Source organism: Lathyrus oleraceus, chromosome 6, assembly GCF_024323335.1.
Source record: "Lathyrus oleraceus cultivar Zhongwan6 chromosome 6, CAAS_Psat_ZW6_1.0, whole genome shotgun sequence".
In the NCBI taxonomy this organism is placed as follows: Eukaryota; Viridiplantae; Streptophyta; class Magnoliopsida; order Fabales; family Fabaceae; genus Lathyrus; species Lathyrus oleraceus.
The window spans coordinates 440,673,765-440,745,853 of record NC_066584.1 but is presented as its reverse complement, the minus strand read 5'-3'; the positions used below and the strand labels follow the sequence as shown (position 1 = coordinate 440,745,853).

Sequence of the window (72,089 nt, the reverse complement as noted above, 5' to 3'; positions counted from 1 at the left end):
AGATCGCGATCTTCATCATCCTTCGTAACACAACAAGATAATCGTCCTCCTCGTCGTCGTTCCTAAACACCACGCACGAACGAGGTATGCCTTTCCTTTCTTTTTGTTTTTTTTACAGAGAGGGCGAGTGTCGTTGGTTCGATTATGTAGGACCTTGAATTTGAAACCTCGACGAGCTTCCATGGAGGTTCGAGATTGGAGTTTAATTGCGTTTAGCTCCGGTGAGATTGAAGGTGTAGATTTTCGGTCGTGTGAGCGTGCCAACGACATCGTTTTGCGTTTGGATACAGAAGTGGAATTCGCGTCTTCACCGTTCCACTGGTACAACATTTTGTGGACGATAGAGGATCTTTGGACCAAGGCCTCATCGGGCCCGAGAGCAGGTCTGATCCACAAGTATGGATGAGATAGGTCCATCCTTTCATCTTTTATTTTTATTTTTGTGTGTGGTGTGTTTTAGGAGTTTGGTTCATTATACCCTATCTCTAACATGCATTAACACCAAAATTTATGTTGCCCGGCCTCAGATAGTTGTGACTTCTACATAAGTCCAATTACGATTGCTTAACATAGAGCTAAATTTGACCCTAAAGGCATAGAATTCTAGTAAGTGAGATTGTAAGTTTCCCCTCTTTCATGGTATTGTATGGAAATTTGGCCTTTTTTCCTTCCTTTGGAAGATGTCTTGGTTCAAGGATCCATGCTTGTGAATAGAGGGTTGAGTGCTCTCCAAAGAATGACTTAATCAATTGAAAAGCAAAACATCACTAACCTCTAATCAACTAACATACGACTAACTTGTATTAATTTTGCTTTTATTTTTTAAGTCATTTACTTTATGCAATTTAAATTCAAATCATTTACCATTTCATCTATCATTTACATATCATTTAACTTGTTTACGTTTATGCCATTTTCACTTTGCTCATTTGAGCCATATATTGTGGTTGTATATATTTGTTTGTGTATTTTGTTTGTGTTTGTGGTCTTACGACCTTAAAAATATTTAATAAACAAGAAAAACCCTAAAAAAATGATTGTGTGGACTGTTGGGTTTGACCTGAACTTTTGGACTTAGGATTAGGCAACATTCCATATGCAAAAAGGACTTGGCCAATGCCAACATTTCTGAGACCAGTTTATTGTGATTTGAGCTTTCATCTGATGCAAGTCTTAGGATTCATTTGATTTCATCTGCTACACGGTCTTGATGCAACTGTTACTTTGAACCTATGTCTAATGCCTCATTCTGAGTTAATCAAGGAGTATTTTCCTCTGATACATGAGGAGACAAAGAAGACTATTAGCTGTGAAGTTGCTTGCTTGGATGTGGCAATCTTTATTTGATGTCTTGCTCTTCATGTTGTTATTTGCATGTTGGTTATTGCTTGGTTCAAAGTCCAAAGGGAAAGTGGGTTTTCTGTATGACATTCTTGTCTGTTGGATTGCATCCCATTGGTCAGACCTTTTCAACTTTTAACTTTTAATTTCATTCTTAGAATTAGTCTCTTCATCTTCTCCCACTTCTTAAATTTCAAAATCTCTCCCCCTTTCAAAAACCTTTCTTTGCTTGTGATTTTTAAAACTTAGACTATCTTGCAGATTAGAAACTTTAGCCTTATGCCATTCTATTTTTAAACTCTTTTCTTAATCAAATTTGTAAATGAACTTAACCATATTAACTTAAAATTTCAAAAGAAAAAAAGAACTAACACTCATTCAAACTTTTGGGCCCTTTTGTTCCCCTTTTAAACTTAGATTTTAATTAAAAGCAATCCACTCATTTTAAAATTGATACCACGAACTACGAGGTTTTGATCCCTCATTTTTATGTTGGCACGTAGGCACAAATCTGAAGGTCTTGTCAAACACAAAAATATAATCAATGAATTCTCTTCTCATCCCCACACTCTATTTATTACAAACATCTTTTATACAAAAACACATACACACATAAAAAGGGCTCCCTATGAGTACCTAGGACACTTTGGGTGCTAACACCTTCCCTCTGTATAATCAATCCCCTTACCTGTAATCTCTGACATTTTATTAGTTTTGATTTGAAAACTTCTTATCTTTGGGTTTTGTTCATACTTTTCCCTTTTCCTTTGGAAACAATAAAAGCGCGGTGGCGACTCTAATTTTATTGACGTTAAGTTTATCCATAGCTTAATGGTCATGAATTTACCGCTACAGCAACACTCAGATACTCTGAATGAAGAGTCAGCTGGAAGATTATAAAATATTTGAGAGTAACATTCTTATTCTCTGTTAAAATACTTATGCTATTTGTTTGTCTAAGAATTCCATCTTGCATTCTAGGGCTAAGCATATTAAAATTAAACATTACTTTTTACGTGACTATGTTCAGAAGGGTATTTTTCACTTAAAATGTGTTGATACAGACCATCAATAGATTGATATCTTTATAAAACCCTTTGCTGAAAATATATTCATTTTCATTATGAAAAACTTATTTATGGATTTATGTCCAGAATGAAAAGATGAATTTCAGAATGTTTAAGTCTTAAGAACTCTATATTAGATTCTGAGAATTTACCATTTGATTATGAGACATAAGCTTTTTGAATTGAGGAAGTTTCATGAATCAGAAAGGTTCTTATCAAAAGCAATATTATTAATTTTCCTTCCTGATTATGAACAATTGTTACATTAAATGTTTGTCTTGTCGTTTGATATCATGTGATTCTAAATGGTGACAGTTGTCCCACTTTCTGAGCATGCGTGATGATAGTGTGACTGATTGGGTTTCGTATTTCTTAGAATTAGGTTAAAATCTCTTACGCTTCCTCCCATGTCCGCATATTTTTAAATTGTCATCATTGCAATTTTTCTTTCTATATAAACTCACTTCACTCACATTTTCACACTATGCTCACATTTACTCTCACACCATTCTCTCTTTCAAACCCTAAATCACTCTTTCTGTAATCTTTCCTTCTTCATCTTCGACATTTTTCAAATGGATGATCAAAAACAACAACAACAACAACAAGAAGCTCAACCCCAATCTCAACTTTCTTGTCAATCAGGTGCTGATAAGAACACTCCTCCCTCCAAAGGAGAAACCAACGGTAGTAATAACCCCCCAGACTACCCTATCTTCATAAAGATCGATCCTCTAGATGTTTTGGTATACTACTTGGAAAGATGCCTTGAGGATAATATTGATCTGTTGGTAGATCCCCTAAATATTTCTGATGACTATCCAGCTATTCTGCCTCCTCCTCTGCCACAAAACCCTAAGATTTCAAAATTGTTTAAGTACTTTTGTATTTTTTATTTTGTTAAGTACTTTTGTAATTTTTATTTTGTTTAACTACTTTTGTATTTTTTATTTTGTTTAAGTACTTTTGTTTAAGTGTTTTGTATTTTTGTAACATGATTGTACTCATTTCTGCCTTCTGGAATATATAATGAAAATCATGTTTGTTTCTTTCCATCACTTTTATTTTAATTTGTCTATGTATTTTTTATTGATGACAAAGGGGGAGAAACGTAGTTAAGGAGAGAATTGTAATTGATTTTGATATACCTATATTCATGAATCACAACCTAAACATTATTTAATGTTTTTGATAACAACCAATTCAAAGAATAGTTTGTTAAGTGTTTTTCAGGGATAGGTTCAAACATCCGAATCTTTTTGACGTTTTTCAGATCAAAATATAAGCTACCAATTTCTGAAGAAATAGTATACTCTCTTAGTCTGAAGCTTTACGCTATTTGAGAAGGATCTCAACCAGTAATCAGATCCAAGCATTGAGTCTTCAAGGAATTAAAAATCAGGCTATGGACTTGGAACTTGGCATCAAGTTTTGAAGAATTGAAAACTTGGTATCAAGTTTTGAAGAATTGAAAATTCGGCATCAAGTTATGAGGAAGTGTAAATTCCATAGGTAATCAGACTTGACAATCAAGCTTTTAAGGAGAATCTGTAACCAGGTTCTGAAAGCTCTTTTCGAATATAAATTTCAAAGGTAAATAGGCTCTGAAAGAGAATTTAAAAGAGAACCAGGCTCTGAAGCTTCTTCAAAAGAATTCAACCAAGCTTCTAAAGTGAATTTCATCAGAATGTTGATGTTAACAAACTAGTGCTATGGACAACATCAAACAACTTCTGATGACAAACCAGATTCTAATAGAAGATCTTTTTATTACTTAAAAAAGGTTAATCAGGAAAGTGATCTTTCATTTTGATGTTATCTTTTTAGGATTATACATCTCAGGGGGAGCTTTATGCTTCTGTAAGATGTATCCTTCTGTGATTACCCTGTATAAAATTGTTCATTAAAATACATGTTTTTGTCATCATCAAAATGGGGGAGATTGTTAGAATAAGATTTGGTTATGCATCTATACCTTGAGTTTTGATGATAACAATGTTGTATTTGTGTGAGAATAATTTTGGTACCCTGATGGTTTGTTATTGTGTAGCTTTAGCAGTCATTTTGATTCTGAGTATATTATATGTAACGTCATCAGTTTCTGAACATTACGTTCCAAATTCTGATTCTGCACTAATCATGAGAAGTTATGAAAGATGTTCAAATTGCTACTGCAATGATCTTTATGCTTCTATGCTGATTCACTCCAGAGAAGCTTCTGAGGAGACGATATGTTATTGCTGCAACATTCTCTCAATTTGTACTTCTGGACGTGACTCTGATCGTTAAGCTTCTGAAGTTTTGTTATTTAGTTAAAGATTATGAAGATCTCAAGTCAGACGTTGAAGCTATCAAGGTTCTGACTGAAGAGTCTGAAGATTTTGAATATACTGAATATCCCAAGCCAGATTGTTGACGTTACCAAGGTTCTAACTGAGGATTCTGAAGTTTATGAATCCAATTGTATGTTTCTTCATTTCATGTTTCATCAACTTTCATCAAAATCCAATAAACTTAAAGATAAGATCAAATGGATACATGATCAAATAGTACATAGTACAAATCAAATATTTTTTTCCACTACCTGATTTCGTGGGCAAGGACAGTACTATACATCACACCTGTCACTAAATTTGTGGGTGAAGGACAGTATGCAGTATCACTCCTTTCATCATCCAACAGTGAACAACCGCTCTATTTGGTTTCCCCCAATTGCCCTCGAACGATATTCTCCTTGTGCTATATAAGTGGGACTTGGAAACTTGAAGAAAAACAAGAATGTTGAAGCGCTGCAATATTTGACAAGTCTATTTCTTTGTGAAAAACTATCATTTTTATACACAGTTTTTCTTTAAGTATTTTTTTATCATTTATGTAAAATCTGCTTATGTAGAAGCAACTTATAACATACAAAATATTATTCAAACTGTTTATTTGATTTCTTAAGGAGACCAGGGTATAGTCGAATCCTTGAGAAGATAAAGAAGGTTATTCTTTGCGAGTCCTTAAGGAGAATAGGGTATAGTAGGATTCTTGAGAAGACAAAGAAGGTTATTCTTTGTGATTATTGTAATCAGTTTATTATAGTGGATTAAGTCCTTGTGTATAAGGAAAAATCACTTTGGCGGGTGGACTGGAGTAGCTTTGAGTTTCAAGCGAATCAGGATAAAAATACTTGTGTTTTTATCTCTTTGTTATTAATATTTGAGTGTTGTTCTAGAGTTGGTAAAAAAAATTTATTTTTAAAAATAATTTGACAAAAAATTTCAGCATTTTTAAAAGTCAGAAACTATTTTTTAATCAATTAAAAATGAATAAAAATAACCTAATTGAACTAAAATCTCAAATAAATCTCAAATGAATTTAACAATTGATGAGAATATTTTTCATAGATCCATCATCATTCAAATAGGTTAGGAAAATATTTTTGTATTTTTTTGAATATCAAAAACTATTTAAAATGAATTAAAAACAACCAGAAAAGAGAAAATTCACAAAAAATATCAAATGACAAAATAAAAAATATTAAAAATCAGAAATAGAAACTAGAATTTATTTGGAGACTAATGCAATTGGTCCCACAATTTTTGGAATAAAAATGAAGAAAATATGAATTTTTGAAATAAAAGGGAATTAAAGAAAATAAAAATCAGAAAATAAAAATTGGAAAAGAGGAGAAGCGTTGGATCAGAAGCTCATTATTTGAGCTGGCGCATCAAACGGACCATGCGTGCGCGTCCACCAAACACTCGAGTCAACCGAGTCACATGTTGCCATTAATTGAGTCATAACATGGAACGATCCTGATTAGATCTGGAAACAAGATCGTGTGGCCAGGAATTGATCTGGAGTTGGGACGACCACCAGAGCCACCGTCTTCTCCGGTGAGCCTCATAATTCCGGCCAGAGTTGTAGAAACAAAATATTAACCAAATGAAGCGATCTAGGCATCAATTGAAAGAGGAAGTGATGTACATCACTCCTATACCATTCACTTACACTCTAGATTTCTATAAATGGAGAAATCAGAGATGAAAGTATGATGGTGTTCATCATGAACTTCATGTTTTTGCAAAATTGAAAGCACAAATCAGATGCCTCTATTGAGAGGACTTCAGCCAGACCAAGGAACTCAAGAAATAAGCAAGGATCAAAGAGTTTCGAAGAGAAAAAGTTCTGTTATCCACCTTTGAAATGCAGGTATGGAGAGCGCGATCCTTCACAACCAAAGCTTGCAATGAGATCTAGTGATGAAGAGGAAGCAAGGCTGAGGAATTATAGGTCTGAAAATCAACCAAGGAAGTTGAAATTCAGATCTGAATTTTTTAGAAGAAAATTGAAACTCCTTTAGTGATGGCTATGGAGAGAATTCTGCAGCATTTCAGGTTGAATCAGGTTGAAGAATAGTGGAGCTGAGCACACTTATTTATAGCGAATGGCAAGGCAAACAAGGTGAATTCTCGTGTGCATGCATGAAGAGGGCCTCCATGCATGGGCCTGTATAGGCGCATGGAGGGCCCAAATCTTATTGAAATGGCAAGCTGAAGTCAATTTGATCTGAAATGGACGTGCAGATGGGAGGTAATTGGAGTGTGCAATGAGTTTGAATCAAATTTCCACAAATGCACCAAAATATTCTCTTCTTCGAAAATGCCATTTCCAAAAATAAAACATGGCCTTGTGGGTAATGGTTGGAAAGGTCTTGACATGAGGATCAATTGCTATGTTGAACAAAATTCAATTAGGTGTTTTTGATATGAAATTTTTAAATCTTACACGTTAATTAAATTTGATAATTGATATTAATAATTCTCGTTTCTCACATATTTATCATTTCTTTTATATATATATATATATATATATATATATATATATATATATTTGCGCTTATATCATAAACTATATTTAGTTAAAAAATACTTCTTCTAGTTACCGCACTAAATATGTTAGTTATCAAAAATGTTATGGCAATGCACATGTAAAAATAAAACTTATTTGGACTTATATCTTAGGGTAGAAATTAGAAATGATTTTGTAAATAATAAGTTCGAATTTTTTAGATTTTTTTATCATTTGAGTGGATTTTGAGACTTCTATTGACAACATATTCTATATCACTCATAAAAGAAATATAATTATGGTTGATTGTATTGATATGTGTTAAAGTAATGTATGGTTGTAAGTGCGCATTTAGAACGAGGGATATGCAAACCTTAACATATCACCACTTGTTATTATTGGCCATAATGATTTGTTCGGAAAAGAATGCAGATTGTTATATAAGAATTGTTACTTTGATTGATTGATTAATTAGGATAATAATAAGTTATATGTATATTTTGTAGTGGCGTGACCTAGCCCCACTAGGGGTGGACAAGAAAAACCCACCCGAGAATAACCGACCGAACCGGTTGTAGGTGGATGTTTCGGGTCGGGTTAATTCGGTTTGACGGGTTGGACGGATGTTGCAAACGGGTTCAGAGGGGTATGTGTGGTCGGGTTCGGTTTTGATTTTTTGGCCCAACAAAATCCGAGCTCGACCGATTCCATTACATTACTATTACTATCAAGGAGAATTTTGGCACCTTGACCCAACAAAATCAGATTGCAAAATCAGAACTTGCGCCGTCTACTCTACCCTGAACCCTAAAGCTTGCGCCGTCCACCGTCCACCCTGAACTCTGAAGCTTGCGCCGTCCACCCCTCTGAAGCTTGCACCGTCCACCCTGAACCCCAAAGCTTGCGCCGTCCACCCCTCTGAAGCTTGCGCCATCCATCCCTCTGAACCCTAAAGCTTGCGCCGTCCACCTCTCCGAACCCTAAAGCTCCGTCCACCCCTCTGAACCCTAAAGCTTTAGCGTCGTCACCTTGCTTCATCTCCAAAAGTAAAACAATTGTCAGTAAAACCTTGCTTCAGCTCAATTGGCTCATGAGGTTATGGCTATTCAGGTAAACAGTGACTCCCAAACAGAGAATACTTTTCAATACAAATATAATTATGGGTATAAACTTCCTATCATGATCACAATTGTCATATAGCAAGGAAGAGCTTTCAAGGCTGCCCCACCACCTTCTTTTTTTTTTCTATTATTTCAATATTTTTTAATACAGTGTAGTTTTATTAAAAAATTAATATTAAAAAATTAGGGTCTACTTTGAATCACTTCTCAAAAATGTTTTTTAATTTTTAAAAAATAAAAACTAAAAAACTTGTTTGATAGATTTTTTTTTTAAAATAATCATGTTTTTCAAAAAAAATACGAAAATAACCAATTTTTTAAATTTTTTTTTAAAATAACCATGTTTGGGGGAGTTGGCGCACCCCCAACCTTTGGATAAATAGTGAAACACGTTACCATTGCACCACAGACCCTTCATGTTAATTTGTTTCATCATATATTTAATATACAGTGTATAATTACAATAGATTAATAAATTAATTAAATTTAGTCGGACCACGTGCATGAAATTCTGAAACAACATAAACAACAAGTAATTATTTTTATTAACTTCCAATATTCCAATACTATCTCATACAAATTGCTATTTCCATTTTAAATTATATGTTACTCCTATTTTGTAAAATATTTTGTTTTATATTTTAAGTTGTTTTGCAATATAAATTAAATATTAATAAGTTTTTCTTATCATACTATCTACTATTTATATTATTCTTTTATTTCATCATCTTTTCATATCATTAATAAATGATATATAATTTATTTATTTATAAAATTAATTATAATCTAAATTTGTGTGAAATATCATAAAAAAATTATTATTTAGGACGAAGAAAGTATCTCATTTAAGTTATGCACGATTTTTAAAAAATAATTGATAGTATTTATTTTATTATTAAAATAAATTTGATTTATTATAATGTTTTATTTTTAAAAAATATATTGTTCTTTTTTCATTTTATTAAATTTTATCTCTATTCTTTAATTTTTAAAAATATTATATATTAATATATTCAAATTAATATTCAATTATTTTGTGTTATATTTTATAATGTATTTATATTTTATTAATTTTTTATATATTAAATATTTAAGTATTATTTTATATAACTTAGACATGTATTAATATATTATATTATTTATAAAAAGTAATATAATATTTAAAAATATATTATATTCAAAATAATATAACTTTTGAATTGTATTTATAATAAATATTATGAAGTTTTATTTGAATTTTTCTGTAAAAATTAATATGTTTAAGGTTGAATAATTCAAAAAATTTAAAAGGGGTAATAATTTTTAAACGCATAATACAATGTAAACAACCCTATAAAATCCAAGATAGTTTGAATTGGTATATTTAATATTGAATAATTTATTTTTGATGTATTTAATATCGAATAATCCATTTTTGGTGTATTTAATATCGAGTAACCCGTTTTATCAGCTATACATGTCGAAAGGTGTTGGATAGTTTTATATTGATTATAAATAAATTATATAAATATTGAAGAATATAATTCATATATTTAAGATATTAAAATTTAAAATAAAAATTTAGTGTCTTTTTCTTATGATTTAAGAACAATGGCTCATTAAATATATGATGAAACAAATTAACATGAAGGGTTTGTGGTGCAATGGTAACATGTTTCATCTTTGGTCCAAAGGTTGTGTGTTTGAAACTTGTTGGCTGCAAAATTAAATTTTCTTTTCGAAAGAAACATAGATAGGCGCCACAATATATATATTTGTTAATTATAATAAAAATACTTTCATTATATATTTGTTAATAAAAGTGTTCTTAAGAAATAGAATACCAAAGAGAATTATTATTTTCTCATCTCTAAAACTGTTTTTGAAAATTAGCTTATCAAATAAATTTTTTATTTTCTTATTTCTAAAATAGCTTTGAAAAGTTAAATTATCAAACAAATTTTTTATTTATTCTCTTCTTAAAAAGACTTTTCTAAAATAATTTTTAAAAAGTAAAAAGCAAAACTCATTCGAACGAGCCCTTAATCTTTACCATTATTTAAAAATGCATAAACTAGCAAAAAATAATATATATTAATATATTCATAAATAAATTGAACATTTCATTAGCATAACAGATTGTGAAATAATATAAATAATTGTTTTGTTCATGTTTAAGTACTAAAAAATGAATAAACATAAACAGGAAAGAAAGAAATTGAACCAATATAATTAATTTAGACTGGATATTCGCATTCATTAATTTTTTAATTTCAAAAGAGAATAATATATATGGCATCCCTATAAATGTAATTTAATTTTTATATTATACAAAATGAAAACTATTTGTTTTAAGTAAAACAACATAAAAATAATTCAATTTTCAAATTTTTGAAATCAATATATTTTAAATTTGTTATTTTTGAATTTAGTATAAAATCATATATTCTTATAAATAATCATAAAATTTAGGAGAATTATGATTCTATACTCATTTTTAATTAATTTTCATAAAATCATAAATTTTGAAAAAAAAATGTTTTTTTTCAAATATCCAATATAAAATCATAAATTTTGGAAAATTCTATGATTGTATAACGAATTTTCTAAAATACCAGTGAAAACCATAAATATTAGGAAAAAAAATATTTTATATCATATTTTTTCAAAATTTGATATTAAAATAATTTTTAACATAAAAATACTTTTTAATATTAAGTATATTAGTATATTTTTTATTTTTAGTTATTGATAAAAATATACCACTAAATGAAAGGATTATGATTTATGGATACAATATATATATATATATATATATATATATATATATATATATATATATATATATATATATATATATATATATATATATATATATATATATATATATATATATATATATATATATATATATATATATATATATATAATAATAAATTAAATCTTCATACATCACAACCTTATTATTTATACAATTATTTTAGCAACCCAACAAATTTAAAGTCAAAAAATCTAGCTCCTTTCTCTCTTGCACCTTTCTCTCTTGCACCTTTCTAAGGTTTATTTGATAGGCTTCATGACTCTCTTGCACCTTTCTCTTGTTGTCAAGGATTTTCAGACAAGTTATGAAATCAAAAGAGAAGTATCTACGGGTTTTAATTTAGCTCAATCATTTAATTTAGTTCCTAACATCGTAAATCTATCTCAATCATTTAATTTAGTTCCTAGCATCGTTAGAGGAATCAAAAGAGGAGTACATGTTGATCCAAATCTAGTTCAATCACCTGATTCACCTCCTAGCATGGACAAATCTTATGATTACAACTTCCATAGATAAATCAAAAGAGAAGTACATATTAGTCAAACTCCAACTCAATCTTGAGATCCAGTTTCTAGTGTACCAATGTCTTATGATTTATGGATACAATATATATAATAAATTAAATCTTCATACATCACAACCTTATTATTTATACAATTATCTTAGCAACCCAACAAATTTAAACTCAAAAAATCTAGCTCCTTTCTCTCTTGCACCTTTCTAAGGTTTATTTGATAGGCTTCATGACTCTCTTGCACCTTTCTCTTGTTGTCAAGGATCTTCAGACAAGTTATGAAATCGAAAGAGAAGTATCTACTGACTAGCATCGTTAGAGGAATCAAAAGAGGAGTACATGTTGATCTAAATCTAGTTCAATCACCTGATCCACCTCCTAGCATGGACAAATCTTATGATTACAACTTTAATAGATAAATCAAAAGAGAAGTACCTATTGGTCAAAATCCAAGTCAATCTTAAGATCCAGTTCCTATTGTAACAATGTCTTATGATTACAACTTTTCTAGAGAAATCAAAAGAGAAGTACCTACTGAGCCAAATACAACTCAATCACCTGATTCAGTTCCTAAAGTAAAAAATCTCATGATTACAACTTTGTTAGGGAAATTAAAAGAGAGGTACCTATTGTCATACCCCAAAATTTGCCATTCCCTTCACATAATCTTAGAGGTCATTAACCCCGAACATTTGCATATCATCTTCGTCCATTCATTTCATTTGAATAAGCATGGTTCAGCAAGAGGTGACATGTGACTTGAATTCATGTGTTTCTTGGTGCATTGATGCATTTGGTGAGTCATTTCTTTCAGCTATGGATTAATGCGATTTGCAAGCCCGGTGGTCGTTTGGGTTCACTGGGTCACTGCATGTCGTTATCCGAATTATCTTTTCATCATTTGCATCATAGCATTTTTCATTGATCTCAGTTTCAAATGGAGTTTTGATTTCAAGTTAAGTCGAATGGATTTTGTAGAGTTGATTTGAGTTTAAATTGATGCTCGGAAGTTCGATTTAATATTTAGAATTTTAACCATTGTAGATTTCATTTCCTTTTCTATTTGGGCCATATTTGGTTAATTGAAGTTAGGCCCATTAACCATTTTCCGAAAAAACCATTTAATCCATTTTTTATCTATCCAATTAAGTCATGTCCATTTAAGTCCAAAATGTTGAGTCCATTGACATCCAGTATCCAAGTCTCCTTTACCAATCCATTAGCTATATGTACTTTAGCTACAAGGCCCGTGTGTTTTTTTGGATGAGACAAAAATAGCATAAGGCAAGTTGCAAGCAATAGCAAGTACACCAAAAAACCTGTTGCAAAACGCTTCAAAAAAACGGAATCAGGTGCGTGAGCCCAGGCAACTCACAAGCCGAAATGCACCAATACTTCTATGAAATGCAAGCTGCAACTTAAGCCAACACAGGCAAAAGCTGCAATTAACGGCAAAAATAAGATGTTGCTACGCAAAGCTAGCGCTTCCAAGCCGGAAAACCAACACCACAACCAACCAAAGTAACAGCTGCTAAACAAATTCAAAACGCAGCTACCTGCCATCCAAGCTACCAAAAAGCTACAAACCAAAGAAACGGCAGTTGTAAGCAATACTGTAGCGGGGTATTCGTTACCATTAGAGATATTGACTAAATCCAAGGTAAATCATACAAGTCGAGTCGCCACCGCACTTCTATTTATCCAAAGGAATGGTTAGAAAGCGAACAAAAACCTAATAGTTTTAACAAAAACTAGTAAAAGAAAACAGAGATCTGGGTAAGGGGGTTGGTTATGCAATGGGAAGGTGTTAGGCACCCAAAACATCCTAGGTACTCCTAGGGAGCCCTTTTCATACTTGTTGCAAGGTTGTTTGTTTTGTGAAAAAATTGTTTTGTGCAAACATGATTGAAGAAAAGAGAAGAGAATATATAAGTTTATTTACATTTTATGTTTGGATGGATAAACCCATTGCCTACGTACCATCTTATAAAAAGATTAGGATCAAAACCTCGTAGTTCGGGGTAAAAATCTCAAAACAAGTTGGTGAATTGATTGGTCCAAAAGCCTTAAGGTCTTTTGTTATCAAAGAGAGAAAACTCAACCAAACCACGAATCCACCATGTGAGGATAGCTTCAACATGCTAGTGAGGGGTTAACCCTATAATAAGCATGAAAGGCTCATTGTCCATCACTAAGGACATAGGTGAGTATTACATCTACCACAAGGATAACTTAAACCTAATAGCTAAAGGTTATGAAAAAGTGATTTAAGAAAGTGGCCATTGGAACCACTAAAAGGACATTTGAATGGGTTATATTTACCAATTAGAAGTATATACAAAAATGGTCAAAGTTGACTTAAAGATTCAATTCAAAATAAGTGTTATGAAAAGAAAGTTTGAAAATCAAAAGCATAAGGCTTAGGTTTCTAATGTTTGAAAACAATAGTTAAATGTTTGCACAAAAAGTTTTGGCTTGGGTTAGAGTGGAGAGAAGAAGAAGAATGGCTAAATCCTAAACATACAAGAGGTGAAGGGAAAGAGAACAAAACCACACAAGGAGTCCCTCTCTTGAGATCATATAGATGATCCAAGTAGCTCCCATCCTTTGGAATAAGCAATCACAGTAAAGCATAAGCAATCATCAAACAAGCCTCTTAAGAGTTCCTCAATGTGTCTTGTGTCTTTCACTTAGGATGAGTATGGCAATGGTCCTTCAATTAAGCTCAAGTAGAAACTCCTAGCACAAGAAAACACACATCAAAAGGTTCTATAACACAATCAAAGAATGGACAAGAGGGAGTTTAGAATATGGTCCTTTCAATCCATCTTCATCATTAAGGTCCATTTACTCCAATTTTGCATAAGGAAAGTCCTAGAATCTAAGTCCAATTCTCCATTCTTTGCATAGGAAAAGTCCTAGAAACTAAGTCCATTTCTTTGCATTTGGTCCACAATAATCAAACAAAACACAAGCACAATAGTATGTATATACAATTATGTGCTCAAGTGAGAAAAAGGCAAATGGCTTTAACATAAACATGTGCTCAAGTGAGCAAAGGGAAAAGAAAATGAATAATATGTGCAAGAATAGTAAATTGCATAAAAGTAAAGAGCAAAAGGTAAATGTTAATTGTCAATAGTTAGTGTGCCATAAGGCAAATTTAGCGTTATGTTAAGCAATCGTAATTGGACTTATGTAGAAGTCACAACTATTTGAGGCCGGTCAATAATAATGTAGGCAACAATACAAGTTAGAAGTCTTGATTAGTGAACCAAGTTCCAACAACTTGCCATGCCAAAAAGGAAAAAGAGAATTGATCTTGTATTGGTTTAAGCCTTTTGCATGATTTAGAAAACAACCTATCCTTAATGCAAAGCCATTCACTTGATCAATTGATCAAGATGAATTAGATTTGAATCAAGGAAGATTAAGTCTCCCTAACCAATGCCAACTTATCAACCTTCAACTCATTGATATTAAAGAAAATAAGAAGGAGAAGAAGAAGGAGATGGAGATGAAGAATGTATAATGGAAATGGAAAGATCAAAATGCATAAGATGAAATAATATGTACCAATCCACATGTATTGACCAAAATGACATTGAAAGTCACAGTCAAACAATGATAAATCATAAATGAGATGAAGATTGGAGATCAAACAATAAGCAAAATATTTTTGACATTTTCAAATATTAAAATAAACTTGAATTAAAAATAATGGAAAGGTCAAACTTCAAAATCACTTCAAATCAACCTTGAAATGTCCAAGTAATTTATCCCAAGTTCAACAAGGTCAAACTAAGTTTGACAAAAAAATTCAGCATTTTTAAAAGTCAGAAAATATTTTTTAATCAATTAAAAATGAATAAAAATAACCTAATTGAACTAAAATCTCAAATAAATCTCAAATCAATTTAAAAATTGATGAGAATATTTTTCATAGATCCATCATCATTCAAATAGGTTAGGAAAATATTTTTGTATTTTTTTGAATATCAAAAACTATTTAAAATGAATTAAAAACAACCAGAAAAGAGAAAATTCATAAAAAATATCAAATGACAAAATAAAAAATATTAAAAATCAGAAATAGAAACTAGAATTTATTTGGAGACTAATGCAATTGGTCCCATAATTTTTGGAATAAAAATGAAGAAGAAATGAATTTTTGAAATAAAAGGGAATTAAAGAAAATAAAAATCAGAAAATAAAAATTGGAAAAAAGGAGAAGCGTTGGATCAGAAGCTCATTAATTGAGCTGGCGCATCAAACGGACCATGCGTGCGCGTCCACCAAACACTTGAGTCAACCGAGTCACATGTTGCCATTAATTGAGTCATAATATGGAACGGTCCTGATTAGATCTGGAAACAAGATCGTGTGGCCAGGAATTGATCTGGAGTTGGGACGGCCACCGGAGCTACCGTCTTCTCCGGTGAGCCTCATAAATCCGGCCAGAGTTGTAGAAAAAAATATTAACCAAATGAAGCGATCTAGGCATCAATCGAAAGAGGAAGTGATGTACATCACTCCTATACCATTCAGTTACACTCTAGATTTCTATAAATGGAGAAATCAGAGATGAAAGTATGATGGTATTCATCATGAACTTCATGTTTTTGCAAAATCGAAAGCACAAATCAGATGCCTCTATTGAGAGGACTTCAGCCAGACCAAGGAACTCAAGAAATAAGCAAGGATCAAAGAGTTTCGAAGAGAAAAAGTTCTGTTATCCACCTTTGAAATGCAGGTATGGAGAGCGCGATCCTTCACAACCAAAGCTTGCAATGAGATCTAGTGATGAAGAGGAAGCAAGGTTGAGGAATTATAGGTCTGAAAATCAACCAAGGAAGTTGAAATTCAGATCTGAATTTTTTAGAAGAAAATTGAAACTCCTTTAGTGATGGCTATGGAGAGAATTCTGCAGCATTTCAGGTTGAATCAGGTTGAAGAATAGTGGAGCTGAGCATACTTATTTATAGCGAATGGCAAGGCAAACAAGGTGAATTCTCGTGTGCATGCATGAAGAGGGCCTCCATGCATGGGCCTGTACAGGCGCATGGAGGGCCCAAATCTTATTGAAATGGCAAGCTGAAGTCAATTTGATCTGAAATGGACGTGCAGATGGGAGGTAATTGGAGTGTGCAATGAGTTTGAATCAAATTTCCACAAATGCACCAAAATATTCCCTTCTTCAAAAATGCCATTTCCAAAAATAAAACATGGCCTTGTGGGTAATGGTTGGAAAGGTCTTGACATGAGGATCAATTGATATGTTGAACAAAACTCCATTTGAAGTGTGGAAATTGGTGAATTTTGAGTTTAAAGTGTGATGTGCAAAACATGTAAATGCAAGGTTTCCAAATTTGGCCAATGTTCAATCCCTTCTGTTTTAATGATGCAAGCCTCAAATGAAAAAGTCTCCAACATCAAAGTTGTAGATCTTTTCAATAAAATCAAAATGGACTTAAATTTTTCACCATTTGGATTTTCGATGAAGAAGTTATGGGCACTTGAAGTTGGACTTTTTTGCCTTTTAATGCATTTGGCCCAAAAGGACCTATAATGTCTTGCATTATCACATGTATTTCCTTTGATATTTTGAAATTTTGTCCAACATAACATTTTAATTAGACATCTTAAGCTTTCCAATGCATTTGATCCCACCTCAAAATCATAAAAAATGAATGAGTTATGTCCTTGGGAAGTTGACCTAAAGTTAGGGTTTCAGTCAAAATGACCTATAATGTATTGGAATGACAGATGGCCTTCCAAGCTTCAAATAAATTTTTGATGAACAAGAAAGTTGTTCATATTGTCCTTAAGAACATTTTTTCTTTTGTAACCATCTCCATTTGACCAACACATAAAAAGTTAGGTCTCAGTGCACTTCAAAATAGTCAGATGAATTGACTGATCAACTTCTCAAATCCATGACTCATATCTTGATGAATTGATGATTGAGGACACTCAAATAAGTTAAAATATGCATGAAATTATGAATAAAAGAACCTACCTTGATTGCATTTGATCATGGGCTGAGGTTGCTTCAAGAGCAAGGCATTATGGTGCACAGATGAATTAGGGTTTCTTGAAGAACAAGACATCAAACCCTTTGACTTGCTTTGACCAAAATGATGAATTAAGATGCTAGGGGGCATATTTGATGGATGAGAGATTTGGGAACCATTACCATGCTTGCTATCATCTTCTCTTGGCCATGTCTCTGCACAAATGATCTTCTTGAAGCTTTGGACCTTGTGATTGCTTAAGCTACAAACAAAAGATGTTAGTGACATATTTTTGTGCTTTTGGTTAGTAAAAAAAATAAGAAAATAAATGATATACAATTCAAGCATGCTTGGTGATCCCAAACCACTCACAAGAGCCCCACCCAAAGGCAAAGGGAACCAAGATGCTAATGATCCTTGAGGTAATGCCAAATGCAATGTTATGATGCCATGAGGGATCTTAGGGACAAAATTGGGGTCTTACACATACCAAACAGCTACTTAACATATTAAATCCAAGCACAACTCAAGAAAGCCACTTGCATAAACGTAATCCAAACGCGAACGGCAAAGCTGCGAAAACGACAGAGCAAGCCAAACGCGAGCTGCTAAGCTACAACAGTAAAATGCAACTAACTGAATTTGAAAGTGCATAAACGGCATAACAAAAGTGAGAAACGACTCGCAAATCAAAAATTCAATTGAAAACTCACCCGAATCCATTTGCAAATGATATAAATACTCTGATTAACAGCAATTTTTCGCTCCCTCCAAATTCTAACAAACTCTTTCATTCTTCTTCTTTCTCCTTCAACTCCACCAGAACTCAATCGAATTTCCATAACTGTTTCTCACAAAACCTCCATCGCCACACCTCGTCCTTCATCGCGACGAGAGTCACCGCCGTGGTACCACCTTCAATCCTCCATAACCGCCTCTGCAAATCAAACCATAACTTTGTATCATTGTCGCACTCGCGCATCGAACTTACAAGCGTTCAACAGATGTGATTATTAGAAGAAGAAGAAGGAAAATAGGGCGAAAAGAGGCGGAGTACCAAAAGTCGAAACGGAAGGGGAGAATACCTTGAGTTTCGTCGAAAGTCACGGAGATGCGAACTGGAGTATCATCATTCTTCGTCGGAGCATCTTCATCGGAGCAAGATCGCGATCTTCATCATCCTTCGTAACGCAACAAGATAATCGTCCTCCTCGTCGTCGTTCCTAAACACCACGCACGAACGAGGTATGCCTTTCCTTTCTCTTTGTTTTTTTTACAGAGAGGGCGAGTGTCGTTGGTTCGATTATGTAGGACCTTGAATTCGAAACCTCGACGAGCTTCCATGGAGGTTCAAGATTGGAGTTTAGTTGCGTTTAGCTCCGGTGAGATTGAAGGTGTAGATTTTCGGTCGTGTGAGCGTGCCAACGACGTCGTTTTGCGTTTGGATACAGAAGTGGAATTCGCGTCTTCACCATTCCACTGGTACAACATTTTGTGGACGATGGAGGATCTTTGGACCAAGGCCTCATCGGGCCCGAGAGCAGGTCCGATCCACATGTTTTTTTTCTTTTTGTTGCGGTTGGGCCTTAGGCTTCAGGGTAAGCCCAAGCGAATTAGGGCCTACACCTCTAGAATGATCAACATACCCTCTGTTGCATTTGGGCTTAACATTTAGGCTCATTCTGCCTGTTTCTTAATCTTTTCTTGTTTTTTTTAGTTTTATTAGAATTTATTTTAGGATAGGATTTTTAGGAATTGTTAGGTATTGATTTTAAATCTTGATATCTTTAGAATGGATTGTTATTGTTTAGAATGTTAATTAGAAATAATTGTTGAATTGTTAGATTAATTTTGGTGTAATTTGATAATTGTTTAGGATTAATTGAGTGATAATTGTTTAGAATTCGGATAATTGTGTTATTTGTTGAATTCTGTTAATTATTTTAGAATTAGATTATTTGCTTAGAATATGATTTTTGATATTGTGTTAGATTTTACTTTGTTAATATTTTAGGATTGATAGTTGGATTTAACTCTCTTATATTGACTAACTTTGACCTAATCTCTAATAATTAACATCTAATTCTTTTAATTTCTGAATTCTAACATCTAACACTTTACAATTCCGTATCTAACCTCTCACTTTTAAATTCCGCAATTAACTCCTAACATTTAAATTTTTGTCATTTACTTCATCCACTTTTATTTTTGCTTTTTTTTTTATCATTGTACATTCTCACTTCACCTTAAAATGACTAAAAATGGATAAGACTTAAAAAATAAAAAAGATAATTCTCAAACATGTAATGGACATTGGAATGGACTTAGAGATTGTTGTTAGGACCCTTGCAAAATACCTTAGACAAATATTCAACCCGAACATGGATGAAGCATTCAAGAATCAAGATAAATTGTAATCTTTTATGTGCTTTCTAGTTTAGGACATGATTGCACACACATGGGTTTCTCTTGGGCTACCTGACAATGAGACATTTTATTTCCTGCAATCCCTTGTACTTTACATGTACCCCCTCCCCTTTCCGATGTACGCATTTACTTACTTTCTTTTATTGCTTGTTAGTTATTCCTTAGGCATTAGGAACGTTCACCCATTTCGCAACCAATAATCAAACCCTTGATCCAACGTCAAGCGGGCCTTTTTCAAATAAATAAAAAACCCTTGATCCAACATCAAGCGGTCTTTTCCAAATCAAATCCAAAAACACAATAAATAGCTATTAGGATTGTACGTCACGAGCCTTAAGCGATAAAGAAGGGATGAGACAGGAGCTTTCCTACACTCATTCTCAATGCTTCGAACACAAGACATTTGGCTTGATCGTTTGGGGTATTCACCTTTATTTCTAGTCTTTAGTGCAACCCGAAATCAATAACACTTTCTCAAAACCTAAAAACAACTCAACACATTCAAACCTTTTGTTTGAGCCTTAGGGCGACACATTCGAAAACCCTTCTTCAAGGTAATAAAATCAACAAAACAAACCAAACAATTTCAAAACCACAAACTACGAAGGCTCTCATTTCTCACTTCAACAAGTGGGCATACGTAGGCACGAGGATCCATTCCTTGGCGAGCATACTAATTTAAAATCTACCTCCACTCCACAACCCTTTGGCAAGCAAGCATTCGATAAATAACACACACGTAAGCGCAAACATCCTAGATGGTTCCCATGGAGTACCATGGATGTGAGGGGTGCTAATACCTTCCCCTCGCATAACCGACTTCCGAACCTGTTCGTGGTTGCGACGACCACTCTTTGGGGTTTTCTCGATATTTTCCCTTTCCTTTGGAATAAATAAAAACCGATGGCGACTCTTTATTTTTTGCATAGCGACAGCTGGCGACTCTGCTGGAGGCACCTCCGTAAGCAAGTCAATCCTAATCTAGGTTGTTTCCTCACGTGTGTGTGCTTATCCTTTTGGTATTGCTTACCTTATTATTGCCTTTTGCTTTAAATTTTGTAATCTATTATGTGGTTCCACGATTCAATGGTAGTGATGGATGGTACTCCGATTGCAAGTAACCTTGTGGGAAAGACTCTCTACCCGAGTTTAGAGTGTAAAATCGAGATAGGAGAGGTTGAGTAGTATGGGCCATCGAGAAGCTTTTCTCGTAAGGGTCGATACGAGAACCTCGCTTAGAGTAGATTCTTTTGGCGTAAGTGATAAATGTCTTCATTAGGATCCATGACTCTAAGGACCTTTGTAGAACATAGAACCTTTGGCCTATTAAGATTGACGGTCGTGTAGTACGGGTTCCCGAGAATCTTTTCTCACGTGGGTCGGTACGAAGATCTCACTCAAAGTAGATCTTCTTGAGGGAGTTGACGAACGACAAGCTTTTGCCGTAAGCGGCTGTAGCGGGGTATTCGTTACCATTAGAGATATTGACTAAATCCAAGGTAAATCATACAAGTCGAGTCGCCACCGCACTTCTATTTATCCAAAGGAATGGTTAGAAAGCGAACAAAAACCTAATAGTTTTAACAAAAACTAGTAAAAGAAACAGAGATCTGGGTAAGGGGGTTGGTTATGCAATGGGAAGGTGTTAGGCACCCAAAACATCCTAGGTACTCCTAGGGAGCCCTTTTCATACTTGTTGCAAAGGTTGTTGTTTTTTGTGAAAATTTTGTTTGTGCAAACATGATTGAAGAGATGAGAAAAGAATATATAAGTTATTTACATTTTGTGTTTGGATGGATAAACCCATTGCCTACGTACCATCTTATAAAAATATTAGGATCAAAACCTCGTAGTTCGGGGTAAAAATTTCAAAACAAGTTGGTGAATTGATTGGTCCAAAAGCCTTAAGGTCTTTTGCTATCAAAGGGAGAAAAATCAACCAAACCACAAATCCACCATGTGAGGATAGCTTCAACATGCTAGTGAGGGGTTAACCCTATAATAAGCATGGAAGACTTGTTGTCCATCACTAAGGATATAGGTGAGTATTACATCTACCACAAGGATAACTCAAACCTAATAGCTAAAGGTTATGAAAGATTTTTTGATTAAGAAAGTGGCCATTGGAACCACAAAAGGCATTTGAATGGGTTATATTTACCAATTAGAAGTATATACAAAAATGGTCAAAGTTGACTTAGAAGTTCAATTCAAAAATAAGTGTTATGAAAAGAAAGTTTCAAAATCAAAAGCATAAGGCCTAGGTTTCTAATGTTTTGAAAAAACAATGGTTTAATGTTTGCATAAAGAGTTTTGGCTTGGGTTAGAGTGGAGAGAAGAAGAAGAACGGCTAAATCCTAAGTAAAACAAAAAGAGAAGGGATGAAGAATCAAAACCACAATGGAGTTCCTCTCTTGAGATCATATTGATGATCCAAGTAGCTCCCATCCTTTGGAATAAGCAACCACAAAGCATAAGCAATCAAACAAGTCTCTTAAAAGATCCTCAATGTATCTTGTATCTTCCACTTGGATGAACATGGCAATGGTCCTCCAATTAAGCTCAAATGGAAACTCCTAGCACAAAAGCACACACATCAAAAGTTCCATGAGGTAAAGCAAGAATGGACAAGAGTGAGTTTAGAGATTTGGTCCTTCCAATCCATCTTCATCATTAAGATCCTTTTACTCCAATTTTGCATAAGGAAGGTCCTAGAATCTAAGTCCAATTCTCCATTTCTTTGCATAGGGAAAATCCTAGAAACTAAGTCCATTTCTTTGCATTTGGTCCATAACAATCAGAACAAAAACACAAGCACAATAATATATACACAATTGTATGCTCAAGTGAGCAAAAGGCAAATGGCATTAACATAAACATGTGCTCAAGTGAGCAAAGAGAAAAGAAAATGGATAATATGTGCAAGAATAGTAAATTGCATAAAAGTAAATTGCATAAAGTAAATGTTAATTGTCCATAGTTAGTGTTAGTAGTTAGTGTGCCATAAGGCAAATTTAGCGCTATGTTAAGCAATCGTAATTGGACTTATGTAGAAGTTACAACTATCTGAGGCCGGTCAATAATAATGTAGGCAACAAACACAAGTTAGGAGTCTTGATTAGTGAACCAAGTCCCAACAACTTGCCATGCCAAAAAGAAAATAAGAATTGATCTTGTATTGGTTTAAGCCATTAGCATGATTTAGAAGACAACCTATCCTTAATGCAAATCCATTCACTTGATCAATTGATCAAGATGAATTAGATTTGAATCAAGGAAGATTAAATCTCCATAGCCAATGCTAACTTATCAACCTTCAACTCATTGATCAAGAAGAAAAGAAGTAGAAGAAGAAGAAGGAGAAGATGGATAAGAGAAATGGAAATGGCAAAATTAAAGTGCATTAAATGAAATACAATGTACCAATCCTCATATGTTGACCAATAACATTGAAAGTCAAGGTCAAACAATCAAAAACAGAAGTGAGATGAAGATTGGGAGTCAAGAAATGAATAAACTATTTTTGGCATTTTTTAATATTTAAAATTAAACTTGAATTAAAAATAAAGGAAAGGTCAAACTTCAAAATCACTTCAAAACAACCTTGAAAGGTCCAAGTAATTTATCCTAAGTTCAACAAGGTCAAACAAAGTTTAACAAAAAAATTCAGCATTTTTAAAAGTCAGAAACTATTTTTAATCACTTAAAAATGAATAAAAATAACCTAATTGAACTAAAATCTCAAATCAATTTGAAAATTGATGAGAATATTTTTCATAGATCCATCATCATTCAAATAGGTTAGGAAAATATTTTTGTATTTTTTGAATATCAAAAACTATTTAAAATGAATTAAAAATAACCAGAAAAGAGAAAATTCACAAAAAATATCAAATGACAAACTAAAAAATATTAAAAATCAGAAATAGAAACTAGAATTTATTTGGAGACTAATGCAATTGGTCCCATATTTTTTGGATTAAAAAGGAGAGAGTTATGATTTTTTGAAATAAAAGGAATTAAAGAAAATAAAATCAGAAAATAAAAAAAAATAAAAAAAGGAGGAGCGTTAGATTTGAGCTCATTAATTGAGCTGGCAGATCACACGATCCAGAGATGCGCTCCCACCATGCGCCTTAGTCAACTGAACCACACGTAGCATTAAAACAGGTCATAACATGGGACGGTCCAGATTAGATCTGGAAACAAGATCGTGTGGCCAAGAATTGATCTGGCAATGATGAAGCCACCGGAGCCACCATCTTCTCCGGTGAGCTTGGATTTTCCTGCCAAAATTGCAGAGATCCAAACCTTAATGAAAATGCATGATCTATACATCTTTAGAAAGCTGGGATGATGTACATCATCCCTGTACCATCCATTTTCGCTCTAGATCTCTATGGTATGAGAACTCAGAGATTGAAAAAATATGGTGTTCATCATGAACTCAATGGATTTCAAAAATTTAATGCATAAACATGATGCCTCTATTGAGAGGACTTCAGCCAACACAAGATCCAAGCAAATAAGTCAATGGATGATGAGATTCGAAGAAAATACTAGTTGAAGTGTAAGTTTGAATTCTGGTAACTTGAGCTCGATTCCTTGCTTGCTTTATCAAAACAGAAGTTCAATGAGATGAATGATGAAGGTTTAGAAGCATTAGATCTTAGAATTCAACCAGATGAAGTTGAATTTCAGATCTGAAAATTTTGAGAAAAATGGAATTGCTTCTTTAGTGATGGTTATGGAGAGAATTCTGCAGCATTTTAGGTTGAATCAGGTGTCTGAAATGAATGGAATGAGGTCTCTATTTATAGAGGAAGTGGCAATGAGAATGTGATCAATCCGTGTGCATGGCATGTGGAGCTTCATTGCATGGGCTTGCATGATCATGCACAAGGCCTAAAAACAATGTCAAATGAATTCTGAGCATCAGCCAAATGAAATTGGACGTGTGACTTGCAAGGCAATTGCTTATGTACCAAGATTTCAAGTGAATTCCTCATTTGTACCTAAACATTCAACTCTTCGAAAGACCCAATGAAAAAATCCAAACATGATCATGTGTGTAATGGTTGGAAAGGTCTTGATGTAAGGAACAATTGTTATGTTGGGCAAAAATCCATTTGAAGTGTGGAAATTTATGAAATTTGAGTTTAAAGTGAAAGGTGCATGACATGTCAAGGCAAGGTTTCTAAAATTGGCCAATTTTCAAGCCCTTCTGTTTTGATGATTCAAGCCTCAAATGAAAATATCTCCAACATAAAAGTTGTATATCTTTTCAAGACAATCAAGATGGACTTAAATTTTGCATAATTTGGAATTTTTATGAAGAAGTTATGGGCACTTGAAGTTGGACTTTTTTGACTTTCAATGCATTTGGCCAAAAAGGACCTATAATGTCTTGCATTATCACATGTATTTCCTTTGAGATTTTGAAATTTTGTTAAACATAAAATTTTAATTAATTAAGCTTTCCAATTCATTTGATCCCACCTCAAAATCATAAAAAATGAATGAGTTATGTCTTTGGGAAGTTGACCCACAATTAGGGTTTTAGTCAAAATGACCCATAATGTATTGGAATGACAGATGGCCTTCCAAGCTTCAAATCAATTTTTGATGAACATGAAAGTTGTTAATATTGTCCTTAAGAACATTGTTTCTTTTGGAACCATCTCCATTTTACCAACACATAAAAAGTTAGGTCTTAGTGCATTTCAAAATAGTCAGATGAATTGACTGATCAACTTCTCAAGTCCACAACCCATATCTTGATGAATTGATGATTGAGGATACTCAAATAAATTCAAATATGCATGAAATAATGAGTTGAAGAACTTCCCTTGATTATATTTGACCATGGGCTGAGGTTGCTTCATGAGCAAGGCATTGTGATGCACAGATGGATTAGGGTTTTCTTGAGGAACAAGGCCTCAAGCCCTTTGACTTGCTTTGATCAAAATGATGAATTGAGGTACTAGGGAGGCATATCAGATGAATGAGAGCTTTGGGAACCATTACCATGCTGGCTATCATCTCCTCTTGACCATGTCTTTGCCCTAATGATATCCTTGAAGCTTTGGACCTTGTGATTGCTCAAGCTACAAACAAAAGATGTTAGTTACATATTTTTGTGCTTTTGGTTAGTAAATAAAATGAAAAAAGTAATAATATACAATTCAAGCATGCTTGGTGATCTCAAACCACTCACAAAGAGGCCCCACCCAAAGGCAAAGGGGAACCAAGATGCTTGTGATCCTTGAGGCAATGCAAATGCAATGTTATGATGCCATGAGGGATTTTAGGGACAAAATTAGGGTCTTACAGATGCCCCTATTTAAGGTCATTCTAGCCGGAGAAGTGAAGGTTAAAATCTTTGTCTCGACGGGGTAGAATGGGCTTAAATAATAACGAAGAGACGAATTTTGGTCCCTAAGAGACCTCATGATGCAGATGTATGCATGCAAATAGTAACACTCTGTGGGGGGTATGTGTCCACAAAGGTAAAGATCGGGAGGAAATTGAAATTCCATATGAGTAATATGCTCATAAAATGGGACAGAGACTCTGGGGACTATAATGGGGATAAGAAGGAAATGCGTGAGCAGGGCACGACTCAAAGCTTGGGGAGCAGAAATCCAAAGGGAATAAATCCAATGGAAAAACTCGAGCTGACTCGAAGATGCATGAGTTGGGGAATATGCCAACACAGCAAAATTATCCACAATGGATACTTCGGATAAAAATCCGGACTCAGGTGAGGATAAGCCACTAAGGGACCTCGTCGGGGATATCCAAAAAGGACTCTCCTGGGGAAGCAACGGGATGAGGTATTACCGGTTACTGGTTAATAAGCTCAAAGAGACGTGTGATCTGAACACCGGTATAAGGGTGAGAGAACAACACGCTCGGGAAGAATGAATATCTAAGACCGGTATAAGGGTGAGAGATATCAATCAACCAAACCATCTGAGGAAGACCTAGAAGGTATATTTCAACTCAAGAAAATCTGACTCCACAGGGGACAAAAGTCATAATAGGGAGCAGAAGGAAGGAACACCAGGGATGCCGGTTACTGGGCATATAATAGGTGACCGACCAAAGCGTGAATTGGGGAATATTCCCAAAACACTCATCATCCAAAAAGAGGGCAAAAAAGCAAACTCGATTAAGGGATGGACATTCGATTCCAAAACAGGGATACGAATCTTACTCGACTGGGGAAGAACAAAAGGCTTCGACCAAAGAGTGCATGATATATATTATCTATTACCGTCAAAACGTAGATAATACACTCGCATGGAAGATCATCCACAACCGGTTACTGGGTTAATAAAGGATAAATCAACCGACAAAGAGAAAGGTATCGGGATATCAAAACTAGGTATATAATGATGACCAATCAAGGGGAGAAACAAACATTACTGGCAACCAGTAAATGAAAGATGATTTGCTGGGGATAATATTGCTTAATCAGAGCAATTATCCAAAAGAAGGAGGGAATATCAATACCGAATATTGGATAATGATAACCGTCAAGGAGGGGATTACATCTACCGGATACTAGGTAGAAAACCACGGAAAAGTAACCGTCATCAACTTAGGATGAACAAAAAGGTTAACTCTGCAAAAGGGGAGAAAAAAGGGTTTGCAACTACCGATATGAGGGTAGATAAACCACAGACTCCGCCGGGGATAAGATGAATGATTACCGATTACTGAGTAATTATTCATTTACCACGGGGAAACACAGGAAATATTCACAATAGGCCAATTTAGGATCAAACCAAAGAGGCAAACTGAATCAAGACTCGTCCTGGTGAGGATATAACTCAATAGGGAAACCCATCCCAATATATGCGTTGGGAGGAAGCAAAAACAACCATTGTCCACGAGGATATAACTCAGTGGGGAATGCGGAAGGAAAGGTAAACACTTTCTGCTTAATGGGCTGTTTCTACATTGAGGGATCAGACACCGACATCTGCTTGGAAATATATTACCAACTAGCAGAGGACAACAAACAAAAGATATATGGCAAAAAGTGCAATATGAATATCCAAATGTGCGAAAATTATATGCACACATGCATGTGGTTAATGTATGATGAATGCTGACAAACAGACATATTTAACACAAACAGGCTTCACAGGAATACAAACATCCGGTACTACGTCTCAAGAGAGAAAGTCAGATCACCAGAGAGTATCCAATCTGCCAGGAATCAGAGGTACCAGGGAGCAAAGACCTCCGCAAGGGAAGAATCATCAGTCACAGCTGGGGAAAAGAGTTTATTGCACAGGTAGAATCTGCCACATAAGCAACTCTACTGGGGAATCTATCCGAAGAGGTGAATGGATTCTGGGGATCAACCACCAAGCACCGCACCTACCAAGAAGATCACATCTGCTGAGGAGAAAAGGTTGATACCCCGCTGAAGGGAAGGGTGGTGAATGTCTCAACAAGCATGCCACTCAGGGCTCCGGAGGAAGAAAATATAGTCATGCCAGGAATATGAACAAATGTCTTACCCTGTTGGAGATCATACCATCCTTGGGAGAGCACTGAGGATCTCCTAAGTATCCTTTTCATCATTGTGAATGTACACCTTGTTTAAAAACAAGTTATGAAAAATTCATTTTTTTTCAAAACAATGATATTTTCTCAATTAAAGCATGCAAAACGTTTGTTGAATAGAAACAAATAAGAGTGCAAGTAATTGGATAAAAGGCTCAAATGTATTTGATGGAATGGTAGTCTGCAAATGGCAAGACTCCACAGATCTTTACAAATTTGAAATTGGTGATATATATTGGAAAAGGGCTACATTGAACATAATGACCATTTCTCCACCAATTTTGAATCCGATGTATTCGAAGCTTCAGTTGATGACGAATGAGCAAGAATCTCTGACGGATGACAGTTATAGAACAAAGTCTTGTCAGGATGCAGTTACTTGCCGAATCCCTAATTTTGCCTAGATTGCCCCAGGATGGGGTACTCAATCTAGCGGGATATATATTCATTTTTTCATGTCTCTAACTTTTGCCTGGACCGCCCTTTCGGGTTTTCAATCCACCGAGACGCTCATTTTTGCCTAATCCGCCCTTTCGGGTTTTCAACTTAGCGAGCTATTCTGTTTTTACTTTTAGGCGAAGTATTTCTTGACTGCATCTGAATTCACAGGACGAGTGAAATCCTCCCCATCCATAGTTGTAAGTATCAAAGCACCGCCTGAAAAGGCTCTTTTAACAACATATGGACCTTCATAGTTTGGAGTCCACTTGCCCCTGGAATCGGGTGTGAAAGACAAGACTTTCTTGAGCACAAGGTCACCTTCTCAGAACACGCGAGGCTTGACCTTCTTATCAAAAGCTTTCTTCATTCTCTGCTGATATAACTGTCCATGGCATATGGCAGTCAATCTCTTTTCTTCTATCAAATTCAGTTGGTCATAACGACTCTGAACCCATTCAGCATCAGTCAACTTGGCTTCCATCAAAACTCTCATTGATGGGATCTCCACCTCTACTGGGAGTACAGCCTCCATGCCATAAACAAGAGAGAAAGGGGTTGCCCCTGTTGAAGTGCGGACAGACGTCCGATATTCATGTAAAGCAAATGGCAGCATCTCATGTCAATCCTTATACGTGACAACCTTCTTCTGGATAATCTTCTTGATATTCTTATTAGCAGCTTCAACAACCCCATTCATCTTGGGTCTATAAGGGGAAGAATTATGGTGTGCAATCTTGAACGCACTACACAGCTCTTTCATCATTTTGTTATTCAAGTTAGATCCATTATCAGTAATGATCTTATCTGGCACACCATAACGGCATATGAGTTGATTTTTGATAAACTTCACGACCACCTGCCTGGTCACATTTGCATACGATGCCGCTTCAACCCATTTGGTAAAGTAATCAATTGCTACGAGAATAAATCTGTGCCCGTTGGACGCTTTCGGCTCTATCATGCCAATCATGTCAATTCCCCACATGGAGAAAGGCCATGGTGATGAAATCACATTCAGAAGTTTCTGAGGATTATGAATCTTATCCGCGTAAATCAAACACTTATGGCATTTCTTCACATATTTGCAGCAGTCAGACTCCATTGTCAGCCAATAGTAGCCTGCTCTCAACATCTTTCTAGCCATGGCATGTCCATTGGAATGAGTACCAAATGAACCTTCATGGACCTCAGTCATTAACAGGTCTGCTTCGTGTCTATCCACGCATCTGAGCAGCACCATGTCAAAATTTCTCTTATAAAGCACATCACCATTGAGGTAGAAACTTCTTGATAATTTCCTCAGAGTCTTCCTATCTTTCACAGATGCCCCAGGCGGGTAAATCTGGCTCTGAAGGAAACGCTTGATGTCATAATACCATGGCTTATCATCTTTTACTTCTTCTACTGCAAATACATGAGTTGGTTTGTCCAAGCGCATCACGGTGATATTGGGGACATCATTCCAAAGTTTAACCACAATCATCGAAGCAAGTGTAGCAAGAGCATCTGCCATCCGATTCTCATCTCGAGGAATATGATGGAAGTCAACCTCAGTAAAGAACGTTGAAATCCTCCTCGCATAATCTCTATATGGAATGAGACCAGGCTGATTCGTTTCCCATTCACCCTTAATCTGATTAACAACGAGGGCCGAATCACCATATACATCAAGATGCTTGATCCTTAGATCAATACATTCCTCCAATCCCATAATACAGGCCTCATATTCAGCCATATTATTCGTGCATTTGAAAGTTAGCCTTGCTGTAAAAGGAATATGTGCGCCCTGAGGAGTAATAATCACTGCCCCAATACCATTTCCATACTAATTTACAGCGCCATCAAACACCATACTCCATCTGGAACCAGGCTTTGGCCCTTCATCGAGTGTAGGCTCATCGCAATCTTTCATTTTCAAATACAGAATCTCCTCATCTGGGAAATCATACTGAACTGACTGATAATCTTCAATAGGCTGATGTGCCAAGTGGTCAGCCAAGATACTACCTTTAATAGCCTTCTGAGCTCGATACTCAATATCATACTCAGATAACAGCATCTGCCAACGGGCAATTCTTCCTGTTAAAGCGGGCTTCTCGAAGATATACTTGATTGGATCCATTATGGATATCAACCAAGTCGTATGATTTATCATATACAGGCGTAAGTGTTTAGCAGCCCAAGCCAAAGCACAGCATGTCTTCTCAAGCATTGAGTATCGAGACTCACAATCAGTGAACTTCTTGCTCAGGTAGTAAATAACATACTCCTTCTTCCCTGATTCGTCTTGCTGACCAAGGACACAACCCATTGAGTCTTCGAGAACAGTCAGATACATGATCAAAGGTCTTCCTTCTATAGGCGGAGACAGAATCGGAGGTTCAGACAGATACTCTTTAATACTGTCGAAAGCTTTCTGGAAATCCTCGGTCCAATCATGGGACTGATCTTTCCGGAGGAGCTTGAATATTGGCGCACATGTGGCAGTCATGTGGGATATGAATCTGGAAATATAATTCAAGCGGCCAAGAAAACCTCGGACTTGCTTCTCAGTTTTGGGCGCAGGCATCTCTTGTATTGCTTTGACCTTTACAGGATCAACCTCAATACCTCTTTCACTAACAATGAAGCCCAATAACTTGCCAGAACGGACTTCAAATGTACACTTGTTGGGATTCAGACGAAGCTTATACTTCCTCAAGCGCTGAAAAAGCTTTAACAAGTGCTCTACATGTTCAACCTCCGTTCTTGACTTAGCGATCATATCATCAACATACACCTCAATCTCCTTGTGCATCATATCATGAAACAAGGTGGTCATAGCTCGTTGATACGTGGCTCCGGTGTTCTTCAAACCGAAGGGCATCACTCGATAACAGAATGTTCCCCAAGGTGTGATGAATGTTGTCTTCTCCATATCCTCGGGTGCCATCTTGATCTGGTTATATCCGGAAAATCCATCCATAAATGAGAAGACATTGAATTTAGCTGTATTATCTACCAACATATCAATGTGTGGTAGAGGAAAATCATCCTTCAGACTAGCTTTATTCAAGTCTCTATAGTTCACACACATCCGGACTTTCCCATCTTTCTTAGGCACGGGCACAATATTGGCCACCCATTGAGGATACGTAGAAGTCACCAGAAACCCTGCATCAATTTGCTTCTGAACTTCCTCTTTGATCTTCACTGCCATATCAGGATGAGTTCTTCTGAGCTTCTGCTTCACGGGCACACACTCAGGCTTCAAAGGTAGGAAATGTTGCACAATATCAGTGTCTAGACCAGGCATGTCTTCATATGACCAGGCAAAGACGTCGACATATTCTTGTAGCAATTCAATCAACCCCTTGTTGACAGATTCTTCCAGAAGTGCCCCAATCTTCACCTCACGAATACAATCCTCAGACCCCAAGTTGACTGTTTCCAGATTCTCGAGATGCGGCTGAATGATCTTTTCTTCATGCTCAAGTAGACGGGTAATCTCGTCGGTAATCTCTTCAACATCATCTTCTTCCGCCTCAAATACAGGGAACTCAAAATTGGGAGATGGTGTTGGATCATTATGTTCAATGGGTTTGATCAACCTGCATAATGATGTTGGATATGAAAAGCTTTTAGAAATCAAACAAGGCAAATCATTATGCAGATGAAAAGATTAATTTTATTCTATTTTTAAGGTTTTATGTGATCACCAATTTCATGCAAAAAGCGAAAAGGGAAAATAATTGAAAAACAAACATTTAACATGAATTTATTGAATGAAAATATCATTGTATTTATGCGCCAACAATGTCATCACTCCTCCTTTTGGCATGGGAGAAGGGTTTTTAAACAAAGTGATCATTACGTTGACTTATGGATAACTGTTGGAATATCCACAGCGACCCAATTATGGCAGACCCCTCCAGGGATGATGAAATTGCCAGAATCCTCTGTATCTTCTTCCAAGACAGCAGCAGCTTCTTCATCCTGACCGGTGTGGATGAAACCTCCACTCTTGAACAGCCCTCTAGTGTTGAAAACCCCAGAAGAAAAGCATATGCCAGCCCGAGACTTATTATCTTCTAGCTCAATCATTTTTCCTAAACTAGCAGTTGCACCACACTCAATGGCCAACTTTGCAGCTTTGTAGGAAGCAAATGAATGAGTTCTCTTCTCAATAGGCTCAGCTATAGATAAAGCTTGGAAAGGAGTTCCAAATTCATCATCAGCATCTATATATGAGAAGGAAGACAAGTGGCTAACCATGAGAGCCTTTTCTCCCCCTACCACCACCAGCTTCTTATTCTTCACAAATTTCAGTTTCTAGTGTAGGGTGGATGTCATGGCGCCTGCCTCGTGAATCCATGGTCTGCCTAAGAGACAGCTATACGACGGGTGGATATCCATAACCTGGAAAGTAATTTGGAAATCACTTGGTCCAATTTTGACTGGGAGATCGACTTCCCCAATCACAGTTTTACGCGACCCATTGAAAGCTTTCACAACAATTCCACTCTGCCTCATGGGAGGCCCTTGATATGACAGTTTTAAAAGAGTGGTTTTTGGCAATACATTCAGTGATGACCCAGTGTCCACCAGCACATTGGACATGGCGTCGTCTTTGCAATTCATAGATATGTGTAAAGCCAAGTTGTGGTCTCTTCCCTCCTCAGGGAGATCAGAGTCACAGAAACTCAAGCTGTTACAAGCGGTAATGTTTGCAACAATGCTATCGAATTGTTCTATTGTGACATCATGATCTACATATGCCACATCCAATACCTTCTGCAGTGCCTCTCGGTGTGGTTCTGAATTCAAAAGCAATGATAACACCGATATTTTGGATGGCGTTTGTAGAAGCTGGTCTACAACATTGTACTCACTTCTCTTGATGAACCTCAGCATCTCATCACAGTCTTCTTTCACATTGCCGCTTGGGCCAACAAAAGTAGGAGTTATCAATGTAGAGGAGGGCTTAACAACAGGTGCCGGATTCGGAGTGCTCACCGCATTCCCAATCGGGCGTTCAACAAAATCAGCATTAGCCTGGGGCTTGGGAAGTGCTGAAAACACACGACCGCTGCGGGTCAAACCACTAACATCCGCGATGTTAACAACAGAGGAGGATGGCAAAGACACCTCTTTCCCATCTTCTACAGCAACAGCGTTGTAACGAAAAGGAATGGCTTTTTTGGAAGAGTACGGTACCAGACCGGAAGGCTTAATGATAAGAATAGGAGAAAACTTCTGCTTGCTACCATCATACTTGATGATAACAGGCTCGGGCATGCGGAATCCTGGGGAAATTACATTGACCTCAGGCTCATCTTCGTCAACATTCCTATTCTGAAGAATCTCAATGACCCCTTCATCCAGCATTTCCTGAATATCCTTGCGCACCTGGCGACAACCCAATCGGTTAACAGAGCATACTCGGCATCTATCATGGTCGTGCTCATAATGACTGTAATCACATAGCAAACGATGCATTTCGACAAGAGACTGTTGAATATGACTGACATATTTGACTTTGTACTTGCCAGGGCAGCCCTGAACCATGTAGACAGATTTCCCATGCTCGGGCAATGGGTTCTTCTTCACATTAGGACCTACGTCCTTGAAACACAGAATGCCACACCTCACAAGGTCTTGAACCTTGGTCTTAAAAGGGTAACAATTCTCCACGTCGTGGCCAGGAGCACCAGAATGGTAGACATAGTGTAATTCAGGTTTATACCACCACTGGGGGTTAGCAGGTATAGCCGGTGGGTCTCTCGGAGTAATCAACTTCCTCTCTATCAATGAGGGATATAATTCTGCATATGTCATTGGAATAGGATCAAAGGTGACCCTTTTCCTCTCGTAACTCGTACTGGTTTGATTACTGTTTCGAGGCTAATAGGCCTGCTGCTGCGGGCGGTGCTGCTGTTGCTGATATTGCGGATGTGGTTGCTGATTGTTGTTATGTTGCTGATATTGTTGATTATCTCTGAAAACAGGTGCTATATGAGCCACCTGGTGCTGGTTACCGGCGGGACGCACGGTCTTCCTCCTCACAGAGGGTCTTCTTGGTTTCACATGGGAGGTCACAACATGGTGTCGCAACCCGAAAAATACGGTATGCGAAAAAAACAACCGGCGAGAAAGAAATGACAGAAGAGTCGCCACCGTGCGTTATTTATCCCAAAGGAGGGAAAGGAAACGCTCGAAGTAAACCTGAAGAGAAGGAAAGGAAAAGACAAGGTCTCGCAACCAAATCTTGGGTTCGGGAGTCGATTATGCGAAGGGAAGGTATTAGCACCCCTACGCATCCGTAGTACTCTACGGGATCCACTCTTGTTGTTCTTGTCTAAAGGGTGTATGTTTATCTAATGTACTATTTACTAAAAGAAGGGGTCAAAGAAAATGACTCGCACGGATATCGCATCCATTGCATACGTATCTCATCTGAATATGAGAATCAGAGTCTTCGTAGCTCGGCTACCTATGGTTTAAAAAGGAGTGTGCTCGCTAAGACGTCGCGTCTTATGCCTACGTATCTCATCGGGAATGAGAATCAGAGCAAAACGTAGTTCAGCTAACTACGGGAGTAAGGGTCTCGATTGCAACTAGGGCAAGAGAAAGGGAATGTCTCGATCGCAACGAGGGCGAGAGAAAAGAACTGCAACGAGGGCGAAAGCAAACAAGGATTAGTTGTTAGTTGTTAGTCAAACTCGGCAAGACATCGCATCTTGTGCCTACGTATCTCATCTGACCATGAGAATCAGAGTTGCCGTAGTTCGGCTCTATAGGGACGCCAAACAAAACAGACACAGGCAAAGGCAAACGTGGAGTCTGAATGCCAATCACTGGGCTTACATCAACATCCGAACCAAAACACACACAAGAAGGCAAACGTGGAGCCCGAATGCCAATCACTGGACTTACATCAGCATCCGAACCAAACAAACTCACACTGGAACCCGAATGCCATTCGATGGACTTACATCAACTTCCGAGCACACAACAACACACACAAGGGGGTTGAGACACAAAGGTTGAAAAAGAAAAAGGGCGCCCGGAGAGATCTCGCACGATCTCCTGCCTACGTACCTCATCTGGTATGAGAATCAGGGCGACGTAGTTCCCCTTCATAGGGGTTGCCATCTGAACATGGACTTACAAAGGAGGACACCAGTTGTGTCAAAGGAGAGTGGGCGATGTGTTCACGTCCTAGCAGTAGGTGTCGCAGCTCGCTGAATCGAGTCTTAGGCAGTTACCTCTTTGCAATAGAACGGACTACATGCCACAAGATCGGAGACGCTCGGAAAGGTCTAAAAGAAATGGGGAAGCTCTGCCCTAGAGTTGTCATGCAATGTGTACTTAAGTGTTTAGGATTTACAAATGGGAATATCTACCTAATGTTAGCATGCCAAGAATATGGGAATTTTACCTATGTTATCATATAAAAGGATATGGGAATCCTACCTATGTTATCATACAAAGGGTTCTATCTAATGGGTGCTACCTAATCGGAACAAGAATCGACGAATGGAGCAAGGAGAAGTGTTAGGGATAAGGGTAGATGGCGATGCATGAAGCAATCGACTTACAAGGTTGACGGCGATGCATAAAGCAATCGACTTACAAGGTTGATGGCGATGCATAAAGCAATCGACTTACAAAAGGGTGGATGAATACGTGCTGGTTCTGTTAGGTTTTGAAAAAATGATCACTCGACGTTGGATCGAGGTTTTGGTCTTGTTTTGAAATGGTGATCGGGTGTTCATTTTATTTCTTGTATTAACAGATGAATAAAGAATGAAAGAATATTATACATTTCATGGGAGAGGGATACATTTGTTATGAATGGGGGTTGACATGGCAATCAAGCAATATAAATATATGCCTCAAACACCATACAAGTAGGCCACAGTTAATCAAACAAGTAAGATATAAACAAGTATATAATCGAATCAAATAATCAAAGAATGAAATAATAAAGCATTAAACAATGTATGAGTGTAAGTGCAAAGGAACCGGCTCATTGTAAGAAAGCCCAAGAGTAAGCTATGTGAGGTCGATGGCGATGCTTAAAAAGCAATCGACTTACAAGGGTGTAAAATGGGCTCGATATTAAATCGAGAAAAATATGATTTTTATAGTTTTAAAATGGTTTTGAATTAAAATACAACAACTTTACATTATTAACAAAATGAACATATGAGTGTAATAAAGGCATAAACATAAAAAGAAACTAAAATGCTAAAAGAAAAAATAATATAGCTAAAAGAAATAAAATGCCAAAAAAGGTCACACATGAGTATTGAACCCACCCCACTCAAGAATATGCACACTGCCCTTCTCCACCAGACCACTCAGGGTTATATACTACTGAAGTACTACCTTAAATATATAAACCGGAATGGAAAAATAAATAAATAGAAAAAAGATTAAGAACATATAAACATTTTATATTTTTTTTATCTCTGTTAAGACTCAGTAAAATAAACTAAAAAATAAAAAAATTAAATTAAAAAAAGAAAAGAAAGAAAATAAATGAAAACGAAAGAAAAACAACAGAGGTTCGTCTTCCTCGCTCTCTCTCGCATCTTACGAGCTCAGACCTTCCCCAACAATGGCATCCTCACGCACTCGCCCCTCTCATCCCTCTTATGACGTCGCTCATCAACGAAACCCTCTTACTTCTCAAAACCCAACGAATCAAACTCTCTCAACTTTCACAAATATTTTCAGACAACAAGCTAAGAGAAAAATAGAGAGAAAGAAAGAAAAGTCCTTACAAAATGTCGCAGTGGTGGCGGTGTAGGATGTGCAAACGCTGGCCTCCAGGTAAACGGTTCTGGGGTTTTAGGTTTTTTCCTTCCTCAGATTTTCGCCTCTAGGTCTCTGTTGCTTTCCTCTTCTTGGATTAGGGTTTTCTTTGGTCTCTTTTCCGCCTCTAGGTTCTTTGTTTACCGATTCATTCTCCCTATTTATATTCTGTGAATTAGGGTTATAGATTGGTGCCCTTGTGTTCAAAAGTAACTCTGCAAAGCACTTTGGATGCTCAGAAATTGAATTGCCCTATCCATGTTAGATTCAAGAAAAGGTATCCTTCACAAACTTTCTTCTCTGCTTTGACCTCTTACCAATTTGGGATGTTTTTGGACTTTGCCCTCTGACTGTTGGTTAATGGTTTTGCACTTTAGGTTTTGCAAGTTGACTGATTAATGTGTCCCTTTTTACCGCAGTAAAAAATGGTGAGCTTGGTTGGATGCATCCTCGTTCATGCTTGGTAGGTTTGAGTTGCAAGGTAACAAATATGGTTCAACAGGTTTTCGGGATGGTAAGTCAACATATCTCATGGCTTGGTACATAGCCATTCCATAGCAGCAACAGATGTGGTACCAGTAGGTGTTTGTAGTCTTGTCACATGGTTTCACAATGTTTAGCTTGGGTTGTACTGCAAATTATTTGTTGTGTTCATGATGGTCTTAATGTACAATCCTGGTGATGGCTTTGTTGGTGCAGGAATGAGTCTGCAGCAAGATGTTTTGCAATGGAATAGTAGGACTTGGCTTGGCCTTCGATATAAATTCATCTAGAAAGTTTAACCTGACAACTAACTCACTAGCTTCCTTCTTCAACATCTGGTAGTGTTCATCAAGCCATCCCTGACTTGGTTCCTCTTCAATGTCAGCAGTTAACTTGCGTAAGAAAAATTTTATGCATCCAAATTTTGTTGAACTGGTTTTTTTTTACTTTAGAATTATCTTTTTTACAGGAAAAATCAAATTAGTCTTTGCTGCCACAATAAGCTTTAAAGCTCGTAACATGTCCTCAAGAACATCATCAATAGCACGCAATTCCAATCTGAATGGCAAGCAAATTTGAACATCAAGACCTTGAATTACCCAGTCCCATGTTGTGGTTACGGGTCCCTTTGCATCAGACGCACTAGCAGATATACTAGGAATTCGTGAAATTTGCATCCTACTACTCTTCAAGATTCTGGCCTGATTAAAACTAATCATTAATTCTTCAAGGAGCACTCCTATACTAGCATTCTCAGAGAAAATTGACTGCACTTGAACCATAGCATCCGCTCCATCCCCTAGCTCAGCAGATATATTCAACATTTCCACATCAACAGCAAAAACAGAACCTTTCTTCTTTTCAAGATTCCTTGATTCCAAGGTAGCTTCATGGTGAGTTGGTTTGAGAAGGGTCTTTAGCTGGATCGAAATTACCAATACCAGTTCCAACAACAAAAAAGTTATATCCATGAAGATGAAATGGATGTGATTCAATTGTGAGGAGATTTGTATCCTGCAAAACCAGCTCCACGGTAGAATTGAAGGAAATCTTGTTTACTCTTGGTATGTGTTAAAGATGCGAGATTGGCTGTTAATGGTGCACCGGTATAGTTGAAAGGAGTTGGAGGATGATCAGGAAAATCAACTCTGAAAACACCCTTGATATTGAAGTAGTGAGCTTGGAGAAGCGCAATTTGAGGCATCACAAAAGATACATTGCTTATGGAAGCAAGAAACCGGGTTCCATTGAGGCATGTAGGGCAAGAATTCTTCCCTAAACCAATAGTGTAAAAGAGGTTTCTATCAACTTTGAGAGGAACATTTGCAGGGAACTTAGCAGAGTTCAAACTCTTCAATTTCTTGTTGTAACTCAAAGCAAAACCCGTGTCATTGCTAGCTGGCAACTGTGGAAGGACGGGTAGGACAGTGTTTGGTATGTCTTTGTATTGGAATATAGCCGTAGCAGTTTTATTGTCAACTGAAACTGGAGCATCCATAAAAGCCTTGGCAGCCATGAAGTACCTGCCGGCAACATGGTTGGCACGAACCAGAACATTTGTGGTTTGACCAGGAGCAATTAGTATGGCCTGAGTGGTGAATGGTTTTGTATAAACAGCATCAACCTCCACTACTGTCATGTTGTGACCCGCAATGGCAAAGAAAAGCTCGTCGTTGAGTGCAGCGTTGATGATTCTCATGAGGTATGTCTTCCCTTGCTCTACCTCCATTGCAAATGTATGCTTTTCAAAACGAGGAAATAGTGGTCCTGGTTTTCCATTGATTGTATGTGCTTCTGACATATTTGGTGGCAATCCCCTTTTGTTCCCTTGCTTTCAAATCCAAGTAAACTCATTGTGTTAGTAGTTCACAGTTCAGGACAACAGGATTTTAGACTTGGTAACTATTTGTGGTGAATGCATGGCCAGTTCAGCAGGGTAAAGGTTGGTCTCTCACATAGCTAGTTGTTATCACAACACTGGCAGAAGATCTTTCAGAATCTGGACGGAGATTGGACAGGGCACTAAGATCAGGATTTGGGAACACTGAGCAACGGCACCGAGGATATTTCACATTCAGCCTGAGCCACTCGTCAATGCATTCAACATGAAAATTGTGTGCACAAGGCAAGCCACGAACCTCATTCCCAACACGGAACTCTTCTAAGCAGATGGGGCATTCACTGCAATCAGTAGGAACAACCTTTAACATGAACTTTGGAAGTTCCTGAATCAATGCTTCAACTGCTTCTCTCTGAGCTGGTGTTAGGTAAAGTCCTGGATGATATGCAGCAGCATCTTTTTGATGAAAATTGTAGGAGGTTCAGAACAGGTCCAACTCTGCATCAAAGTTGTTTAAACATGCAATAACCTATCAGAAACACACCTGGTCAAGTGAGTCTCTCCTCCTCCTAGCTGTTTCTGGTTCACAACTCTTCATATAACTGCCTTGAACTCTCTTGGATTTTTCTTTACTACTAGTCAAATCAGAAAACAAGAGCTTCTTACTAGAAGGAGTCTTCATAAGAACTTTTGTATCTGGAGAGCCAAAAGAAGCGTCATAGGGAATTCCTATTGTTTCAAAGAGCTCTTTCACATTCTTTTGCTCCTCAATTGGGGACCTTAAACTCAACGTAGTCATCTGTTTTGAAAGGCATTCAGAGAGACTCTCTGCAGCTACAAGTTGCGACCTGATTGCATTCTGTAAACTATGCAGTGACTGAATGTGCCTTGAAGGTCCATATCTATTTTGTGAAGCTCCGCGCCCAATGTGATGGCCACCATATTGACTGAATTTGTTCAGTTCAAGGGCATTGAAATGTCTCTCCAATTCAACTAACTGATTAGTTAAATCCTGATTCAGACTCAGTATATGCTGTCGCTTTGGCTCTAGTTCTGAATTCAACTTTTGAAAATTTGGATGTCCGAAACTCTTGGGAAATTTAATGAATGGCTTTGGTATTGCAGGGTGCTGCTATGCCGACACGAATTGGCGGCTGACTTCAACTTTTACCTCACCGTTCCGCTTCTATTTCGATAGGTAATGACCGAAACCTTCAGCTCATGCACCGTAAATCTTACTCGGCTGTTTTCCTGCTATTGATGTAGATTGATAATTGTCCATAGTTCGACTCCGGCATGTTTTCATTTTTCACTTAACCTGCGTTTTGTTGTGTGCATTATTGTAGGAGCAGCTGTTGGTTTTTTGGACTTTGTAGGCTGCATCACGCCGTTAGAAGGTATCCTGCAGGTTCTAGAACGAGCTCGTAACGGTCTGTAGAAATAAATGCAGGGAAAAACCGGGCAAGCATCATGGCAAAAGGGATATGTATTTTCCAGTTTGGAGCTTATTCGTGCCATTTGTCTTGATTGGATTAGAAACCTGAATGTTATATGTAACCTTTCTTTTCATTGCATGTTTAAATTGTTCTTCTTGTGATTTTGCTGTACCTTACATCAGTTCCTAATATAATGGAGTAATATTGAAACAATTATGCACTTCCCTTGTAATAGTCTGTAGCTGGATATGGTTGTCGTACCATACTTAACTTAAAAAAATGTTGTGTTGAGATTTTCTTTGTAAACCAAAACGGCAGAGCTAATTCTGTTTGCTGTCATAGCAGGATGTGACATGATTGTGGCAGCAGCATTGGCTAGACCATCTGCATCCATGGATTTGTTGCATAAGGTTTTTGTTGCATCCAAAGGGGCATGAGCAAAGGATAATGGTTGAACTGTTAGGGGCTCCTTGGTCCATGATTAGGAGCAGGCCAGTGGCGAATGGTTAACGGTTCAAAAGCTACAAAGTCAAGGTGCACCACATGTGTTATTTGTGATGGAAGCTACCAAGAACGAACATAAATAAACATGAGGGTTGGATGACACATTGAAGAAAAAGGCCAGGCCAAGTTGGGTGGGCAAGAGCAAGTGAGGGTTGACTTTGGTCAAAGTTGACCAAAAAGTCAACCGTTGACCAAAGTCAACAATTGGTCAAAAATGCATTTTTTTGTATTTTCTTTGTAAATGGAAAATGAATTATTGGTTAGGGTGAAATTTAGGGTTTAAAGAATTTGGGTTGACTTTGGCCAAAGTTGACCAAAAAGTCAACTGTTGACCAAAGTCAACAATTGGTCAAAAGTGTCAATTTTTTCATTTTTCTTGTATGGAATCACATGTACTGGTTTAAAATGGATGAAATGGATTGGAATGGTTTGAAAAAAAATGATTGGAGATTGTTTTCACAATTGGCTTGAATGTTCGACTCTTGAGAAGAAAATAACTTGATTGATAATGTGTATGAACAAAACCATGAAATAAGACCATAAGGTTATAGTATCCATGAACCAATAACATGACTGGCAAGTGGTTAGAAACACAAGAAACTTGGTTGTTCAGATGACCCAGACCATAGAGGTATCCACAATCACGACACCCTGACTTTGGATCAAAACCAAACCTCATGTAAAACCAGAGTTAGGTTAGGCCAAGCATTCCAAACAAACATAAAAAATTCAGGAGCAAAATCGGGGTATGACACATGGGCCTCTCCATCTTTATTCTTCACAAACGTCCCATAACGTTTGGCAAAAGAGCCTTCTTCTCTGGTTAGACGTCCTTCTCTAACCCCTTCTTCTAAACGCATCCCCATATTCACCATCTTGGTGAAGTCAGAAGGAGCGCTAGCGATCATCCGCTCATAATAGAATGAACTCAAGGTCTTCAGAAAGATCTTGGTCATTTCCTTCTCTTCTAGCGGAGGCACGATCTGTGCTGCCAACTCTCGCCACCTCTAGGCGTATTCTTTGAATATTTCCTTGTTCTTCTGGGACATGGCCCTCAATTGATCCCTATCGGGAGCCATATCCACATTATACTTGTATTGCTTGACAAAGGCCTCGCCAAGGTCGTTGAAGGATCGGATGTTCGCACTGTCTAAACCCATGTACCAACGCAGAGCGGCACCGGACAGACTGTCCTGAAAGTAGTGGATGAGTAACTGATCGTTGTCGGTCTGAGTCGACATCTTCCTGGCATACATGACCAGGTGGCTGAGAGGACAAGTATTTCCCTTGTATTTTTCAAAGTCAGGGACCTTGAATTTTACAGGGATCTTCACATTGGGAACCAAGCACAGTTCGGCAGCAGACTTGCCAAAAAGATCCTTCCCTCTGAGAGTTTTCAATTCCTTCCGAAGCTCAAGAAATTGATCGTTCATAGCGTCCATCTTTTCATAGACATCTGGGCCTTCAGACGGCTCATAATGATAGATGGTGTCGTCTACCCTGGGCATAGTATGCACGACAGGAGGAGGAACAGCAAGGACCGGGCTAGATGCCGGCATAGAAGCAAAGGTGGGAGCAGGACCCTCGGGCATGAAATTGGGAGGCATCCCCCACGGGAATCCGGTTGGCATGGCTGCTGGAGAAAAATGTGCACTGGCTGCAGGCACAGTTGAGGAGATAATCTCAGAGATGACTGTCCTCTGGAGAGGAGTTGAAGGCGTCGGAGAAGACTGGCTATGGGCAGCCAAGAATGATTCCATCAAAGCACTTAATCTGGCCACTTCCTCTTTCAGCTCGCGATTCTCTTGTTCTAGGTTATCCATCAGTCTCGAAATGTTGGCTCTGGTGTAGTACCGGTGAGTCAGCTTGTCTTCAAAATAAATGAAGAACACAAAGTTAGACCACAGGACAAGAAGTCGGAAACAAAACCTGCTTATGCACATGATGCATGCAATGCTCGTGCATATGATTTGTTTTTATTTCAAAGGAACTCTAGGGTTTTATTTGCAAATTTTTGAAATATTAAACATTTATCACATATGGAAATATCTCATAAAATAATATCAGGGACAAGAAGTACAGCATTGTCAATCATATACAAGAGAAAAGGAAAATAGTCATCCTATGGATCCCTAGAAATAATCATCTAAAGCTCGGGACACAGGAAGATAGGATGCACGAAGCCTCTTCACCTCTCTCTCGTAGGCTGCTTCCATATCTGCCTTCTCTTTGGCGAGTCGATCATACTTCCTCTTCCAAAACTTGGAAGATTGAGGAAGTAGAGAAGTCCATGCATCATCAGGATCATCAATAACCTGATGTTCGAGGAACTCTATCAAATCATCCTTCTCTCTGATCTGCTGAAGCAACTCTTCCCTTTCACGGATCCAAGCACGTGATCGGTCTTCGTCTGTCAACTCCTCTACTCCTTGGTTAGGGAGGGTTGAAGGCCCAACCATAACCAAAGGTGTAGGTCTCGGATACTCGTAAGGCATGAGATACTCAGAAGCTCTCTTCCTAACCCAAGCAGTATAAGGCTCCAAAGCGACACAGTTCTTAGGACCCAACTCTTTCCTTCCTTTCCTATGAATCTTGCGCCAAGCGCGGACCATTCTGCCCTTCAAGCCTTGGGGATCTTTACCCTCCTGAAAGAATACACCCTCTAACAGAATGTTATTAGGTTTATCCTTTAGGGGGAACCCAAGCTGACGGCGCGCCAAAACAGGGTTGTAGTTAATCCCACCACATGTACCAAGAAGAGGTACATTGGAGAATTCACCACAAGAGTCGATAATCTGCACACCATCATACACACGGTTATACCAAGAGATATCATCATTAGCAAGAGACATAAGTCTCGTAGACCACCGTAGACATCCTTTGTTCTCCTTGAAGGCGACCGTCTGCGGTAAGTGAGAAGTAAACCACTTATACAACAGAGGCAAACAACACACAATGGCGCCACCACCCTTTGCATTCCTCATATGCAAAGAGAAATAGGTATCACCCAACATAGTCGAAACGGGATTAAGAGTAGAAAAGATCCTAATAGCGTTCACATCTACAAACTTGTCGATGTTGGGGAACAGTACCAATCCATAGATGAGAAGTACAAATATGGCTTCAAAGACATCCTCACTCATGGCCTTCCCATAGATAGTAGCTTGAGCAATGAGGAACTCAGAAGGGAGACCTTGAATTCCACCTTTGGTAGTCATATGAGCACCAACCAGAGATTCATCTATATGCAACATGTCAGCTATCTCTTGGGAAGTAGGAATACTCTCCAAGCCACTGAACGGCAACTGGTCTAGAATAGGGATACCCACAAGGTAGGCATACTTCTCAAGCGTAGGAAAAAGCTGGAAATCCGGAAACGTGAAGCAACGGTACAAGGGATCATAAAACTGCACCAATACACTCACCAACCCTTCATCCACCTGAGTAGTCAGAAGAGGAAGAAGCTTCCCAAAACGAGCTTTGAAACCCAAAGGATCTAATACATAGGATGTCAGATTCCTTAACTCTTTCAAATTTGGCTGTCTGAAGCTGTACTTCTTTGTATTCCTTCTTTGTTTTTCCATGTCTGAAAATTTTGCAAATAAACCCCTTAAGTTCCTTGAAAATTTTCTTCATTATTGATGATATGGATGCAAATGGGTGCATGAATGCATGAATGCAACAATCACACTCAAGGATCAAGCAAAGCACACCAAACAAAGGTCATGGGATGGATCATATCATCCTTAATATCAATCATCCATTTTGGTGGATTATGGCTCACACCTTATCAACACCCAAGTTCCATTGATATTAAGGATACATGAACGGATCAACCATGAATCAAGGGTTTGTTGCAAGTCACGAGCATGGGGTCTTGGTTAAGAACCACCCAAAGGGAGTGTACTAGGGTTTAAACCTGCCAAACATGTTCTACAAGAGGTTCTCATAGTCATCATCCCATTTTTCGGATATTATCGGAGAAACGACTACTCGTATTCCAAAAATATTCTCAAAAGAGACTCTTATGAGTGTAGTATTGTGTAACAATCATATCAAATCTTACACTTGAACGACATCCGCACTACATCCTAAGAATAGGCCAAGATGGGCTTGGTAAACTAAGGTCCTTGGCTTCTAAGGTCTATATTGGAAAGAGTAATGTCTAACCACAACTACTTGTGTGACATTATTGATCCCAACATGACCTCCACCAAGTGAATGGACTTGCAAGTCAACTTGCTAAGGAATAACTCCACACAAGTCAACAAGACTATGCCATTCTCCTATCCTAAGTGCACTCGAGTCCGGGTATAGAACTCGTCTCACAAAGATCACCAAGCATACAAGGAATTAATATTCAAGCAATTCAATCATTACATACAATACAGTAATCCCAAATTGCACAAAAATATGTCACAAAACAATACAATATTGTTAATACCTTAGGATTGGCATTAATTTTGTAAAACAAATAATGTAATCACCTTTGTTGTTTTAATATGTTGGGTTGAAGAAGTTCAACATCTGGACCAACATGTCATGTGCGATGTCACGACATCGTGACTGTGACATCACACATGTGCAGAAAACTGAATTAGTTAATTCAGGCATAGATTCTGGGATTAGTAAGGATATTTGGTGAATATCCTAACTCCTTTGTAGAGGTCTTTGTAGGTGCTTAATTGGCTGCATTATATGGTAAAACACTAGCTGGTTACTAATGTCTTGACTGATGTCATGACATGGTATGTTTATGTGACTACATTGTAGGTTAGAATATCTAACTGTACTCTGATGTCTTGACTGATGTCATGACACACTTGAGTAGTTACTGCAGGATTAGCTAACACAGGATTTATGGAATGTCAAACTGGATGCTGTGACATTCATACCTGTCAGCAGATACTAAGGAATAGGACAGCTGGTGTTCTGTTAGAACTTAGTATTTATTTCCAGTCTGGTTATCAAGGGAAGACCAGACCTGGCATAAGGCCTACTGACTGAATGTCAAACTGGATGTTATGACATTCATCATTGACAGCAGCTACTGAACATTAGACAGAGTGGTGTTCTGCTATACTTCAACATGTTACTTAGTCTGTTCTTCAAGAGAATAACAGAACTAACTTAAGGCCAAATGTGTAAATGTTAAATTGGACGCTTTGACATTTATTAATGTAAGCTGTTACTGTAGTATGGTCATTTTGATCATGTACAGGTCAGCAAAATTGTACAGTCTGTTTTCTGGAAAAACAGACTCAGCATATGGACCTTGATGTCAAGCTGAATGTCGTGACATTCATTCCTGACAGCATATGCTATATTGTAGGTTGTTCAGTTTTCTGTTTCAGCTTTTCTTGGGCTATTCTTCAGGAAGTCAACAGCTTAGAGAAAAACCAGGAAATCAACAACCAAGTTACATTTAATGAACCTAACAAATAGCCTATTTGTTAGTAACCTAGATATTGAATTTATGGGAACTCGCGTGACCTTAAATTCAGGAGAATACAAGTGCAAAAGCCCAGGTACTGCAATATAAAAGGAAGGCGTTCCTTCATTCAGTTTCGGGGATTTTGAGGCGTGAAGATTTTGTGTGTCCATCATACTTCACTGCTGTATTTTTGTGAGTCTTGTATTAGACGTATCTTGTAAGCCAAGCCATTATCAAGTAGATGATTGTTGTGGCATAGGGTGTTCATTGAGTTGTAAGTGTTGTGTCGCTCAAAGCTTTTAAGCGTGAGTGTTGTGTATCTTGATTAAAGCTGTGAAGCACAATCAAGAGTTGTTTGAAGTGTGACTTCAACTTGTCTTTAATATTGATTAAAGGTAGTAATCACTGAGGTGGTTGAGGGGGAGTGAGTAGGAACTCTGATCTTAGTGTAAGATTGAAATTGCATTGGGTAGGGATTAAGTGATAAGTTGTAAACGGGTGAGTTTAGCTTTGAATTGATACTACTAATAGTGGATTTCCTTCCTGGCTTGGTAGCCCCCAGATGTAGGTCATGTTGGACTGAACTGGGTAAACAATTACTTGTGTTATTTACTGCACTTACGTTTAAGTTCTGCATAATTCCTGTCTGTGCAGAATTGGATGTCATAACAACCCGTGTGACATCCAACGTCTGATAACTAGAATTTCAATTGGCATCAGAGCAGGCACTCTGCCTGTGATTTTCTGGGTGAGATCTAGGGAAGTTACTTTCTAGTACCATGGACAAGGATATAGGACACTCAAATGGACCACCCATGTTGGATGGATCTAATTATGATGACTGGAAGCCTCGTATGATAGCCTTCTTAAGGTCTCTAGATAGCAAAGTCTGGAGAGCTGTCAACAAAGGATGGGAACATCCAATGAGGACAGGTGAAGATGGAGTCAGTGTGCAAATTCCTGAAGAAGAGTGGGACAAGGAGCAAGAGGCATTAGCTCTTGGAAATTCCAAGGCCTTGAATGCATTGTTCAATGGAATCAGTAAGAACATCTTCAGGCTGGTGCACCACTGTGAACTAGCTAAGGAAGTTTGGGATACCCTCAAGGTAACTCATGAAGGTACTTCCAAGGTGAAGATGTCCAAACTTCAGATGCTGACCACCAAGTTTGAAAATCTGAGGATGAAAGAGGATGAGACTATTCATGACTTTCACATGAATATTCTTGAAATTGCAAACACCTCTGGTGGACTAGGTGAGAAAATGGCTGAAGAGAAACTTGTAAGAAAGATTCTCAGGTCCTTTCCTAAGAGATTTGCTATGAAGGTCACAGCCATAGAGGAGGCGCAGGACATCTGCAATATGAAGGTAGATGAGCTCATTGGTTCTCTCCAAACCTTTGAAATGGGCTTGTGTGAGAATACTGAAAAGAAGAACAAAAGCATAGCTTTTGTATCTAATGCTGAAGAAGAGTCAAAAGCAGGATATACTGAAGGTGATGACAGTATATCAGAAGCCTTAGCCATGCTTGGGAGGCAGTTCAACAAGTTCGTGAAGAAGATTGATCAAAGAGGGAGACCTAATGTCAAGAACATCCCGTCTGACATCAGGAAAAGATCAACTTCTGATGAAAAGTTCAACCAAGGCAAGGGAATCCAGTGTCATGGTTGTGAAGGGTATGGACACGTCAGAGCTGAATGTCCTACTTATCTCAAGATGCAAAAGAAGGGGCTAACTATCACATGGTCTGAAGGAGATTCTGAAAGTGAATCTGAAGGAGAATCTGCCAAACATGTCACTGCACTAACCAGTGTTTGTGTCTCTGATGAAGACTCAAGTGCAGATGAACTGACCTTTGATGAACTTGCTGCAGCCTATAAGAAGCTGTGTACCACCAGTGCAGAAGTGCGTGCACAAGGAGAAAAGCAGAAGAAACTCATCAAGGAACTGGAAGATGAGAGACAGAAGCAACTGTTTGTCATAGAGGGTCTAAATGGTGAGATAGCCCTGCTGACCTCCAAGCTGAATCAGATGACTAAATCCATCAGAATGATGAATAAGGGAACTGACACCTTGGAAGAGATTCTAAAGGTGGGACAACAGTCTGGAACCAAATCTGGCCTAGGATTTGGGAAAAGATCCTCAGCTGAACACAAACACCCAAAGGCTAAAGTTCAGAAGTTCAAGCGGAAGTCAAAGCCAATGTCTCAACATCGAGGAACTAGGATGAATGATCACCAGAAGAGGAAATACCAGGAGTGGAGGTGTCACCACTGTGGTAGACTTGGTCATATAAAAGCCTTCTGCTACTGGATTCATGGTTTCCCTAACCAAGCCTCTCATGTCAGGCCTAAGCATAAACCATATAAGCTCTATGTTCCCATCAAGAAGCAACAATGGTATGCTAGGATAGCACACACTGCTCTAAGGGCCTCTACCAGAGAAGACTGGTACTTTGACAGTGGATGCTCAAGACATATGACTGGTATGGAAAATCTACTGGTAGATATTCAACCTCACACTACCAGCTATGTGACCTTTGGTGATGGTGCCAAAGGAAAAATAAAAGGTGTGGGTAAGCTGGACTGCTCTGGAGTTCCAAAACTTAATAATGTGCTGTTAGTAAGAGGACTAACTGCAAACCTCATCAGCATAAGTCAGCTGTGTGATCAAGGGTTTCATGTTCAGTTTACTAAGGAGCTATGCATTGTGACTAATGGTGACAATCAGGAAGTTATGAGAGGAACCAGGTCCAAAGATAACTGTTATCTGTGGGAACCTAAAGTCTCTAACTTTTCAACAATATGCTCCTCAACCAAGGAAGAACAGGAGGTGAAGTTGTGGCATAGACGTCTTGGACATCTCCACTTACGGGGAATGAAGAAGATCATATCCAAGGAAGCAGTCAGAGGAATTCCAAAGCTTCTTATTGATGAAGGAAGAGTCTGTGGAGAATGCCAGGTGGGCAAGCAAACCAAGATGTCACATTCGAAGCTGGGACATCCCACAACCTCCAGAGTTCTGGAACTGTTGCACATGGATTTAATGGGACCCATGCAGGTTGAAAGCCTTGGTGGGAAGAAATATGCTTACGTGGTGGTTGATGACCATTCCAGATACACGTGGATAAGCTTCATCAGAGAGAAGTCAGATACATTTGACGTCTTCAAAGACCTGTGCATAAGACTTCAAAGGAAAAAGGACAGTTGTGTGGTCAGGATTAGAAGTGATCATGGTACGGAGTTCAAGAATTCCAAGTTTGATGAGTTTTGCTCTTCTGAAGGAATAAGTCATGAGTTCTCCTCCCCTATAACCCCTCAGCAGAATGGAATAGTTGAAAGAAAAAATAGAACTATTCAAGAATCTGCCAGGGCAATGATTCATGCAAAGAAGCTCCCCATGCACTTTTGGGCTGAAGCAATGAATACCGCGTGCTATGTTCACAACAGAGTCACCTTGAGAAAAGGAACCTCCTCCACTCTGTATGAAATATGGAAAGGCAGAAAATCCACTGTGAAGTACTTTCATATCTTTGGAAGTAAATGCTACATTCTCACAGATCGTGAACAGAGAAGGAAGCTAGATCCCAAAAGTGATGAGGGTATATTTCTAGGATACTCCACTAACAGCAAAGCCTACAGAGTATTCAACTACAGGACCAATGTCCTGATGGAATCCATAAATGTTATTGTGGACGATAAAGAGGAAGGAACCGATGTCATGGAGGATGTTGAAACATTCCTTGACAGTTCTACTGACATTCCAATCAAGTCTGAAGAAGTAGAGGAACCTCCTCCTGAATGTGAAGCAGATGCAACCACCAAAGTGCCATCTATCAGAATTCAGAAAGACCACCCTAAGGATCTTATAATAGGGGATCCCAATAGTGGTGTGACTACCAGGTCACGGGGAATAAGCTCAAATTCCTGCTTTGTATCCAAGGTTGAACCAAAGAATGTGAAAGAAGCCCTGACTGACGAATACTGGATCATTGCCATGCAAGAGGAACTTGAGCAGTTCAAAAGGAATGAAGTATGGGAGCTAGTTCCAAGACCTGAAGGGACCAACATCATTGGTACCAAGTGGATCTACAAAAACAAATCTGATGAGAAAGGAGTAATTACTAGGAATAAAGCAAGACTAGTAGCTCAAGGATACACTCAAGTTGAAGGGGTAGATTTTGATGAGACATTTGCTCCTGTGGCTAGGCTTGAGTCCATCAGATTGCTGTTAGGGGTAGCATGCATCCTGAAGTTTAAACTATTCCAAATGGATGTGAAGAGTGCATTCTTGAATGGCTACTTGAATGAAGAAGTCTTTGTGGAACAATCTAAAGGGTTATGTGATCCTAACCAACCTAAGCATGTATACAAGTTGAGGAAAGCCTTATATGGGTTGAAACAAGCACCTAGAGCATGGTATGAAAGGTTGACCGAATTTCTGACCTCAAATGGATACAGAAAAGGTGGAATAGATAAGACCTTATTTGTGAAGGATGAAGACGGCAAAATCATGATAGCTCAAATCTATGTGGATGATATAGTCTTTGGTGGAGTGTCAGAACAAATGGTTCAACAATTTGTTCACCAGATGCAATCCGAGTTTGAAATGAGTCTAGTTGGAGAACTGACCTATTTCCTTGGAATGCAAGTAAACCAAATGGAGGACTCTATGTTTCTCTCCCAAAGCAAGTATGCCAAGAACATAGTTAAGAAGTTTGGTATGGATAATGCTAGGCACAAGAGGACTACTGCGCCTACTCATCTGAAGTTAACCAAAGATGAAGGAGGGCCTGGTGTTGATCAATGCTTGTATAGAAGCATGATAGGAAGCCTACTTTACCTAACTGCAAGTAGACCTGACATTTCTTATGCAGTTGGAGTATGTGCTAGATACCAAGCAGAGCCTAAAGTGAGCCACTTGAATCAAGTCAAAAGGATTCTCAAGTACATCAATGGGACTTTTGACTATGGGATGCTGTATTCACATGGGTCTGAGCCTGTCCTATCTGGATATTGTGATGCTGACTGGGCTGGGAGTGCTGATGACAGAAAAAGCACATCTGGTGGATGTTTCTTCTTAGGAGACAATCTCATATCTTGGTTCAGCAAGAAGCAGAATTGTGTTTCTCTGTCCACTGCAGAGGCTGAATACATAGCTGCTGGAAGCAGTTGTTCCCAACTGGTTTGGATGAAACAGATGCTCACTGAGTATAATGTCACTCAAAATGTCATGACATTGTTCTGTGATAATCTCAGTGCCATCAATATCTCCAAGAATCCTATCCAACACAGTAGGACCAAACATATTGACATTAGGCACCACTTCATCAGAGATCTGGTGGAAGACAAGGTGATCACTTTGGAACATGTAGCCACGGACCTTCAACTGGCTGACATATTTACAAAGGCTCTTGATGCTACTCAGTTTGAAAACTTAAGGAGCAAACTGGGAATATGTCTCTCTGAGACCTTATAGCAACCACTGATGTGTGGGATGTATTGTTTAATATCTCTGCCTATTAAACAATTGGTGCTATGCTCTGATTGGTCAACAGATCATAGCTATGCTAAGTGCAACAAGTGTGGCTACAAGAGGGTAAAGAGACACCCTACCGTGAGAAGGCCAATGTACCTGCAGGAGTTCAAGGATGCTATTCATGCAGGAGTGGTTCTGGATGTCAGAAACAAAATCATGGCATCTGATATGGTGGTACCTACTGTAAAGCAGAAGTGAGTGATTACTTGATCAAAGCTGTGAAGCAAGATCAAGTGGATGCTAACTTGGTTGAAACTGTGAAGTAAAACCAAGTCTGTAACTCTGTCATTTTTCTCTGGTTATGTTGTTGGCTTTGGCAACATTTTTGACAAAAAGGGGGAGTAATAACCACCCTGACAAACAGAGTGGGTCTCTACAACAGACTCTCATGACAGATTCCCTCCCCTGCAGCTGATGTGTGTTGAAGTTTTGTATTTAACTTCTGCTCCTCTGTATGTGTGCTGCTTTGTGAAGTTTTTATTTAACTTCCATGTATGTGAGTGTGCTGCCACTCTGAGTGTATTAGCTAGGCTTATTTCCTGCTAGGTGTGTGATTCCGCTGCTATGAACTCTGTTATTGGGATCAAAGTGTTTTAGCCAAAAAAATTCCAAAGGGGGAGTTTGTAGGTGCTTAATTGGCTGCATTATATGGTAAAACACTAGCTGGTTACTAATGTCTTGACTGATGTCATGACATGGTATGTTTATGTGACTACATTGTAGGTTAGAATATCTAACTGTACTCTGATGTCTTGAATGATGTCATGACACACATGAGTAGTTACTGCAGGATTAGCTAACACAGGATTTATGGAATGTCAAACTGGATGCTGTGACATTCATACCTGTCAGCAGATACTAAGGAATAGAACAGCTGGTGTTCTGTTAGAACTTAGTATTTATTTCCAGTCTGGTTATCAAGGGAAGACCAGACCTGGCATAAGGCCTACTGACTGAATGTCAAACTGGATGTTATGACATTCATCATTGACAGCAGCTACTGAACATTAGACAGAGTGGTGTTCTGCTATACTTCAGCATGTTACTTAGTCTGTTCTTCAAGAGAATAACAGAACTAACTTAAGGCCAAATGTGTAAATGTTAAATTGGACGCTTTGACATTTATTAATGTAAGATGTTACTGTAGTATGGTCATTTTGATCATGTACAGGTCAGCAAAATTATACAGTCTGTTTTCTGGAAAAACAGACTCAGCATATGGACCTTGATGTCAAGCTGAATGTCGTGACATTCATTCCTGACAGCATATGTTATATTGTAGGTTGTTCAGCTTTCTGTTTCAGCTTTTCTTGGGCTATTCTTCAGGAAGTCAACAGCTTAGAGAAAAACCAGGAAATCAACAACCAAGTTACATTTAATGAACCTAACAAATAGCCTATTTGTTAGTAACCTAGATATTGAATTTATGGGAACTCGTGTGACCTTAAATTCAGAAGAATACAAGTGCAAAAGCCCAGGTACTGCAATATAAAAGGAAGGCGTTCCTTCATTCAGTTTCGGGGATTTTGAGGCGTGAAGATTTTGTGTGTCCATCATACTTCACAGCTGTATTTTTGTGAGTCTTGTATTAGACGTATCTTGTAAGCCAAGCCATTATCAAGTAGATGATTGCTGTGGCATAGGGTGTTCATTGAGTTGTAAGTGTTGTGTCGCTCAAAGCTTTTAAGCGTGAGTGTTGTGTATCTTGATTAAAGCTGTGAAGCACAATCAAGAGTTGTTTGAAGTGTGACTTCAACTTGTCTTTAATATTGATTAAAGGTAGTAATCACTGAGGTGATTGAGGGGGAGTGAGTAGGAACTCTGATCTTAGTGTAAGATTGAAATTGCATTGGGTAGGGATTAAGTGATAAGTTGTAAACGGGTGAGTTTAGCTTTGAATTGATACTACTAATAGTGGATTTCCTCCCTGGCTTGGTAGCCCCCGGATGTAGGTCATGTTGGACTGAATTGGGTAAACAATTACTTGTGTTATTTACTGCACTTACGTTTAAGTTCTGCATAAATCCTGTCTGTGCAGAATTGGATGTCATAACAACCCGTGTGACATCCAACGTCTGATAACTAGAATTTCAGTCTTAAAGACTCAATCAGAATAGAAATTTTCTAATTATGGAGAATTATATGGAGATATTTTAGGAACTAAAAGATTGAAGACCTTGATTATAGCAGAAGTTTTCTGCTGACTTTGTAACAGCAAAGAAGAAGTTTGCTGCGATTTCTGAAAGCCCAAATCCAGTTGGGTGCTTAGGTTATAAATAGCATATTGTAACCTAGGTTTTGGTGTGCCTCAAACAATGTAAAATTAGGGGTGTGTATGAGGTAAACCTCCCAACCTGTGGGAAGGTTACCATGTCTGTCTCAGTGCTCAAAGCATGAGATTATGTGTGACTCAAAGCCTGTAGGTAAGAGTTGTTATGGTCTTGAACAAAGTTGTGAAGCAAGTTCAAGTTATTTAACATTACTTTGAAATTGTAGTGATAGGAATGGAAACTGGTGGTTTCTATCTAGGAGTTCCAAGATATAGATTGCATTGGGTAGGGATTAAGTGAAGAGTTGTAAACGGGGGAGTTTAACTCTGAATTAATATTGCTGATAGTGGATCTTCGTCCTGGCTTGATATGCCCCCAGAGTAGGTGATGTTGCACCGAACTGGGTTAACAATTTCCTGTGTTTGCTTTTTCCTTATGCACGTTATAATCTTGTCTGTTATAACTCAGCATGTATTCCAGTCGGTTTATCAAGAGAATAAAAGACCTGGTACATAGCATACTGTTTGAATGTCAAGCAGAATGTTTTGACATTCATCATTGACAGCATATACTGAATAATAGGCAGGGTGGTTTTTCTGCTTCAGTTCAGCATGTATCTCAGTCTGTTTATCAAGGGAATAACAGACCTGGGATAAGGCCATTGTGTAAATGTCAAACTGGATGTTTTGACATTTATTACTATAAGCTGATACTGCAGTATATACTGGTTGGTCTTTTACAGTACAACATTTTGTACAGTCTGTTTTCAGAAAAATAACAGACTTAGCATATGGTCTATGTTCTGGACGTCAAACAGAATGTTGTGACATTCATTCCTGACAGCATATGCTAAATTGTAGGATGGTTAGTTTTTCTGTATCAGCATTTTCTCAGGCTATTCTTCAGGAATCCAACAGCTGAGCTAAAATCCAGGAAACTAACAACTGAGCTACAATTAATGAACCTAACAAATAGCCTATTTGTTAGCATCCTAATATGTGGAAATTAGGTTAACTTGTCTAACCTTTATTTTAGGAAATACACGTACAAGGCTAGCAAACTGTAATACTGTAACACGTGATGTTCAAATCACTATTGAGACATCATGCTGATAACTGTGCAGGCTCAATAGAAGTAAGAGCTATGTTTGATCTCTGCTGGGTCTTTGTACCAGATGGACAGAACTGGGTGTTCTTCCATTTTGTGGTGATATAGTAGCAGATGTCGTGGCATCTGTGAATGTGTGCACATTAGTACTGGGTTTTAATTGTATAACTTTCTTGCTGTATTAGTAACAATGTTTGGATCAGATGTCATGACTTGGAGTAGAACATCTGAACTCTGACTACGCCAGAATTTCAATTGGTATCAGAGCAGGCATCCTGGTCTATTTCTGGATGAGATCCATGGGTGATACTTTCTGGTATCTTGCAAGGAGTTATGTTAGTACTGATGTTGGAACATGTGGAAGGTTCTGTGATGTACCTGAATGGTCCCTTGAAGTAGGTGGATGGACTATTCATGACAGGAACCGTGTGTACCTGTCTCTGGAGATTGGCAATTGGCCTTTGTGTGGGACAGCAGTGCTAGTATTGAATCATATTCAAACTTGGTATGTTCTTGGAGGCTGATCTGGTGAAGTGTGTTTCATAGGTTGAGTTGTATTATGAGTTCCGCTGCATAATACCTGGCTACACTCAAACTCTGGTGTAGTTTCCCCTCAAGCGGATGAAGGGCTGTTGTATTCAAGATTTCTTCATAATCTACTGAAGATATCAAAGGTACTTGAGTCCCCTCAAGTCCACTCATCATGGTAAGAATCACCTGATCACTGATCCTTTACTCTCTTGGGTAGTGTATATGAAGACCTTGAAGACTTTCAAGGAGAGTTTGTTCCAAGGAGGTGGAACTAATGTTCTATGTGATGTTAGAACATGTTGTTCAACAAGTATGCAGCTACTGGTTGAAGAGCAGATGCTTTTAGGTGTCAAACAAAGGGATACTTTTGTTTGGAGCCTACTCCTGACCTGGAAGAGGAGACATCTGTGTGTGCTAAGTTGACAAGGGTAGGGTCAACTGTATGTATGCTCAAGAAGGTCACTTTTAGAAGTCTGATCTCTAGAAGTGGAGCTGGTTGAGATGTGACATTGTGCAATTTCCTGCTGTTTGTCTTATTCCTGTAGATTGATCGGGGTTGGATAGTTGTTCCCTGAAGTACTATGTTGTGTTGGAAGACAAGTCCCCTGGATGTTAGAAGTCAATAATGGGGTAACCTGATTGCTATTTCATTTAAGAGGATTGGGACCATGAATCTTGTTATTCAAACACCACGCTCAGAAGTGGCAGTTCTTTCAAGGAGTGAGAATATGAAGATTCAGAGGTTGGTTGAGGTAGTATGCTCTGGCAATGCATATCTACTATTGACTGGTGTTTTTTTTTCACTAGTACTTATGGTCAGCTGGAGTCTGATTGGTGTGATTGGAGTATGTATAGGTATAACTCATAGAGTTAGTTGCCACTGGTAGGGATGGTGTATGTCATGTTGAGACATTTGTGTACAATGCATGGATATTGGTGTGGAGTTTCCATGATTGTTAATTTGAGGGGGAGTTTTGGTTAACCTCCTCACGTTTGGTCAGCCTAGGGTCTGGTTGGCTGTTGACCTGTGTCACATGGGTTCTGGTTGTTGTGTGACACATTTGCAAGGAAGGATTCATCTCTCTCATTCCTAAGGGTGAATCTAATCTGGAAAAAGTCTCAAAACTGTTGAGGTGCTTGCAAGCAGAAGATGTTGACACAAGAAGAGTATTTTCAAAGTATTCTTATGGTGGAAGTATCTGAAAGGATAATTTGGAAAGGATTTAAGATCAATGTCTACTTGTGCCAAGTATAAGTATTTAATTGATTATCCTTGGAGCTCCAGATAACTAATGCTCTTAAAGATGTTGGAACATCTCTTCTTCAAGACTCTGTGCAGAATCACAAGAAGGATAGTACATTAGTTTATGATCTATCTCTTTGGTGGCAGCAAAAGCATATGATCTCTGAAAAGGTTTCCTGGCAAGAAACATGTTCAGCCTTGGTGTGTACAAGAAGAAGAAGACATCATAGTCTTGATGGTGGTTACTTGGATCAGTTTATTTCTGATCTAGGTGAGGAAGTGCATTGGCTAATGCACATTGTGGAGTTAAGAACAAGTGGCAGCATTCTTGACATCATGGAAACAACCTTGCTTTAGGAAGTGGAATCCTTGGTATAGCTGAAGGGTTAGGTTCTAACTGATCCTTCTGAAGACTCATGCATCAGAGTGTATGATGTCTTTGGAGAAGAAGCAGGGATTCATCAAGGTGCGAGCTTGGATGACTTAACTGCAAACCTGCAGGATGGAGGTTGTTTACTCAAACTTGGTTCCATAATCAAGTCTATGAGAGCGTTGAACTCTTGTTCTGTGTAGGGAGGAAGTTCTTTCAAGTGGCAGAAGAAGGAGCTGAATTCAACAGCTAGATGTTAAAACACAATGCTGTGACATTTGGTTTAACATCAGAATCTTAGTTGGTGAAGTGACACATCAACTTAAGATAGAAGGGTCTACAGAGTTGTAGATTGGGTACTTCAACAAGATCGTTCTCATTGTAGTTCTTTGGAGTTGCTGGATGGAGAAGATGGTACATGTTCATATCTTAGAGAATCTAAGTTTTGTTTAACATGTAGCTTGAAGTTCAAGTCTCACTTGGAATGTCAGAATATCCTTGGGAGAAGTCTGATAAAAGTGGAGAGGTCAAAAAGTGGCATTTGACTTTTTCATATGAGGATTCATGAAGGAGGTAATCAACGTGTGGCATCTGGTCTATCTCAGAAGTGAGTTTGAAGAATCAAGATAATCAACATATGGCAGCTGATTATTCTTGAGGAAAGTCTGAGATAAATTACTTTTGAGCAGAAAAGTAGTAAGTTGAAGACAAAAGGAGGTGTTGTCTATTCATCTCTTGAAGCTTGTGGTAGGAGTTTTGAGCTATATATGGAAGATTATCTCTTGTAATGGGATGAGAATGTATATGTCCAAATTTTTGTCTGGTTTCTTTTGGATCAAGCGGGTGACTCAGTGATATATGAAGAGTATCAGATGATGTCCTTTGTGAAGGATGTCCTAACTAATGTTAGAACATTTTGTGAAGTGACCTTCTGTTCTGGTTAGAAGAGAGATTGACACATAGGGTGGATGTGTTCAGCCAAGAAGGTTGAACAGAGGGAGTGCTCTTGAAGACATGAAGATGCGTCTTATGTTCTCCATTCATCAAGTGGTCTGAGTTCTTTTTGAATCAGGAAGTATGTGAAGGTCCAACTTTGGGGTGTTGGATATGTTCATGTGTAATCTCCAAGTTTCTTGAGGAGAGTTGGTTGTTCATGACAGGGGGAGTTCTGTCTTTGCGCTGCAAGTAATCATCAAGCTTGTGGTCTATGTGTTCTCAGACAACAAGGTATGGACCCTTGTTGGTTATTCGGATGATGTGGTGTGTGTCAAGGCTGAGTGAGCATAAGAATGTCTGACCGGATGTCATGACATTGCCTTGGACAATATTGGTAGTTCCTTCTGAAACTTACAGTCATTAGGAAATATGGGCGTGGTGTAGTAGAATAAGCCTGAGTGCTATAGTTGTGTGGTACAGGGGGAGTAACCACCTACTGGCATTTGTGAGTTTGGTTGCAGTAGTGGCAGATGTCAAGCTACCACTGGAGGTACGAAAGTGGTCTTAGGAAATGATGATAGGAAGAATACATGAAGAATGCAGGCAAAAGCCGCGTTGAATGTTAAGACATCGCGTGCAACGTGTCTGACTGCATATATGGAATAGTCTCCATGCATTGGAATTGTTGTTTCGGAAAAGAAACAGTCAAGAGCTATAAAAGGTATTCAAAGATAGTCTGAGATATTGTTGGTGATTCTCTGACTGTTTCTCAGCAAATATTTATGAATCTTGACCAAGCATTTATTCCTACCGTTAATTCCTAAGCACGGTCTGGTCTATTTAAAGGATGCATCAGCACTCCTCCTCTCAATAGAGCGACATTCCAATCTCTCTAAACCATGGGGTTTGTTAAGATTTGGGCATACTGCGCCTGGATCTGGTTTTGCGAAGGTTTCATTTATAAATGTTTAGCTAAAAGGGGGAGAGAAACACTGTCATGAGGATGCACCAGAAGCAAGCAAATATGGTAGCAAGCAGAAGTTGGTTTTAGGCACAAAAGTCACTAACTGGGTATATCATCACTTGTGACTTGTGATCTGAGTTAAGAGGACAGTTGTGTCTTGTGATCTGAGTTACACTATCTATGTACTCAGCATTACATATTCTTCAGGAAGCTCTACTGTTGAGGGGAAGGGTTGTGATGCAGTTGATCCATGTACATCTACTTCCTCATGTACACCAACTTTGGTGTTCGTGGTGGTGCAGATAATGACAGAGAGGAAGTGAATACCCATATTGGGATGTAGTGTCTAGTGTAATGCTTATTTGTTTAGCTAAAATTTGCCAAAGAGGGAGATTGTTAATACCTTAGGATTGGCATTAATTTTGTAAAACAAATAATGTAATCACCTCTGTTGTTTTAATATGTTGGGTTGAAGAAGTTCAACATCTGGACCAACATGTCATGTGCGATGTCACGACATCGTGACTGTGACATCACACATGTGCAGAAAACTAAATTAGTTAATTCAGGCATAGATTCTGGGATTAGTAAGGATATTTGGTGAATATCCTAACTCCTTTGTAGAGGTCTTAAAGACTCAATCAGAATAGACATTTTCTAATTATGGAGATATTTTAGGAACTAAAAGATTGAAGACCTTGATTATAGCAGAAGTTTTCTACTGACTTTGTAATAGCAAAGAAGAAGTTTGCTGCGATTTCTGAAGGCCCAAATCCAGTTGGGTGCTTAGGTTATAAATAGCATATTGTAACCTAGGTTTTGGTGTGCCTCAAACAATGTAAAATTAGGGGTGTGTATGAGGTAAACCTCCCAACCTGTGGGAAGGTTACCATGTCTGTCTCAGTGCTCAAAGCATGAGATTATGTGTGACTCAAAGCCTGTAGGTAAGAGTTGTTATGGTCTTGAACAAAGCTGTGAAGCAAGTTCAAGTTGTTTAACATTACTTTGAAATTGTAGTGATAGGAATGGAAACTGGTGGTTTCTATCTAGGAGTTCCTAGATATAGATTGCATTGGGTAGGGATTAAGTGAAGAGTTGTAAACGGGGGAGTTTAACTCTGAATTAATACTGCTGATAGAGAATCTTCATCCTGGCTTGGTATGCCCCCAGAGTAGGTGATGTTGCACCGAACTGGGTTAACAATTTCCTGTGTTTGCTTTTTCCTTATGCACGTTATAATCTTGTCTGTTATAACTCAGCATGTATTCCAGTCGGTTTATCAAGAGAATAATAGACCTGGTACATAGCATACTGTTTGAATGTCAAGCAGAATGTTTTGACATTCATCATTGACAGCATATACTGAATAATAGGCAGGGTGGTTTTTCTGCTTCAGTTCAGCATGTATCTCAGTTTGTTTATCAAGGGAATAACAGGCCTGGGATAAGGCCATTGTGTAAATGTCAAACTGGATGTTTTGACATTTATTACTATAAGCTGATACTGCAGTATAGACTGGTTGGTCTTTTACAGTACAACATTTTGTACAGTCTGTTTTGAGAAAAATAAAAGACTTAGCATATGGTCTATGTTCTGGACGTCAAACAGAATGTTATGACATTCATTCCTGACAGCATATGCTAAATTGTAGGATGGTTAGTTTTTCTGTATCAGCATTTTCTCAGGCTATTCTTCAGGAATCCAACAGCTGAGCTAAAATCCAGAAAACTAACAACTGAGCTACAATTAATGAGCCTAACAAATAGCCTATTTGTTAGCATCCTAATATATGGAAATTAGGTTAACTTGTCTAACCTTTTCTTTAGGAAATACACGTATAAGGCCAGCAAACTGTAATACTGTAACACGTGATGTTCAAATCACTATTGAGACATCATGCTGATAACTATGCAGGCTCAATAGAAGTAAGAGCTATGTTTGATCTCTGCTGGGTCTTTGTACCAGATGGACAAAACTGGGTGTTCTTCCATTCTATGGTGATATAGTAGCAGATGTCGTGGCATCTGTGAATGTGTGCACATTAGTACTGGGTTTTAATAGTATAACTTTCTTGCTGTATTAGTAACAATGTTTGGATTAGATGTCATGACTTGGAGTAGAACATCTGAACTCTGACTACGCCAGAATTTCAAATACAATACAACACAATATGAAAAGAAGGCAAAACCCAATGGGCAAATGTTTTTCCCCAGCAGAGTCGCCACTTTTCTGTAGCGGGGTATTCGTTACCATTAGAGATATTGACTAAATCCAAGGTAAATCATACAAGTCGAGTCGCCACCGCACTTCTATTTATCCAAAGGAATGGTTAGAAAGCGAACAAAAACCTAATAGTTTTAACAAAAACTAGTAAAAGAAACAGAGATCTGGGTAAGGGGGTTGGTTATGCAATGGGAAGGTGTTAGGCACCCAAAACATCCTAGGTACTCTTAGGGAGCCCTTTTCATACTTGTTGCAAAGGTTGTTGTTTTTTGTGAAAATTTTGTTTGTGCAAACATGATTGGAGAGATGAGAAAAGAATATATAAGTTATTTACATTTTGTGTTTGGATGGATAAACCCATTGCCTACGTACCATCTTATAAAAAGATTAGGATCAAAACCTCGTAGTTCGGGGTAAAAAACTCAAAACAAGTTGGTGAATTGATTGGTCCAAAAGCCTTAAGGCCTTTTGTTATCAAAGGGAGAAAACTCAACCAAACCACAAATCCACCATGTGAGGATAGCTTCAACATGCTAGTGAGGGGTTAACCCTATAATAAGCATGGAAGACTTGTTGTCCATCACTAAGGATATAGGTGAGTATTACATCTACCACAAGGATAACTCAAACCTAGTAGCTAAAGGTTATGAAAGATTTTTTGATTAAGAAAGTGGCCATTGGAACCACAAAAGGCATTTGAATTATATTTACCAATTAGAAGTATATACAAAAATGGTCAAAGTTGACTTAGAAGTTCAATTCAAAAATAAGTGTTATGAAAAGAAAGTTTCAAAATCAAAAGCATAAGGCCTAGGTTTCTAATGTTTTGAAAAAACAATGGTTAAATGTTTGCACAAAGAGTTTTGGCTTGGGTTAGAGTGGAGAGAAGAAGAATAATGGCTAAATCCTAAGTAAAACAAAAAGAGAAGGGATGAAGAATCAAAACCACAAAGGAGTTCCTCTCTTGAGATCATATTGATGATCCAAGTAGCTCCTATCCTTTGGAATAAGCAACCACAAAGCATAAGCAATCAAACAAGTCTCTTAAATGATCCTCAATGTATCTTGTATGTTCCACTTGGATGAACATGACAATGGTCCTCCAATAAAGCTGAAATGGAAACTCCTAGCACAAAAGCACACACATCAAAAGTTCCATGAGGTAAAGCAAGAATGGACAAGAGTGAGTTTAGAGATTTGGTCCTTCCAATCCATCTTCATCATTAAGATCCTTTTACTCCAATTTTGCATAAGGAAGGTCCTAGAATCTAAGTCCAATTCTCCATTTCTTTGCATAGGGAAAGTCCTAGAAACTAAGTCCATTTCTTTGCATTTGGTCCACAACAATCAGAACAAAAACACAAGCACAATAATATATACACAATTGTGTGCTCAAGTGAGCAAAAGGCAAATGGCATTAACATAAACATGTGCTCAAGTGAGCAAAGAGAAAAGCAAATGGATAATATGTGCAAGAATAGTAAATTGCATAAAGTAAATGTTAATTGTCAATAGTTAGTGTTAGTAGTTAGTGTGCCATAAGGCAAATTTAGCGCTATGTTAAACAATCGTAATTGGACTTATGTAGAAGTCACAACTATCTGAGACCGGTCAATAATAACGTAGGCAACAAACACAAGTTAGGAGTCTTGATTAGTGAACCAAGTCCCAACAACTTGCCATGTCAAAAAGAAAATGAGAATTGATCTTGTATTGGTTTAAGCCCTTTGCATGATTTAGAAGACAACCTATCCTTAATGCAAAGCCATTCACTTGATCAATTGATCAAGATGAATTAGATTTGAATCAAGGAAGATTAAATCTCCCTAACCAATGCTAACTTATCAACCTTCAACTCATTGATCAAGAAGAAAAGCAGTAGAAGAAGAAGAAGGAGAAGATGGATAAGAGAAATGGAAATGGCAAAATTAAAGTGCATTAAATGAAATACAATGTACCAATCCTCATATGTTGACCAATAACATTGAAAGTCAAGGTCAAACAATCAAAAACAGAAGTGAGATGAAGATTGGGAGTCAAGAAATGAATAAACTATTTTTGGCATTTTTTAATATTTAAAATTAAACTTGAATTAAAAATAAAGGAAAGGTCAAACTTCAAAATCACTTCAAATCAACCTTGAAAGGTCCAAGTAATTTATCCTAAGTTCAACAAGGTCAAACAAAGTTTGACAAAAAATTTCAGCATTTTTAAAAGTCAGAAACTATTTTTAATCACTTAAAAATGAATAAAAATAACCTAATTGAACTAAAATATCAAATAAATCTCAAATCAATTTGAAAATTGATGAGAATATTTTTCATAGATCCATCATCATTCAAATAGGTTAGGAAAATATTTTTGTATTTTTTGAATATCAAAAACTATTTAAAATAAATTAAAAATAACCAGAAAAGAGAAAATTCACAAAAAATATCAAATGACAAAATAAAAAATATTAAAAATCAGAAATAGAAACTAGAATTTATTTGGAGACTAATGCAATTGGTTCCATAATTTTTGGATTAAAAATGAGAGAGTTATGATTTTTTGAAATAAAAGGAATTAAAGAAAATAAAATCAGAAAATAAAAAATAAAAATAAAAGGAGGAGCGTTCGATCTGAGCTCATTAATTGAGCTGGCAGATCACACGCTCCAGAGATGCGCTCCCACCATGCGCCTTAGTCAACTGAACCACACGCAGCATTAAAACAGGTCATAACATGGGACGGTCCAGATTAGATCTGGAAACATGATCGTGTGGCCAGGAATTGATCTGGCAATGATGAAGCCACCGGAGCCACCGCCTTCTCCCGTGAGCTTGGATTTTCCGGCCAAAATTGCAGAGATCCAAACCTTAATGAAAATGCACGATCTATACATCTTTAGAAAGCTGGGATGATGTACATCATCCCTGTACCATCCATTTTCGCTCTAGATCTCTATGGTATGAGAAATCAGAGATTGAAAAAATCTGGTGTTCATCATGAAATCAATGGATTTCAAAAATTGAATGCATAAACATGATGCCTCTATTGAGAGGACTTCAGCCAACACAAGATCCAAGCAAATAGGTCAATGGATGATGAGATTCGAAGAAAATACCAGTTGAAGTGTAAGTTTGAATTCTGGTAACTTGAGCTCGATTCCTTGCTTGCTTTATCAAAACAGAAGTTTAATGAGATGAATGATGAAGGTTTAGAAGCATTAGATCTAAGAATTCAACCAGATGAAGTTGAATTTCAAATCTGAAAAATTTGAGAAAAATGGAATTGCTTCTTTAGTGATGGCTATGGAGAGAATTCTGCAGCATTTCAGGTTGAATCAGGTGTCTGAAATGAATGGAATGAGGTCTCTATTTATAGAGGAAGTGGCAAGGAGAATGTGATCAATCCGTGTGCATGGCATGTGGAGCTTCATTGCATGGGCTTGCATGATCATGCACAAGGCCCAAAAACAATGCCAAATGAATTCTGAGCATCATCCAAATGAAATTGGACGTGTGACTTGCAAGGCAATTGCTTATGTACCAAGATTTCAAGTGAATTCCTCATTTGTACCTAAACATTTAACTCTTCGAAAGTCCCAATGAAAAAATCCAAACATGATCATGTGAGTAATGGTAGGAAAATTCTTGATGTAAGGAACAATTGTTATGTTGGGCAAAAATCCATTTGAAGTGTGGAAATTTATGAAATTTGAGTTTAAAGTGCAAGGTGCATGATATGTTAAGGCAAGGTGTCTAAAATTGGCCAATTTTCAAGCCCTTCTGTTTTGATGATGAAAGCCTCAAATGAAAACATCTCCAATATCAAAGTTGTAGATCTTTTTAAGATAATCAAGATGGACTTAACATTTGCATCATTTGGATTTTTGATGAAGACGTTATGGGCACTTGAAGTTGGACTTTTTTGACTTTCAATGCATTTGGCCAAAAAGGACCTATAATGTCTTGCGTTATCACATGTATTTCGTTTGAGATTTTGAAATTTTGTTCAACATAACATTTGAAGTAGACATCTTAATCTTTCCAATGCATTTGATCCCACCTCAAAATCATAAAAAATGAATTAGTTATGTCCTTGGGAAGTTGACCCACAATTAGGGTTTCAGTCAAAATGACCCATAATGTATTGGAATGATAGATGGCCTTACAAGCTTCAAATCAATTTTTTATGAACATGAAAGTTGTTCATATTGTCCTTAAGAACATTTTGGCTTTTGGAACCATCTCCATTTGACCAACACATAAAAAGTTAGGTCTCAGTGCATTTCAAAATAGTCAGATGAATTGACTGATCAACTTCTCAAGTCCACAACCCATATCTTGATGAATTGATGATTGAGGATACTCAAATAAGTTCAAATATGCATGAAATAATAAGTTGAAGAACTTCCCTTGATTATATTTGACCATGGGCTGAGGTTGCTTCATGAGCAAGGCATTGTGATGCACATATGAATTAGGGTTTTCTTGAGGAACAAGGCCTCAAGCCCTTTGACTTGCTTTGATCAAAATGATGAACTGAGGTACTAGGGAGGCATATCTGATGAATGAGAGCTTTGGGAACCATTACCATGCTGGCTATCATCTCCTCTTGACCATGTCTTTGCCCTAATGATCTCCTTGAAGCGTTGGACCTTGTGATTGCTCAAGCTACAAACAAAAGATGTTAGTGACATATTTTTGTGCTTTTGGTTAGTAAATAAAATGAGAAAAGTAATAATATACAATTCAAGCATGCTTGGTGATCTCAAACCACTCACAAGAAGGTCCCACCCAAAGGCAAAGGGGAACCAAGATGCTTGTGATCCTTGAGGCAATGCAAATGCAATGTTATGATGCCATGAGGGATTTTAGGGAAAAAATTAGGGTCTTACAGCGGAAAACAGTCAAGGAGGTCCATGACTTTGAGACCCTTGTCTAGAACCCGATGTCGATGATCACATAGTGCGGGCCCCCGAGAAGCTTTTCTCGTGTGGGTCGGTACGAAGATCTCACCCAGAAGAGGCTCATTTGAGGGAGTTGACGACCGGAAAGCTTTTGCCGTAAGCGGCAAACAGCCAAATGAATCGATGACTCTGGGGTCCCTATCTAACCCTAGACTATGATCGGTGAGATCCCCATTGTGAGTAAGAAATCAGAGTTATCCTCCATCTGTATCTCAAACCTGTGATACCATGCTAACTTATGTGTTCGACTCGTGAGAACCATGCTTGTGTATCATTTATTCACTCACTCATGCATGCATGCATCATAAAAAAATTCAAATACAATATTCACGCATCATTCTGCATATCATCAGACAAAAGCTAGAAAACTTACCATTTGACCCTTCTATCCAAAATCATCCACAATCAAGCTAACTTCCCGACATTCATACTACACGTGCAATAATCAGAAATTGCTCATGGATCAGTTGGAGCAGAATTAGGCTACTATGAGGCAGGATATGACCACTGTGAAGGCTCAGATGGGTCAACTTGTGGAAGCCCTACAAGATCTGGCTAGGGGACAAGAGGAAATGCGTCAAGCTAATCTGAGAGCCTCTACTGCCAACCCTGTTGTGGTGACTATACCGGTGAATCCACTAGGAGGAGTTGGTACACCTGTTGTAGCTCAGCCACCTCCCGAAAGAGGACCAATCTATCAAAATGTTGCTCAGACTTTCAATATCCCTGTCAATGGGAGAGCTCAACCCGAGATGGACGATCAGCAGGATGCTTTCTTCACTATGAAGGTTGACTCAGTTTATGAAGCTTTTGGGCCTTCTCCTGTTGACCTCAAAAGGAGATTTCAAATGATGGAGGAGAGATTCAAGGCGATGCAAGGTCTTGATACCTTTGGGTTGGATGTTTTTGACATGTGCCTAGTGCCAGACGTGAAAATTCCTCCCAAGTTCAAAGTCCCGAGCTTTAAAAAGTATCAAGGGGTCACTTGTCCAAAGACCCACATCCGAGCTTTCTGCAGAAAGATGGCCGCTCATTCTAATGACGAGAAACTCTTAATGCACTTTTTCCAGGACATTCTTAGTGGAGCTTCTCTGGAATGGTATATGCAGCTCGAGCGCACGCATATACGAACTTGGAGGGAACTTGCTGAAGCCTTCTTGAAGCATTATCAGTATAACTCAAACATGGCCCCCAATCGGACTCAGCTCCAAAGCCTTTCTTAGAAGCCAGATGAATCGTTCAAAGAGTACACTCAACGATGGAGAGACCTGGCTGCTAGGGTTCAACCCCCTCTTCTTGAAAGAGAGCTAATAAACATGTTCATGGACTCCCTTCAAGGGCCATATTTTGAAAAAATGATTGGGAGTAACACCTCGGGATTCTCAGACTTGGTCATTGCTGGCGAGCCAATTGAGAATGGCTTGAAGATCGGAAAGATACAAGACACAACAGTTGCGGCTAGTGGAACAAAGAAGCCTCATTCCGGATTCTCAAAGAAGAAGGAAGGAGAGACCAATGCTATCGCTCAAGGGGGAGATGGAGGTTACCAAATTCCATACTATCCAGTGGCAGCAGTAACACCTAACCGGTATCCGCAACCAGCGTATGTCATTCCATCTGGTCCTCCAGCGGTGCAATATCAACAACCCTATGCTCCTCAGCAACCTGTTGCTTCGCAACAACAGAACTACTATCAGCAGGGTAGACAAGGACCAAGAAGGCCTTCCAGAAGGTTTGATCCAGTTCCCATGTCGTATAGTCTCTTGCTAGCTCACTTGCTCAAAGATTCGCAGGTCCATCTGAGAGAAGCTAAGGCTCCTCCAGTACCTCTTCCTCCCGGGTATGACATGAACGTCAGTTGCGAGTATCACTCTGGGACGCGGGGGCACTTAATCGAGAATTGCAATATCTTCAAGCACAAAGTACAAGACTTGATTGACTCAAAATCAATATCATTCAAGCCAGTTGTTCCAAACAACCCCGTGCAGGCCAACACATCTGTAGTGCCTTAGTCAGAGAAGCGGTAGATCTGAAGGATTGGTATCTATGGAACTGTCTCGTCATCTTTTTCCAGAATCAAGACCTCAAGCAGTGGGAGAATAAAGCGAATCATTCCAGCAATTTCTGGTTCAATCATGTTCGTGTGTGATTTTCTTGTTTGTCATTTGTAACAGTCATTTGTAATAAACTCGTTTGTTTTTGAATAATAATGACATTGAAATGAATATGCATGTTTTGAATAAACCCATTCGTGTCTACTCATACTTTATCTTGTCAATATTCAAATGTTGGTTTTTGGAGGAGGAGGATTGTAAGACCCCAATTTTGTCCCTAAGATCCCTCATGGCATCATAGCATTGCATTGCATAGCCTCAAGGATCTTTGAGCATCTTGGATCCCTTTCCCTTTGGGTAGGGATCTCCTGTGAGTGGTTTGAGATCACCAGGCATGCTTGAATTGTATATCATTGCTTTTCTTGTTTTATCTACTAACCAAAAGCACAAAAATATGTCATTTACATTTGTTGTTTGTAGCTTAAGCAATCATCAGGTCAAGAGCTTCAAGAAATTCCTTTGTGCAAGAGATGAGGTATTTTCTTGAGATGAAGATCACATGATCATTACAAGGAGCTTACATGAGCTAGGGTTCCATTTTGGAGCAATTTCATCAAGTGGTAAAGGCTCAAGCTAATCAAGGCATTTCAAGGTCATCTAAGGACCAAAAGTCAACTATGCAGTCAACTGAGGGCTATGAGATGGGAAATGAGTTGAGACACCCCAATCATGTTCAAACAAGGCCTATTCATCATTCTAAACATCCATCTTGAAGATTCAAAGGTCATGGCAAAAGTTACTAAAAATGGAAAATGACCTGTAATTCAAAGTTTCCAAATTTGGCAAGTTTTTGGTCCATATTCAACTTGACTTTTCAATATCAAAGAAGTTTCAAATGGATTTTTGGTGAACATGAAAGTTGTAAATCTTTGTCTCCCCTTTTCAAAAAGTCCTAATTCATGTCCATGTGATGAATGGTTGAGGAGTTATGGTCATTTGATCACAAAGTGTACATGGAAATTCAAAATGGCCTAACTTTTGATACAAAGCTCCAATTTGGTCCATTCCTTTTGCAAAATGTTTCTCTTGATCAAGACATCTCAAAATAGCCTTTTCCATGCATGGGAAAAGTGTATATTCTCATCATTTCTCATGTGATCATTTTGGAGGGAATTTCCACAATTCAAATTTGGCTTATGGTACAAGCAAGACAACCATTCCATCATGACCATTGGTTGATTTTGAGAAAATTTGAAGCTTAACATGGAGCTTATCACGTGTAGCATGTGCATGGGACCTCATTGTGCATTTTTGCAAATTGATCCACATCTCTCTAATCATATTTAATACAAGGCTTAATTGGATTTCAGTGTGATTAGCATGCCATATAAATACCAAACCCTAACCATAATTGAAAAAAAAGACAAGCATTTCAGATCTGAATTTTCAAATTCCCCCCAAAATTCTCTCTCTTCGAATTCTTCATTTCTTCACACAAACACCAAAAATTCTTGCATAATCTTGTTCATCATGCTTCATTGAGCAAGAATCAACCATTGGTTTGAGCAATTCAGTCCAGATTCGAGCAGTTCAAGTGCAAACTCATAGCAATGGAAGTTGGGAATTGAGCTAGATCCAAGTGGTTTCAATTGTTTCTTTGTGCACAAAGCTTCAAGGCAATGTTAAAGGAGTAGATCTGGAGTTGCATAGGCTTTGAGAACGCGTGAACAGAAACTTCCAATTTCAGGTGACTTCAAATTCATCCTCTCTTTTTGTTGTTTTATGTTCATAGATGTGAAGTTCATGTGGCATAGGTTATGTAGATATGATTAGATTTGAAAATGGTTAAGAAATGAGCATGTATGATGAACTTTCAGTTTTGATCTCAATAATGTTTTCATTCGATCTGGAAATTACATGAAGAACTAGATGAAATCATTAGCATATTTGGAATCCTTGTTGAAATATGGTTTGAATGATGTATAATTTGTTGAATTCTGGAAATTTTGTGGTTGAACTCCACCGGAGATGGCCGGAGAAGACGACCGGAGACTGTAGCTCCGGCGTCTGGTTATTCCTAGGGTTTGCTTACGTGTTTGTCCATGTGTACGTTGGCGTGTGAGATCCATTAGTTAGGAATGCTTTGACCATGCCATGCGTGTCTTGACCTGCTGATGTGTGTGTGCTGACTGTTTAATGAAACACATCGTTTCATTTAGTTGAGTTGGCTTCCATGTGTGCTGTTACGTGTGTG

General features: G+C 37.9%; 1 protein-coding gene and 1 pseudogene across 1 annotated transcript; one reads left to right on the top strand and one right to left on the bottom strand.

Moving 5' to 3' along the window:
- Positions 1-39,234: 39,234 nt before the first annotated feature.
- Positions 39,235-41,554, bottom strand: LOC127096138 (laccase-11-like; annotated as a pseudogene).
- Positions 41,555-68,269: 26,715 nt separating this feature from the next.
- On the top strand, positions 68,270-69,004 carry LOC127096137 (uncharacterized). Its single transcript, XM_051034747.1, has one exon. The coding sequence runs from the start codon at positions 68,270-68,272 to the stop codon at positions 69,002-69,004; it is 735 nt and encodes a 244-aa protein (XP_050890704.1).
- The last annotated feature ends 3,085 nt before the right edge of the window (positions 69,005-72,089 follow it).

Excerpts from the sequence above, each read along its gene's own strand:
- LOC127096137 (XM_051034747.1), top strand. The coding sequence starts at position 68,270 with ATGAGGCAGGATATGACCACTGTGAAGGCTCAGATGGGTCAACTTGTG.